The sequence below is a fragment of the Antechinus flavipes genome, chromosome X (assembly GCF_016432865.1).
Source record: "Antechinus flavipes isolate AdamAnt ecotype Samford, QLD, Australia chromosome X, AdamAnt_v2, whole genome shotgun sequence".
Taxonomy (NCBI): Eukaryota; Metazoa; Chordata; class Mammalia; order Dasyuromorphia; family Dasyuridae; genus Antechinus; species Antechinus flavipes.
In genome coordinates, this window is record NC_067404.1 from 75,184,541 (window position 1) to 75,241,119 (window position 56,579).

The following is a 56,579-nucleotide window of genomic DNA, read 5'->3' on the forward strand; positions in this document are numbered from 1 at the left end:
ATGCCTTAGATCTGGGGTCTTAAACTCAACTTTCCTTTCTGTCCTAGCATTACAGCACTGATCCACTCCCACTCTTGCTACCATCATCTCTGTCTCTTTTTGAACAGCCATGCTGACAAGATGAGATATTCATTTGTACACAATATATGTGTTGGGAAATTGGAAACATGTCACGATGGCCATCCGGAAATGCCTACGGCAAAAACCTACTCAGAAGGGTTTTATAACATGACATGTCTTCAATACCCTCCACTTCTTCCACAGGCTTCTGAGAAGTGCAGCTCAACTCTCGGGTTGAATGTTTTCAGCCAAGTCCTTGAAAGAAGTGAGGGTAGTTAGCTCATAAGAGAAGGCTTTCCAACTGCCTTCAAAAATCTGGAAAAGCTCCAAGTAGAAGATGGGCTGAGCTTGTTCTGCTTGGACCCGGAAGGGCAGATTTAGGCATGTGTGAGGAAAACCTTCTGAAACATGAAAAGGGGGAATGGGCTACCTCAGGAAATAGACTGCTCCCTCTCCTTGGAGATCACCAAGCAGAGGCTAGATAGACATTTGGGGGGTATGCTAGAGCAGATATTCCTCTGAGGTGTGGGATACACGAAATGACCACTGGCCAAGAGCCTTTTTGACTCTCAAAGTCTCTGATTCTGTACATATGGAGAGAGAGAGAGAGAGAGAGAGAGAGAGAGAGAGAGAGAGAGAGAGAGAGAGAGAGAGAGAGAATTTTTGATAGCTAAAGAGATTTATCCAAACTTCATGTATAACAACATTTTCTAGATCTGTCTCCTCCTCAGCAGTCAGATTTTCTTGGGGGGAATGGGGAAGAATGAGAAGAAGAGGAGATAAAAGCCTTGGGAGATTAAGTATTTCAACTTGGTCTCTTTTAACCTTCACGGAAAGTTTAGGGGAAGAGAACCAGTCAAAGCTAAAATCAGGACAGGTGTCAAAAAGATCTTCAAGTATAACCAACAATCCATCCCAGATTGAGATCTGGGATCTGGGATCTGGGATTTTTAGATCGAAGAAGAGTGAACTGGGTGGCTTTGTGGTATTCTTTTAACACCGTGTGTATACCTTGTTTCCTCTCACTCTCACCATATGAAGACAGCCTTGTGGATTTTGGATGACTTCATCAATCTCAGCACTGTGATACTTTAAACGCATGGCAGGAAGAAGTACCGATGGAGAAAGGTCTAAGCCTAGCCTAAAACTTCTTCAGATTTGGGCTCTGTCTATGAGTCATATGAAAAACGGCTCCCACTTAGCGTCAGCTTTGAGGCTTGAAAGGCAATTTACATAAATACACTGATTTCGTTTATCCTTTTTACAACTCTGGGAGGCTGGTATACTCATTACCCCCATTTGACAAATGTGAAAGACTCAGCAAAGCAGTAGAAATCTAAACTTTCAGGAACTTCCCTCTGTCAAAAAGTCATCTCTCTGAAGGAAGGCATCACATAATCCAGAACCCAGCCAGAATACAAAAACCTCAAAGAGAGATAACGTTTTAAGTAGATATCACCCACTAAGCCTGATAATCAACTAGCATCTGGAGGAGCTGAAGGAACTCAGAGAACTGGGCCCACAAATAGTAGAGCCAACTTTTCTTCCCTAGAAGAAGACAGTGAGCAAACACGAGAGTTTATGGGGCAACTTGCGCCCAAGAAGCTCTCCCATATCAGATTATCAGTGATGGGGACGCACGTGAATGAACGAACACCTGAGCACTTATTAAGCATTTTCTACATGCCAGGCACTGCAGAAAGCTTGGAAAATACTCAAGCAAACAAGACAGTCCTTCATCAAGAGCAACATTCTAATGGAAGAAAGTAACCCCAAAGGGGGAAAGGGTGCATCCACTCAATCAACAAACATTTATTAAGCACCTACTATGTGCAGAGCAGTGTACCAGTGGCAGCAGGGTTTACAAAAGGCCAGAAAGTAAAATGGAACCCTGGTTCTGGTCAAGATAAGCCCAAATCTCACCATTCCAGAAATAGTAGCTTCTGATAAGGGAGTAAGAATAGTAGATATGTAGGCTACATGGCTTGAAAATAATCAGGAAGTAACATGGTAGCCTGATTGAAAGGAAAGGAAGGCATTAGTCTTAGGGACTAATGGCTACTCATTTATACTTTCCTGCTTCATTTTAATCTTTTCAAAACTAAATTAATCTTTTAATCTTTTCAATAAAAATTAATCTTTTAATCTTTTCAATGAAAACTAATCTTTTAATCTTTTCAATAAAAATAAATCTTTTAATCTTTTCAATAAAACCTTCTGTAACCTTAAGAATTATTACTTTTCAAATGCCCTGGAGGATCTTACACTTTCCTAAATGAGGTGGCAGAAGACTCCCCAATGGCATACTTGGGCAAGACACAAGAGATGTAGAAGACAAGACGGCTCTTTCCAAATGTTCTCCTCTGTAATCACAGCTGGTCCCTTACTTCTACTTTCTGCATTGCCTAATCTTCAGGGTACTGGCATTAACAGCATTAATGAGCAGTCCTATCTTCAAAGAGTATGACTCTTTCTTAGATTTAGAAGAGTTCGAAAAAGAGATAACAAAACCAACAATAAAATTGTGAACAGCAAAAGAAGCTCATCTTGAAATGGAGAGGCTGGAGAAACAATGGGAGACTCTCTTCTTCCTTCAATAAATTCTAAATAGATGACTAAGGGAATCTGGGGGAAAGGAAATAATTCTAGACCTGAGTCTAAAAGTAGAAGGGAAGGGGAAGGTTGGAAACTCATTTGGAAACTCCTTTTGATACTAGCCCTGGTCTTATGGGTGCTAGTTCCGCACAACCAAGGCTGTGTATTGTGCCTGCAGTCGAAGGACAGAAATCAAGCATCAAAGGAAGTAGTTGGGAAGCATGTCACAGGAAATAATTACTTTGAAGCAGGTTTTATTAAAATCACTATAACAGGAAGTGAATGGAATATATAGCATAGTAAAATGCCTAGAAGTAGGCGTGAATAGAATCACAGTAACACCATAAAAAGGGGTAAGGTTATCAATAAACATAACAAGTAGCTGAGAATTAGATAACAATAAAATCCCTAGAAACTTGTATAAAGAATAAACAAAGTAAGAGGAAGTAAGGAAAAATATTTTTTCCTAAAAAACAGGAAAATCTCTGGAAGTTGTTATAAAAAAACAATAAAATAAAAGGAAGTAGGTTGGAAATATTTCATAGTATAAAGCATAGAAATTGAAATTTTAAAAAGCAAGTTTTTAAAAAGGCACTGAGACAATAAGTGGGAGACTATCTGTAGTGTCGCAGGAAGGAGTGGAAATAACTACAGTACAGTGTCTAGAAAGTGATATGGGGGGAAAAGGAGCTGGAAATCCCAGCACTGAGAAAAGACGTAGGAAGACTGTCACTATACCACTAGAGGGAAAAAAGTAGGAAATACATCAAAGTACAAACTTTGGAAGGAGGTGTTAAAAAAAATCACAGGAATAGGAAGTAATTTAGAAATATTTCATGATATAAAGTCTGTAGTTGGTGTGGAAAATGAAAGCACAAGGAGAGGAAGTGGGAAGATTATGATTAGAGCACTACAAGAAGTAGGTAGGAATGACATCAAGGTACAATCTCCTGAAGAAAGTAGGGGGAAGGACAGAAGAATAGAAAATAGGTTGGAAACATTTAAGGATAAAAAAGCTGGAAAATGATGTGGGAAAAAAATGACAGCACTCAGAAAGGAAGTATGAAGATGATCACTGTAGCACCAAAAGATTGTAGATGCAAATTGCATCACAATAGAGTCTCTGGAAGGAGATATGGGGGCAGAAATCATGGGAAGCAAGAAATAGGTTGGAAATATTTCACAGTCTAAAGCCTAGAAGTTGATATAAAAAAATCACTGCCCTAGGAGAAGAAGTAAGAAAACTATCACTCTACAGGAAGAAGGTGAGAATGATATCACAGTATGGACTCTAGATGTTCACATGAAAAAAAAAAAAAAGCAAAAACTGGGAGTAGGTGGGAAATGTTCATGATATAAAAACTGACAAATGGGGAGGTGGAGTCAAAATGGTACAGTAAAACCAGAAACACATCCGACCTCTCCCAAATTCCTCTCCAAAAAAACTTTAAAATAATATCTCAAACTGAATTCTGGAGCAGCAGAAATGACAAAAGGACAAGGTGAAACAATTTTCCAGCTCAAGACAATTTTAACAAAAAATTAAGAGTAAAGAAATATTGGAAAATGAGCAAAGAAAAAGGCGGGAAAGGCTCTTATCATAGAAAGTTACTATGTTGGCAGGGAAGATCAAAGATGACAGACCTCAAAAGAATTCCTAAATAGCTCACAAAGGATTTTCAAAACCAAGTAAGAGAGGTTGAAGAAAAATTTGATAAAGAAATGAAAGAGATGCATCTTTTTTTGGTCATCTTAGCCAATCTGATAGGTATGAAGTGGTACCTCAGAGTTGTTTTAATTTGCATTTCTCTAATCAATAGAAATTTAGAGCATTTTTTCACATGACTAGTGTGATTTTTTTTTCTGAAAACTGCCTGTTTATATCCTTTGAGCATTTGTCATATGGGGAATAAATCATATACTTATAAATTTGATTCATTGTTGATATATTTGAGAAATGAGGTATTTCACAGAAAAACTGGCTCCCCTCAGTTTTCTGCTTTCCTTCTAATCTTGGCTACATTGGTTTTGCTTGTACAAAAAAAAAAAAAAGAAAAGAAAAGCTTAAATTTAAGGTAATCAAAATGATGCAGTTTACATTCCATAATGCTTTCTATGTCTCATTTGCTTATAGTTTCTTCTCTTATTCATAGAACTGATGAATAAACAATTTTATGCTCTCCTAATTTGTTTACAGTATCACCTTTTCTGGGTAAACAGTGTATATACACTGTGACCTTATCTTGCTACATAGTTTGAGATGTTGGTCTATATCTGGGTTTCTGCCGAACTGCTTTGTAGTTTTCCTTGTAGTTTTTGTCAAATAGTGAGTTCCTGTCCCCAAACCTGAGATCTTTGTATTTATGAAACACTAGATTGCTATGGTTATTACCTACTGTGTATTATGTATGCAATATATCCCAGTGAAATACCATTTTATCTCTTAGCCTTAGCAGAGGGGTTTTTTGGGGGGAAGATCTACCTTTTCTTTTGGACCATAACTTTTATAGAAATGTTTTACCCACCTTCACAAGGGCCTTCTCAATAGAGGGGAGGGAGGAAGGGGGAGAATCTAGAATTCAAGATTTTAAAAACAAATGGTAAAAAAAAAAAAATGGTTCAGTTCTCCCTGTAATATCTAGGATCGATATAGAGTCTCGTTTGTTTGACATTTAAATAATCCCAGTTAGCATTTATATAGCATTTTAAGATTTGCAAAGCACTTTACAAATATTATCTCCTTATATCCACAACTACCCTGAGAGTTAAGTATAATTATTAGTTCTTTTCATTTTAATTTATTTTGTCACTTAAAATATAACCCCTATTTTACAGGTGAAGAGACTGAAGCAGACAATGGAAGTGACTTTCCCAAGATCACCTAGGTGGTAAATGGAAGATCCAGGATATGAAACCAGGTTCTCTCGCTTTAATTTCACTGCCTTTTCTATTGGACTACACAGAAGTCAGAATTCAGTAGAGTGGTTAAGAGAGCATGTGTAACTGATATCCTATTGCTTGCTTTCTCAATAGACAGAGGAGGGAGTGAGAGGGAAGGAAAGAATTTGGAAAGAGAAGAATGTTTAAATAAATAATCTATTTTAATAAAAAGAATTTATAGAGAATGAAAAAACAAAGCACAGATCTAATTGTGTCTTTTTGTCTTCAAGAAGCTTCAGTGTATCTCTCTTGATTCTAAGAAAAAATTCTCCTCTTCCACATTTAAAACCTTACACAAGTTGACTCCAGTTTAATCCATTCGGACTTATTTCACCTGGCCTCCTATGGACCAATCGAGTTTCACCTTCTGCTGCATCTCCATCCCCCTGTCCCAATTCCATACATTTGCATCTGTTGCCACCTGTGCCCGGAATCATCTCCATTCCCATCTCAACTTCTTAGAGGCCCTTAGTTCCCTTCAAGGTACCCCCCCAAACACACAAGAGGCCTCTTCCACAGTTGTGACAAAGCTCTTTGATGATGGGGACTCTTCATTTTTACATTTGTATCCCCTGTGCCTAGGACAGAGCCTGGCACACAGTAGGCACTGGAAAGATGCTTATTGGCGAGGTGATCCAAGATAATTCCAACAGATTTTTAATGGAGAGAGCCATCTGCCTCCAGAGAGAGAACTATGGAGACTGAATGTGGATCAAAGCAGAGGATTTTCACCTTTTTGTTGTTTGCTTGTTTTTTTTTTTCTTGTGTTTTTTTTCCCCTTTTGATTTGATTTTTTTGTGTACAACATGACAAATATGGAAATGATTACACATGCCCAATCTCTATTGGATTGCTAGCTATATTGGATCTATATCGGATTGGATGCTATGTAAATGCTAGCTGTGATTTTTATTTAAATGTTAATATCGGATAGTCTTGGGTGGGGAGGGAGGGAGAGAGGGAGAAAAATTTGGAACACAAGGTTTTGCAAAGGTGAATGTTGAAAACCATCTGCATGCATTTGGAAAAATGAAATACGATCAAAAGAAAAAGAAGAAAGGCTGGTTGGATTGAGTTAAACATATGCAAATTGAATTACATTTTGTGACTCATGTGATTAATATGACTTAAATCTGCAAATTGCAGGTCTTCATACTAGATGACTACTTCTCACTTGTGTGTGGGAAATGGATTCTTTTCATGTAGGGAATGGACCAGATCAATGAGAAACCTCCTCCCAGACACTGAGATTCTGTGACTGACAATAATAGAGTATATGCCATTAAACATTTTAAAAGTCACTTGAGATAGAAACCGTGGGTGGTTAAAGATGACCCCCTCTCACTGTGGAACAGAAACAGCTTTAAAATATATTCCCACTAGAATGAGTCACCGGCTTCCTAGTCTGACCAAGTAGTTGGCCTTAAACCATAGGAAAGGGAACATAAGTGTGATGTGCCCAAAGCCTGGTAGACTTCTCCACTTAGATGTGCTGTGGGTATCTCAAGCCTGACATGTCCAGAACATGTCATCTTCCCCCCCCAAACCTGCCCTTCATCCAACTTCCCTGTTTCTCTAGAGGGTCCCACTATCCTTCTAGTCTCCCCATTAGTACCACAACCTACTTAGAGCCCTTAGGGTACCTAGACTCTAGACTGCCTAGATCGATGGAACATTAATGGGAATAAGTGTTTAGCTATGATATTGAAGTACTCTCTGACTGGGAATTATAACAGTAAAAGGCATTGGTATAATGGTACGTGAATTCGATAGTTTTCATCAAATTCCCTCCCATTCGATGACTTATTCTAGATATCTCCTTTCATCAGCAACTCTGCTTCTCCCTCTGGGTCACTGAACCTCCTGAAACTTAGCCTGCTTTTCACTCAGCTTTGGAACAATCACCCTGGGACCATACCATGCAATGCCAACACTGATAGGCCACCATATATGGCCTGCCCTAACCATCTCATCTGGCTGTGCACTGGGCCCTATCAAATCAACTCTATTTGTCAGTTGATAGCCCTACGATTCTGCTCACCATCCCTGTGATTTCCCATACCAGAACAAGCTTCCCAGACCACCGCGACCTGATATGTGTTGTCTCGTCCGACGAGAACATAAGCTCCTCGAAGGCAAGGGCTGCCTTGCTTTTGTAGCTCAGTGCTTGCCACAAAGTAGGTCTGCTTTTCATTCATCCAGCCATTCATTCATTCATTCCTCAGGCAAACTCTTCCATCTCTTCTGGTTTTTCTAGGACATTATCTCCCACACTTTAGGACCGAAAGCTTCCAGCTTGTAGTAAGATGAAGCAATTGCATCACTTAAGGCAATGCCCCTGACCAGATCAGCCAGAGCCGAAGTGCCAGGATCTCTGTTTCCCTCTTCACCACATTGCTGAGTGACCGCCCTCTGCCAACCTCAAGGCAGCTCAAGCAACAGGCAGGAAAGACTCCAGTGCCTACAGGAAAGGCGGCACACACAACCGAAAGGCTTTTCCACACCAGCTTGGCTGGAGCCGTCACCAACCCAAGATCCTCCCTTAAGGCATTTTTGTGAAAAGTTCACTTTGGGTGGGGAGTGGGGATGTCATGTTTTCATGCTGACACAGAGTGCTGTTTTTTAGAAAAGGAGACTTCCAAGTAAATCTATCTGTACATGCAAGCAGCAAACAGAAATCAGAGAAATTACGGATTCAAATATAGCAGAAAAAACACACGAGAGTGAATGAACTCTACAGCTGGGAAAGTTATAGTTTGGTTCAAACCAAGAGATAGGCTCTGATCTCACTCAAGGGGAAAGTCCCCCAAGACTCCAGAGGCAAGTTGGAGGTCAGAGCCATGGTGAGAAGCTCAATTCCCCTTCGTGTCCTCGATGTATCTTTCTGCAAACTTGAGCATTCTCTCACCCAAGAAGCTCTTGGATCAAGTCCAGCTCACACGCGGAATGTTCAGGGCCATGTCACACCCAGCATTGTGTGCACTGGTTCAGTCACATCTCCATCTGTAAACACAGCAGTGCTTGAGCAAAAAGGACTCGAAGGGAAATTCCAGTTTCTTTCCATGATACTATGTCCAAAACGTGGCACTTTATTTTCTCTCCTTCGGCCCTCCCCTCCCCAAACCCTGTCAATTCTTCCTTCAGTGTCCCTTCCTCTTCATTCACACCATCTCCACCCTGGTATGGGGTGGCTGGAAAGCTATAACAGCCAGAGAGATGCTTTGCCTGTCCGGTCTCTCTCTTCCCATGGGTCCGTTGGTCCTATTCACTTGTGGTATCTCTCCCGCTTCTTCCTTATTCTACCACTCCATTGTATCCCCTCTCAAATAAGATCCGATTTGTAAAGGATTCATCCCAGTGCCCGGCACATAGTGGGTACTGAAGGAATGCTTGCCTTCCCTCTTTTTTGTCTCATTTTCCACTCTTCTCCACCACTGTGATAGCCTCACTCTCTCTACTTTATTCTTCTTTCCCACCCCCACATTTCTCATCTCTGCTTACTCTTTTCATTTTTCCTTTTTCTGTGGCTTTCTCTCCATCCAAAAATGCTGCTAGCTTAGGCCCCAGCACCACACTGTCTGGAGCAGCCTCATTTCCTAGACCACAGACTGCACTAAATGGGGATGGAATGATTCATATGATTCCCAAAAAATCGACATTCCATTTGAATGTTGTATCGATGAGAACATCTCTCCTCCTCTTAGCACTCTAATTCGAATGTAATGGAGGTAGCAGAAAACGTTGGAGAAAGCCGTGGTTTGGCTGCCTGGATGTGCTACCACTTGGCTCTCTCAGCACCTTAAAGCTCAGGGCCATTTTCAGCCTCAGGGTCCTTGACGTGAAACCTCTCTGTGGTGACTAAGATGTTGGTGTTTGAAGGAATGTCCCAAGCCATTCAAAAAATGGAAAGTGGTCTCCAAGAAGCTAGACTGAGAAAATGGCTAGACTGGAAATGTCTTAACTTAGAAAATAGACAAACAAAAATTGGCTCCGAATGGGAAGTTTTAACAGCATTGTGAAAAGAAAACTCTTCTGGTTCTAACATGTCCAACTGTGAACTCATTTTCTCACACGAACCAGTCCTCCTTTTTAAAGGCTTTGTCTCTGATAATGGTACCACCACTGGACCGATCACATAAACTCAAAAGCTTGAATCTAGGTTTTTACTCATCTTTAACTCATCTTTTACCCTATCTCCCTTGCCCCCAGCTCCAGCAGTCATTCACCAAAACCCATTCATTTTTCACTGCAAGGGTTTCTTGCATAATCCTATATTATTCCTATATTATTGCAACCATTTCTTTTTTTATTTATTTTTATTGCAGCTTTTTATTTCAAAACATATGCAAGGATAATTTTTCACCACTTTTACCATCAATTTTTCACTGATTCTTGCAAAACTTTGGGTTCCAATTCCCTCCCCCATGGCAAGTAATATATCAAACATGTTAAAATATATGTAAATTCCAAATAGGCATACGTATTTATACAATTATCTTGCTGCACAAGAAAAATCAGATCAAAAAGGGAAAAATGAGAAAGAAAACAAAATGGGAGCAAACAACAAAAAGAGTGAAAATGCTATGTTGTGAACCACACTCAGTTCCCACAGTCCTCTCTCTGGGTGCGGATGGCTCTCTTCACCACAAGATTATTGGAACTGACCTGAATCATCTCATTGTTGAAGAGGGCCACGTCCATCAGAATTGATCATCATATAATCCTGTTGTCGTTTATAACGATCGCCTGGTTCTCCTCATTTCACTCACCATCAGTTCATGTAAGTCTCTCCAGGCCTCTCTGAAATCATCTTGCTGGTTGTTCCTTATAGAACAATAATATTCCATAACATTCATATCCCATAACTTATTCAGCCATTCTCCAATTGATGGGCAGCCACTTATTTTCCAGTTTCTATTGCAACCATTTCTTAACTATCCTCTCAGACTCCAATCTCTCCTCACTCTACTCCTCATAAATACTCTATCAGATTAATCTTCCCAAAGCTCCAATGTTGTCATGTCATTCCTTTATTCAAAAGCTTTCAATGGCTCCCTCTCTCTTCTGAAATACTCAAAGTGATCTATATCACTAATGCAGGCATTTCTTCCAATGATGCAAATGACAACTGGATTGTAGCAGCCCATCCTGTGCAACTCTTCTCTACATCCTCCCTTAAGCACACATGCAAGAGACTTTCCCTCCTTTCTCTTGAAATCACAAAGATGCATACAATGGAGCATATGCACTTTTGACTGAGCAACTATCACTCTGATCACATGACCAGCCCCTCTTCTCCTTTTCTCCAATTCTACCATGCAATTCCTCATTTTCTGCATGTTGAGGCCCTCACACTCACCATTCACCTTTCGACTGGTTCACTATCATCCGCCATCATTAGCAGAAACCCCCTGCCACATTTCCTACCATGTAAAATTGTACCTTCTTTGTTCCGTTTTCAAGACTTCCTTCGGCACAGCCTCTCAGTACCTCTCATCCTCAACATGTATGCTCCATTTCATTCAGGTCCATCATCAAATACTTTCTACTTTTTCTTCCCTCTGTGATTTTAATCACAATATTACTGTGCCTTCTCTGCTCTGAATGGCCACGTATTGAGCAGTCAAGTTCTATCTCAAATCTCACCTCCTCCATGGAAACTCCCCTGTCTACATTATTATCTGCCTCCATTATTACCCTCTTCTGATTTCCTCCAGTGCTTCAAATCATGATTTGGCTCAGTATTGTAGAATGCCTAGTATTGTTATTATTTCCTGGGGTCTGGTTTGTCTCTATGACTAAACTAAAAGTTTCTTGAGGGTGGGAACCTTGTCTTAGCCACTTTTATAATCCCCCTACGGGGCCAAGAATAGAGTCTTCTTCATAGTAAGAACTCCATAAATATTTATTGAGCAACCTAAATATTAATGGTCACGTGATAAAAAAATTAGAAGAAAATAGGAAGACTCATCTTTCAGATCTATGGTAAGGGGATAATTATTTTTAAATTATATTTATTTTTTTTAATAAATCACCTTTATTTTTGAATGTACCTCTCCTTTCTCTCCACCTACCCACAGGGTCATTTCTTGAAAGAAAAAAAATGAAAGAGGAAAAAACAGTTCAGCAAAAATAACCTCCATATCATCATTATCTGACATGCAATTTTTCTCTGCACGTCCGTTTAGAAACAGAGGGGCCAAGCAGCCATTGACAGCCACAGAGAACCGTGTCTAGCGGCCTCATTTTGGAGGGTTTGGGGGGGGGGGAGGAAAGGGCTAGATAAGCAGCAGCCAGCCCTCAGCCAGAGACCATGTGACTCAGTTTCCTAATTCCCTGATGCTCAAAGGCAGAAAGGTTGCGGGGGTCTTGACTAGCTCAGCTCAAGTGAACACTGCAGCCCGAAGCTCTTCCAAGTCGTCCGTGAGCTTGTTTCATAACCATAACTGTACAATCCGGGGAGCTAGACATTGATTTCTGGCGAAATTAAGATGGAGAAAGGGGATAACAGGCAGTGTGGCATAATGGATATATCTCAAGGTAGGGCTGGCCTTGAGGCAGGAAGTCCTGGGTTCAAGTCCTACCTCTGAGAAATAGGGAAGCAGAAGAAATAGGGAGCTGTTGAAAGTTCTGAGTAAAGGAGTGACATGATAACCCTGGGGCTTTAGGAAGATTTATCTGATAAGCTCTCAGTGTTCTGAGCAACCCCCTAAGACTATACACTACACAGAAGGTGCAGACTTATTTTGGTAAAAATGAGTTCCCAGGTGAGCCAGCTGTATGATACAATGGATAGAGTGCTGGGCCTGGAGTCTTTTTGACTCAAGTCTTCTTGAGTTCAAATTCAGACTCAGACGCTTTTATTGTTAGGACCCTGGCTCCGTTTTCTCAAGTAGAAAAATGGGGATAATAACAGTACCCACCTCTGGCAGAGTTGTTGTGAAGAATAAATGAGATGCCCTTAGCTTAGAGTCTGCAAATAGTAGATTCTATAAATATACTTATTCCCTTTCCCTTCCTCTTCTATCCAACGAAATAGTAGGTCCAGTCCCTATCTCTAAGTATGAAGGATACAGAGAAATCTGGAAGATCTTTATAAGATAATGCAAAAATAGAGAACACAGAAGAACAGGGAGATGTGATCATTATAATCATAGAAGAGGAAAGTAAATGAGAAAAAAGATTTCAGCACCTATGGGGAGTAATTTTTAAAAATGCTTAGGATACTCTATGCAATGAAATTAATTTAAATATAAATGGTACTATGTATATTTATTTGATTTAATCGATGCTCAATGTTATATTTCTTCTTCTTCTTTTTTTTTTTTTTTAGCACTTTCTACTTTATTTTATTTAATAACTTTTTATTGACAGAACCCATGCCAGGGTAATTTTTTAGAGCATTATCCCTTACATTTACTCCTGTTCCGATTTTTCTCCTGCCTCCCTCCACCCCTTCCCCGAGATGGCAAGCAGTCCTTTACATGTTAACTATGTCACAGAATATCCTAGATACAATATATGCATGCAGAACCAAACAGTTCTCTTGTTGCACAGGAAGAATTGGATTCAGAAGGTAAAAATAACCCGGGAAGAAAAACTAAAATGCAAACAGTACATTCATTTCCCAGTGTTCCTTCTTTGGGTGTAGCTGCTTCTGTCCATCCTTGATCAATTGAAACTGAGTTAGATCTTCTCTTTGTCAAAGAAATCCACTTCCATCAGAATATATTCTCATACAGTTCAATGTTATATTTCTAATGAAATATTTAATTTTTTAAACTCTAGCATGGCTTCATCTAAAACAAGTCATGCCCAACTAAGCTAAATTTCTTCTTCTTTTGGACAGGAAGAAAGAACAGGGGGCAAAATGTTCTTTTAGTTTTAGCAAATCTAGATTTTGACAACCATCTCAAGCTATTTCCCCATTATTCCAGGTCAGACACACTTCCTGCTAGGCCGCAATGGTCTGCCTTACTTTGCTTCCCTTCATAGGCCTGTCCTACAACTTAATTCAACATCTGTTCAATATCTACTAAGAGCAAGATACTTTTTTTATTAAAGTTTTTCATTTTCAAAACACATGCATGGCTAATTCTTTGACATTAACCCTTGCCAAACTTTGTGTTCCAAATTCTTCTCCCCTTCCCCTGGCCCTTCCCCTAGATGGCAAGTAGATGGTAGAACTATATGTTAAATCCATTATATGCATACAAATTTATACAATTATCTGAGCAAGATGCTCTTCTAGGCAAAGGGAATACAAGAATCACTTGATAGTGCCCTCGTGCAGCCTAGACTTTTTTCCTGGTTTTATCCATGGATCTCTCTTTCCGCCATCCCCATCTCTGCTGATTGAAATCATCCTTAGTTCAAATGTCACCTCTTCCATGAAGTCTTCCCTGATCCCCCCCCTCCAGCCTGGATGTGCCCCCCTGCCCCCGCCCTTGATTTTGTGCTTCTCTTTGGCCCAATTTGGAGACTGCTAGGAAGAAAGGTCACCAGCTCTACTCCACCTCTCCAGCGTGGCTAAAGGAAGCCTCCTAGTAGTCCACCGGCCCTGAAGCTAGCAAAATGACAGGAGCCAAAAGGAATTAGCTCCCTCCAATTCAAATATGGAGTGAGCCTACAAAAGTTCCCACAGCGGGAACTAAACTACAGACTATTCTTACTTTCCACAAGGGGACCATTCTACACACCACTGGGTCAAATGATTTTTACATAATGGGAATTTGCCAGAGGGAAAGGGAGGGAGGGAGGGAGGAAGGTAGGAGTCATCCTGTGCTGCAGATGGCACATGGTTCAAGAATACTCAGAGGCAGGGGACAGAGAAGGGAGAGCAAGAAAAGGAACATGTAAAGACTGGTTGGGAGTCTCAGGACAAGCCACCTCTCGGATGTAGCAGAGCTGCGGTGGTAATGGCAGTGGTCTCTCTGGGAGTCCTTCTTCTGCTCTCACTTGAAGGAGGGTTTTTGGTGGATTTTTCTAGGAGTGGGTGTTTTGGTTTTGATTTGGGGGGATTGGTGGCTGGGTGGGAGGCTAAGGAAGTGCTGAATGAAAGGGGAAGAACAAAGACAGAGCACCCAGTACGATACAGCAAAGTTAACAGCTGGTGGTTTGGTTTTTTGGGTTTTTTGGACTGCAGATTTCTTTCAAAATCCTTTACCTAAAGTCCCATAATACAAATTTACATAAAGTAAGAACTATCTGTGGTTTAGGGAAAAAAGGTTGGGGAGGGGGTTGGAGGGAACAGATTACCCAAGGGCCTCTGCTGCTGGCTGGGTATGACATGGGTCTTACTCACAAAAGAAGTGAAATAGCCCCAAAGGTTACGGCTCAAAAAAAGACTCCTCACCTCCCAGGCAGGGAAGAAGCACCCCGGTAGCAACGCAACAGAGAAGCAGAAGGTTGCAGGGGCTGTTCAGTGGCAACACACTGAGGAAAGTGACCGAGCAGATGCTGCCGGCAGCTTCGTGGAGAAGCGCCTTTCGGTGTCAGAGGATATAAAGTGCTCTAGTTAGGAGGCAACACCGGGAGTGGGAGCTGCATGAGCCTCTAGCGTCCCCTCTCCCACTAGCGGAAAGGACTCTGAGGGACAATGTGTTCCTGCGTGTTTAGAATTGTTTTTTACTTTTGTTTTATCTTGATTTTATTTAGCTAAATGCCTCTGCTTTGAATTTTTTTTAAATAACACTTATAAAGCATTTTCACTTCACATATTAGTAAAACTGATCCTCACGATAACCCTGAGAGGTAAAGGCTTTCATTCTCCCCATTTTACAGCTGGAAAATCTGAGATACCAAGATGTTAAGTGACTTGTCCATAGTCATACCGATAAATAATTATGTGAGATCAGTTCACTTTAGCATCTAGCTGCCAACCAGAATTAAGGTGAAAAACACTGACTTAGGGCTGGTGAGCCACGGTGACCCAAAGAGCCTTTGAGAATACTTTTAGGGGACTGGTTGGGGGGAGGAGGGTTGCACCTTCACATATATGGTCCAGCTCGATAAATAACCAAATCCTCTCTCTTGGAAATGCCTTCTGTCCCTTCTTTCTGCTAAAGGAGATGTCACTGCTCCTCATTCAAGGAGCACAAGTGTCTCCAAGGAAATCTCATGTGGGACCAGAGGCTGGAGCAGTTAAGCGCTCAGTGGGGCAGTGGGCAGCACATGCCCTAGGACTCTGGGCTGGGCCCGCTCCCCAGGGAATGGCAGAAGCTGGCCCTTCTGGCCCCTTTTTCAGTTGCCTTCATGCTTAGTTCCTGACTCAGAAGAGCCTCACACCTCCCAGCTTGGCTCTGGGGGCCCATGAGCCACACTCATGACTATCACTGCCGGCTGGAGGCCAGTGACCACCACTCCTCCCCTTGGCCTTCAGCCTCCACATCTTTGTCTCCACCTCTGTTCTCCTCTGCGGGGGAGAACAGGCAGAGCTCTGGGGACAGTATAGCTTTAAGGGAACTTCTGGCAGATGCGGCCAGGCTAACATCTGGACAGTGTTCAGGCCGGGAGCAGGAGCTGCTGCTTTTAGGAATGTTAAAAGTAAAGCAAAAAGTTTCCCCTGCAGGAAGAGGCGACAAGAAAGACCCCGGAGAGGTAAGGGCTGTCTTCTCTGTGCTCCCCCACCCCCGGCTGGAGGCAGGGGGGGAAGAGCCGGGACTGAGCCTTTGTTAGCAGGGCGGGGAGAGCGCAGGCTCAGCCTCCTGGGACAAGGGGCCTGTGCCCTACCCCCCCTTCTCCTCAGGGGACACACAAGGTAGGGGGGCCTGGATCTGCAAGCTGGGGGAGAGCCTTGAAAGACAAAACTACTGCCTTAAAAGAAAAGGGATCAGAAAGCCTGACCTCACAAGCCAGGCTAACTTGGGGCTATCCCGGGATCTCTGTCTCTCTCTGTCTGTCTTTCTGTCTGTGTCTCTCTGTTTCTGTCTGTCCCTTTGTCTCTGTATCTCTCTGTCTTTGCCTCTGTCTCTCGGTCTCTATCTCAGTCTTGATCTCTCTTTCTGTCTTTCTGCCCTTCTGTCTTTGTCTGTGTCTCTCTCTGTCTCTGTCTCTCTTTCTCTCAGTCTTTTGTCTCTGTGTTTGCTTCTATTTGGCTGGCTGGCTCTCTCTCTGTCTCTATCTCTCTCTGGCTTTGTCTCTGTTTCTCTGTCTCTGCCTCTATCAGGCTGTTTGTCTTTCTGTCTTTGTCTCTGTCTTTGATCTGTCTCTTTGTCTCTCTCTCTCTTTGTCTCTGTGTCTCTGCCTCTTTTTATCTCTACCTTGAGTCTGTCTGTGTATCTGTGTCTTTGACTGTCTTTCTCCACTTCAATTTCCTCCTTTCTTACTATTTTTCTGTTTCTATCCTTCCCCTCTCCTTGTTCTCTCCTTTCTCCTCCATCTTCCCCATTTCTCTCCCCTTTTCTTCTCTTCTCTCCCCTTTCCATCTGCTCTGATTCCCCTCTTTGTATAAAATGGAAGAAGACAGCCAGAGCCACAGAGACAGCCAGGGCCAGAGAGCCAGTGCTCCCAAAGTAAGCACTGAGAGACGATGGCTTTCAGACCGAGACGTGGGACCCAGTGGAAGGAGCGAGGGGAATCAGAGTCAAAGGAACCATGTTCCATTCTCACCTTTGCCACTTTCTACTTGTGTGCTCGAGGGTGAGATGCCTAAGCTCTCTAGGACTTGGTTTTCTCACCTGTAAAATGGAGCAGGGGTTCTAGATGGCCCCTGAGGTCCCTTCCATCTCTAACCTTGTGGTTTCTATGGTCCCAGGTCTGTTGGCTTTCCCAGAGGGGTTCAAAGGGCCTGAAGATTTTCTGGGTACCTCGCAATGGCTTCTGGGATCTCTTGGGTAGCACTGTCAAGGCCACACTTCTCTATTCCTTTTTGTTTCTCCTGGGGTTCCCAAAGCACATCCCAGCAGCAGGAAGACAGGGAGAAGGAAGCAGCAGCAGCTGGGGGCCTGCTCATCTAGTCATTCTCCTACATTTGCCAAGCTCTTCCAGGGGCAGCCTTACCCCATGGCCTCGCCTGCCAGCACAAAGCCCCAAAGCTGGGGCTAGAACAGGACGGCGGCCCCTCTCAGGATGGGGAAGGTGAAGCTACGGAGCCACCTCTCTTCCCAAACTGCCTGTTAGGAAATAGTGATCTCATAGCGAGAGCTTGTGACTGGGAAGGACCCCTTCTGTCTCTGGCTCTGACTTCAAGCTCTGGGCCTCAGTTTATCCATCTCAAGCACATGTCCAGTGACATCTGCACCTTCTCTCCCTAGTTTGTCCTGACAACCAATGAGTTATGGAGAGGAAGGGTGATGACTACAGCCAGGTGAAAACCTGTCACCCATGCAGACAAAAGACACGTGCTAAGTACCGCTCTCCTATTGTCCTTGGTCCTGCAGACAAGAGTGAAGAAGTGAAGTGAAGCACCATCCCTGAGCAGAAAGGGCTCTCTCTCTCTCTTTGTTTTCCTCACAGAGTTTCCCCTGAAGCTTCTTCCCCTGGCCCTTGGCAGTCTGTCACCCTTGGGAACCCAGCGCTCTGGGTCACAAGCCACCAAGCCTGTGTCTCAAGGGTCCGAGGCAAGGATGACTGTGCAGCTGGCCCTAACAGGAGCTCCCTTTCTCCTACTATTCCTCACCCAAGTCGTGAGCCCCACCTGGTATGGAGGTGAGTTGTAGAAGCTGCTTACTGTTGGGACTATTCTTGTTGTAGTGCTGGTGCTGTTAGGGAGGGCAGAGAACAGAAAAAGAGAAGAGAAAGTCGGTGGAACCAAAAGGGAGTGCCACTAAAATGCAGGGATGCGTGAGGTTGGGTGCACTTAAGAGAGCGCTAGATTTGAAGCCAGAGACTCGGGGTTCAAATCTGACTTTTGCCATGTACTCGCTGTATGATCCTGAGAGAGCCACTTTATGTCATTGGCCTCCATCCTCTCATCTGGAAAATGAGGGCATCGAACCTCCTCTGATGTTCCTGGACTATTCTTGACAGTGAGAAACAGAAGACTGAGGCAAAGCGTGGAACATGTATCTTTGAAAATAAAAATTCTTTATAGAGACTGAGGGTTGGGGTAGATAACCCTTCAAGACCCTTGGAACTTAAGAAGTCTCTCAACTCTCCACCTGCTCAGAATCCAGAAAGGCCTTTTCTAATATGAGCTCTCTATACGCCACTCAAATTGCTCTGATCTCAGCATTCCATCTCCTGTACCGTGTGCCTGGACTGTGCCCAAGGCTAAAATGCTCTCCAGAGTTAGAGAAATTAGAGAGATGATTAGTTAGATAGCTGGCTGGATGGCTGGATGGATAGATGGATGGATAGACAGCTGGATGGATGGATAGATAGATGGATAAATGGATGGATAGACAGCTGGATGGATGGATGGATGGATAGATTAGATACATGAATAAATAGACAAACAGATGGAGAGATGGATGGATAGATGGATGTATTAGATAGATAAATAGATAAATGGATGGATGGATGATAGATAGATAGATAGATGTAATAGATGGATAGAAGAACAGATGGATAGATTAGATAGATGGATAGATGAGATAGAAGAGAAGGATGGATTAAATAGATGAATAGTTACATGGATGGATTAGCTAGATGGAGAGGCAGATAGATAGATAGATAGATAGATGATTGATAGAGAGGTGGGTAAACAGATAGATAGATGGATAGATATATAGACAGATACATGGATGAGATCGATGGATGTATAGAACAGATGGATGGATTAAATAGATGGATAGATGGATGGATGGATGAGATAGATAGATGATAGATAGAACATATAGATGGATTAGTTAGATGGATAGACAGGTAGAGGTGTGTGTATAGATAGATGATAGATAGACAGATGATGGATAGATGGATGAGTAGATAGATAGATAGATAGATAGATAGATAGATAGATAGATAGAGACAGAGCAAGCATTTAGTTAGCACGTGCTAGGCACTGTGCTAAGCAATAAGAATATACATCCAAGCAAAAAGGAAGATAGTTTCTGGCCTCTGCGAGCTTACATTCTGATGAGAGAAGATAAGGCAGACAAAGAGCTGAACAGTAGAGGGTGGGAAGGAGGAGAAGGTCCTGAAGAGGTAGAGCTGGGGCTGGTGGGGGAAGCATGACTGTCCTGGCCATTTCCTCAAAAAGGAATCAAAACAGGAGGGAACCGCAGCCTCAGAGGGATCCGCCAGGGTGAGAAGGCTACAGGGACCCGGGGAGAAGACAGGGAGTCTCTCCTCATCTCTGCCTCTTAGCACCACTAGTCTGTTTCTGCACTCGGCTCACATGCAAGCTCCCAGAGAAGGAAGGGCCTACGTTAGCAACATTCGCACCTGCGTCCTCACACTATACTCACATCCTCCAACTACAGACTGGAAAGTTTTGAGGGCAGGGACTCTTCTATTTTTGTCTGCCTTCCTTTCCCTCATACAAAAGGTGCTTAAGTAAATGTCTGTGGGTTTGGAGCAAAATGAAGGGCATGCTACCCAATGTAAACAACGGTATCACTGTGGCCATGTGAAAAGAGTCAGAAAGAAGATGGAGAGAGGTCTCCCAGCATAAACCAGAATCACTCTTTCCCTACATCCCTCTAAAAGACTTCCTTATTTCTCCTGTCCCATTCTACCACATCGCTTCAGAGGACAGTAGGATGGCAGGGGCTAGCTCCTTTTTCTCCACAGGAATTTCCCCACCTCTATAGTGAGGAATGACCTCTGAACCCTGTAAGAAGGGGATGGTGGCGACTGGCTTCCTGAGCTCCCCAACCTTCTTATTTGGAAGCTGAAGGAGAAGCTGCTTGTCAGAAGGGAGATGGTTGAAAGGAAGGAGTGGTCTGGGGGGAGAGAACTAATGAGTTGGGCAGACTGAGGCTTTGGATGGGGTCCAGCCAGCACAGGCCACACTCTCAAAGTACTTTGTGGCTTTCGATGCCTGCCCTCGTGAGGGCTGGGGTTAGGGAGAGCAGACGGGGGTGGTGCAGAAGGAGCTGGACCTGAGTGATGAACGCTGGAAAAAAGCCAGAGAAGAGGGAACAACAACTGCTCCCCTGTGGCGGGATCCAGCAGCCCCGCCACTGCTCAGGCAGCTGCACACATGCTAAACTTTTCCACACACCCTGAGCCTCTGGTGGAGGTCTTTGGCAGGAGCCTCTATTTGTCTGGGACAGCTGCATCCAGCGCTCCAACGGATTCGCAAGCTGCTGCCCCTCCCTCTCCTTGGCTCCCCCTGGCTCTGGTTAGGGGTGCCAGGGGGAGGTGGGCAGGACACAGGCACGGCTTCTAGCCACGCTCAGGCCTGACCTAGAGGAGCTCTGGGGTCACAGACTTAGGGCCAGGAGGTGCCTTCAAAGTCAACCAGTCTAATCCTCTCATTTTATAGAAAAGGAAACTGAGGCCCAGTGAAAGTGAAATTATTTGTCCAAGATCACCCAGGCGATCTGTGACCGAACCAGGATCAGAACCAGCAATCTTTGTCTATGCACAGAGATCTCATTGCAGTGTGCCAGGCTGTCCACCTGCTGGCCTAAAGAGCACAGGCAGAGAACTAGGAGGCGAAAGCCCCAGCAGGACCCCCAGACTCAGCCAGGTCCTTTCCCTTTTCCTTTAGGCCTGGGACTTAGAATTTTCCAAAGAGCTAGGTACTCCTCCAGGCTGCTGGGGGACTGCTTCACACCGCAGTACCTGAATCCCCCCAGGGGACATCATTGCAAGGAGCCTCTCCATCACCAGGGACAAAGCTCCTGCCCAGAAGCCAATGCTTGCCCCTCCACCCAGCTAGCCGGCCCACCTCCCATCCTGCTTGGCCCTGGAGCCTCCTTCACTACAACCTCCTGAGAAGTACTCACTTCTCCCCCTCAAACAACAAATTTAGCTCAATGCGGTGACTTCGTTCCCTCCCCTCCTGGCCCATAATGGGAGGCAGAGGAGAAGGGGAGTTAGGTGGGGACTGATGCAGGGGTGAGTGCACAGTCCTGGACTGAATCAAGGACTCTGAAAAAAAGCCTTGGGTACATATATACAAAATTCAGCAGAAGGGGCAGGAAGCACAATGGCTCTCCTCAGTGGCTCTCCTCAATGGCTCTCCTCAATGACTTTCCTCAGTGGCTCTCCTCAGTGACTCTCCTCAATGAATCTCAATGGCTCTCCACGTTGGCTCTCCACAATGGTCGGCTATTCCTTAGATTCGAATCCCTATCCCCCTGCTCCGGCCTCTCAAGCCTCATGTTGTCGTCTGATAATATTTGTGCTACCAGTCAGGCCAGCCTTGAGTTGGAATTCTAACTCTGATGCGTGTTGGCTGTGTGACCCTGAGCAAGTCAATCGCTGTCTATCTCAGTTTCCTCCCCTATAGAATGAAAATAATAATGCCTATAAAATCCAGGACTGCTGAGAATCCCAGATTAGCTAGGTCCAGTGCTTTGTGAGTCTTATAGGCAGAGACACTGGGGAAAGAGTGGGGTCACCCGAGCTGGGTTCAAATCCCAGCTCACGCTAGTCCACTCTCTACCTGTGGTTCTTTGGACAAGTGACTGGCCCCCTCTAGGTGGTTTCCACCTTTTTTTTATAAACGTAGGGAAAAACAAGGTGCTCCAGGGTCTCTTACAGGTGTCCAGCTCCTGGCCCAAGCCCAGTATTGCCTTGGAGCTCCTGAGGACGTTGGACAAGCCGTTCTTAGTAGCTACATTCTTGTGTGGAGTGCGCCTTTGCTGCCCGGGTGGGGAGGGATGGGGGGGAGGGAAAGGCTACTTATCTTCAGGCCAAATCCCAAGCCAGAGAACAGCCTTGGAAAGGGAGCCCCCCTTTCCAGCTCTCTGGCCTCATCCTAGTCTCCTTTCAAATTCTTATCTGTCCCCATTAAGTGGAAGGTTTTCTTAGCCCACTTTAGGCTTGTTGGAGGGTGGGCTGGGAAAAGCAGCCTGGACCCCATTCCTGTCCCTTGCCTCCCCCCACCCAGGCCAGGGAAGCCTGTAATCATTTATTGGATAGTCCCCTGTAATTATGGAATGCTGTCGAGTACCTGGTGGTCTTTGATCCCAGGTTGCCCAGCGACGGGACCTATAACGAGGAAGTTGGGGATCATCCCTGCTGGGCCACGCTCACAAGGCCGCCAGCCCTCCCTCTTTCTTCCTTTTCCTTCCCTTTATAGCTCCTTCACAGAGGGAAGCCTGGACTGGGGACCAGCCTTACCTTGATGGGGGAAGAGAGGGTGAACAAGGGCTCCCCCTGAGGGGAATTCCTCCACTATGGGATGGTGAAGGCAAGACTTAGGGCCTCCCCAACATCTGGCCTTTTGTTTGCCAGGAGCTCGGAGCATTAAAGGCCAATCCCCAAACCCAAGTGCGGGCTGGGCCCTGAGCCGAGGCTGTAAGAGAGGGAAGAGTGAGGGAGAAGGGGGAAAGGGAGAGGGAGAAGGAGCCGAAAACCGACGGGCCGGGGGAGACCTAGAGGCAGAGAGACCAAGGGAAATTCTGAAATGAAGGAAGCCCAGTGAGGTCGGGATTTCACAATGGTGGCTTTCAGTTGGATTCTTGCGCCTGTTTTCCAAGCTGAACTGGTTTGCCCCCTGCCTTGGACTTGGGGAACTGGAGTGGCTTCAGGGCTGGACCCTGGGCCCCACCCCGCAGCAAGGGGGGGGGGGCAGCCCGGCCCCTAGCGGGAAACCAGAGTGAGGCAGGCCTTGTTTATGCAGGCCTGTGGCCCTCCTTCTAGAAGATTCCATCTGCTCCTGGAGGCCAGCTCTCGGCCTGGAAAGACAGCCTCTCCGGGAAGCTGGGAATTCTTTTCTGACCCTTCCCTGGCCGGCTGCCTGGCTCCCAAGCCAGAAGGGGTGGGGGCTGGAGAGCTGGGGCTGGAAGGCAGGCTTCCTGGAACTCTGCTCAGGAAACAACCAAGTTGTTTCCCAATTAACACTAATTCAAGACCGATTTCCTGCAGCTAACTGAGCAGTCTGGAGAAACCTACTGTTTAGTCTGCCGGAATGCTGCTGGGCTGGCTTCCATCGTGGCCCGCGCCACCCAGAGGGATGGCGGGTGGCACCCCTGGCCTAGCTCGCACTTATGAACAGGATCGCCTTTGAGTTTTATAACCCCACGGGGGTGTGGGGGGGAGGCTGCTATCACTCCCCTGACTTTACAGATGGAGAAAGAAAAGCGAGCAAAGGCGAAACGACTGGCCTCCGATCACGCAGCTGGTGTCTGAAGCCAGGCTGAAATCCAGACCGTACCACCCAGGCTGGCCCACATCGTTCCCTGCCCCTCGCCCCACTGGCTCTCCTCGGCATCTCTCGTGCTTATCCCCTCCTCTCTGCTCTCACGGGCACTAGTTCGGGCCCTGGGTCGTCCCTCTCCTGCCCTATGACCGTAGCCTTTCCCTTCTCCCATCCATCCTTCCCCAGGCAGGGGAAAATCTTCCTAAAGTTGGACCATGTCATTCCTACTCAAGAACCTTCAATGGCTCCTACTTTCTCCTCAGCTTGGCATTTAACGCCCTCCGCTAAAGGTTTCCCTGATTAGTATACCGGCTCCCTCACTCTCCCCTAAACTCCTGTTCCATCTCCTACCTCTTTAGCTTTGCCCAAGTTGTCTTCCATCTCTGGCATGCTCTCCTTCCTCACATCTACCTCTCAGAATCCCTGCTTTCCTTCAGGATTTAGTTTGTGTACAGTTCTTTGGCCCTGAAGGCAGGCCTAGGAGCAAGGAGGAGAAACTGGGGCAGATTTGGGTTAGAGATGAGGAAAATTCCCATGGCGAGAACTGTCCAAGGTGGAGCGTACTGCCCAATGTGGAGATGGGGGATCCCCATTTTACTACAGAGGAGATAAGTGAGGCCCAAACTCACAGAGCTGAAGCTTGAAAACAGGCCCTCTGTCTCCTGACCCTCATCCCGGCTCCTCCCAGTCTGAAGTCCTCTCAGCTTCTTGCCTCTGCTACTATCAAACCCTAAGAATTATTGAGTAAACAACCTTCCAAGGATCCAAGTCTCCATTGATTTCCATAAAGAAGATTTTGCAATGATAGTAACAACTACAACTACAATGTTGTTTGATTATTTTTCAGTCATACTTAACTCTTCGCGATCCCATTGTGGGGTTTTCTTGGCAAAGATAATGGAGTGGTTTGTGTTTCCTTCTCCAGGTCATTTGACAGATGAGGAAACTGGGGGCTGGACTTGAACCCGGGAAGATGATACTCCTTGACTCCAGACCCAGGGCTATATCCACTGTACCACCTAGCTGCCCTTTAATCCAATAACAGCTAACATTCAAAATGATATAACATGATTTTGCAGTCCCCTGATTTTAGGGGGGCTTCTGTTTTAACAATAAGTCAGTAGATCCTAAATCTTCTGGCTTCGGAGTCTGCCTCAGGAAACTCCCATGCCCCATCTGTCAAATTCTGAACAGACCACTCCTCAGTCAGATAGCTTCTGGCCTCAAGACCGTCCCACAGATCAGATGCCTAAGACAATAGTGAACAGACCGCTCCTCAGGTCATTGCCAACTGTCAGATAATCTATGGGTCAGTGATACCCAAATTCTGGAGACCACCCCTCTGGGCTCTAGAATTAGCACGTCAAGGAGAGAAAGCTGGATAAAGGGGTCGCATCTCTCTTAGGACTTTGCTCGTTTCTTTTGGCATTCAACCTACCTCAATTGGCGTTACAATTACAATAAACTCGGCCCCTTGACTAGGAAATGGGTTCAAGCCTGCAAATTCTTTGGAGACATCTTGAAACACCGGTCTGTGACCCCAAACTTTTAGGATCCCCTTCCCAACCTCAACATTTGGTGATTCATATGGGGATCAAACTCATGACCTTAGCGTTAATTCCCGACCTCAAACGATATGACACCTACGATGTGCAGGTGCAGTTTTACAAGTATTATCTCATTTGATCATAACAATAACTCTGGAGGTAGGCACTATTATTATCCCTGTTTTCCAGATATGAAAACTGAGACGTGACCAAAGGCACCCAGCTACTAAGTGGCTGAAGCCACATTTGAACTTTGGTCTTCCTGACTACCTAGCTGCCCCTAGCTGTAGTTGTACTTGAGGGTCATGGTAGTTTCACTCCAACTTTTATGCACTTTGTAAGTCATTTTGGGTGGGCCCATTGACTGTTAAGATGGCAGCATGACATAGTGGATATATACAGCGTTGGACCGACCAGAAACAAAGGGAAGTGATCCTCAGTGGATACGGTGGATATATTTTCAAAGAAGACCACATATTTCCTAGAAGCATTCTCCTAGCATAGGGCTCCTCTGAACTATTTCACGCCCTATAAGGGGGCCCTTATTAGTTCAGATTTTATATTGGATCATATGAGGTACCCATAGGTCATTGAAAAGTTAGCAAAAGAAAACTTATTTATCCATAGCAAAGAAAGGATACTCAACAAGGATACAGATGCACTTGATGCTACTTCTCCTTCCTTCTAGAACTATTTATGGTCAGCAGGGATCCAAACTCTTTGTGGGTTGGCTTTTTCATACCCTTTGGTAATTTGGAAGTCAAGTTGATACCAATACAAAAATAAAAAAGAGGAAGACCCAGGGACTAGTATGGTCCAAGACAGCCTTGTGACCTTTTAGGAAAAAACTAGCCTAATATCTATTTGGGGGCACTCTGGTAGATATTGGTCCTATCACATTGTCTCCTGGAAGACAACTATACCAAATTCAAGGTAATACATGAATTTATACTCTTAAAATATCATTATTATGGTATATTATTATGATATACAAGCCCCTACTAGTATGTTTACCTTGGAATAGTCTGTCAGAGGATACAATCAGTTCAAAGCGAAGGCATTTACTAAACACGCAGTAAGAAGCAAACATGAAGAGGGGCAACTCACACCTCTAGAGCTGCAGGATCGCTCTTCCTACCAATCTTGGGCTCAAATTCTCTGCTGAACGTCACTCGTCTATACGATAGTACTCGAGCGGAATACTGATCGTTGCAGATGTTGCTCTATTCCAAAGTCCTGTTGATTTTACTGTCAAAGTACCACTTTGGGGTTCACATCACCTAGACTGTTGTAATGGCTTGAAGACTGAAGTCCTTGCCTCAGATCTCTTCTCACTCCATCCTCCACTAAACTGTCCAAGAAATCCTCCTAAAGCACTGGTTTGAACATGTCAGTAAACTCCAGTGGTTTTCTGTTACTTCCATGATGAAATATAAAATTCTCCTGGTGGTTTTTAAATCCCTTCATAATTAAGCTCCTTCTGGGAAAAGGACCCACATGTGCAAAAATGTTTGTGGCAGCCCTTTTCATAGTGGCCAGAAACTGGAAACTAAGTGGCTACCCATCAGTTGGAGAATGGCTGAATTAGTTATGGTATATGAATGTTATAGAATATTATTGCTCTATAAAAAACAATAAGCAGCATGATTTCAGAGAGGCCTGGAGAGACTTACATGAACTGATGCTGAGGGAGATGGGCAGCACCAGGAGATCATCGTACACAGCAACAAGAAGACTATACGACAATCAATTCTGATGGACATGACTTGCATCAACAATGAGGTGATTCCGACCAGTTGTAATGGTCTTGTGATAAAGAGAGCCATCTACACCCAGAGAGAGGGCTGTGTGGGCACTGAGTGTGGATCATCACATAACTCTCACTCTTTTTGTTGCTGTTTGCATTTTGTTTCTTATTCATTTTCTTTCCTTTTTGATCTGTTTTTCTGGTGCAGCAAAAGCACCGTATAAATATCGTTTACACATAATGGCTTTAACATATATTTTAGCATGTCTAACATATATTGGATTGTTTACCATCTAGGGGAGTGGTGGAGGGAAGGAGGGGAAAATTTGGAACACAAAGCTATACAAGGGTCAATGTAGAAAAATTATCCGTGCATATGTTTTGAAAATAAAAAGCCTTAATAAAAAAATAGCTTAAAATTTAAAAAATAATAATTAGGCTCCTTCTGACCTTTCCAGTCTTCTTATATCTTTGACCCCGACATGTTCTCTAGGATCCAATGACACTGAGCCCTTTGCTGTTGCTTTATCTCCCAACACTGCCTTTTCACCGATTGTGCCTCATGCTGGGAATACTCTCACTCCCTACTTCTACCAGCTGGCTTCCCTGGCTTTCTTCAAGTCTCAAAGAAAATTCCACTTTCTACCAAAAAAAGTCTTTCCCTGAATGTTAATGCCTTCCTTCTGAGATTAGCTCCAATTTATCCTCCATATGTCCTATTTCTTCATGTTTACATCTTGTCCTAGACTGGGAGCTCCTTGAGGGCAGGGGCTTTTGGCCTTTCTTTGTATCCCTACACCTTAGGCCAGCACTTGGCACATAGCCAGCACTTAATAAATTCTTGTCGCTTTACCTTCACTCGAATGGACACTATTTCACCATTTGTCTATAGCCAATATCATCTCTAGTTTCAGATTTAGTTGACGTCCTAGCCTAACTAGAACCCAGATCCCAGGCCCCACAAAAATCCTGGCTCTAGGATGTGCCATTTCCCAAGCAAAATCCCAAGCCCCCAGCTAGCCGTTTTTCTTGCTGACTCATCTGCCTTTGGACAGTGCCACATGCTTAGTGTATATTGGGGGTGAGGGGAGAAGAGGGAAACCCGCTTCTCCTCCATTTGCCCCATTCTACCAGAAGCACTCCTAAAGCCGGCTACTTGGACTCTAGAGTTTGCTATCCAGCTGGGCTCCCTCATTGTCTTCGTCCCTATTTTTGGCCTTTTCATATGCAAGATGACAACAGGTTTCTTTTCTCTGGGAGACCCAGCACCAGTGTTCCGGAACTCATTACCCACTCTTACTCATCTTGTGAGCTCCTCCCTTGCCCCTACAACCCCTGCTACTCAGCTGGCTGTTGGTGCCAACTTGCAAAAACCAGAAAATGGTAGCGACGCCCAGTTCCCTCTCCATGTGCCCTTATGTCTGTGCTTACCGCCTACAGCTGCCACTCTGCTGGGACAGATCTTACATGACTTACTGCAGCTGTAGGAAGAAGGCCAGCATGCCCTTCCCCTAAACCAGCTTTATCCAAAGGGAGGTAGGTCGCAATATGTGTACCAGTGGTGGCAGTCTTACAACTCTCTACACAGAATAGCCGGTTTCCCAGCTCCTCACGAGGGGTGGGGGTGTCACATCCTGGAAAGAAACCATTTGGAAGGTGCTGGGGTGGGGAGGACAGGCTGGAGAAGTTCTGACTTCTGGCTGCTTTTTCTCTTCCTTCCAGGCTCAGGTTACTATCCCGATGAAAGCTACAATGAAGTGGCTGTTGAGATGCCCCCCCAGGTTCCTGTTCTGGACTACCGAGGTAATTTCAATTCACAGCCAGCCTGGGACCCATGAGGGCAAGGACCATAGATCACACCTCCTGGTCCCCAGTAGGATAACGGCCAGACACATGATATAAACACGTTGGATACTGGCTACATCAATGAATGAATCAAAAGCCCAAAGGGAAACTGAGCAAGGAGTATGAGAGAGGAGACCAGCCTAGCTGTTGCTGAAGGATTAGATTGGGGGAGTAGTGGGAGATGAGGCTGGAGAGAGAGACTGGAGTCAGATCCCAACAGACCTGGAGGGATTTTAGAGGGGAAATCTGCACTGGGGAGAAGGTAAGACTGGATTACTCCAAAATTCTCTTAAAGCTTCTCTCCCAGGAGAGGAGTTTGGACTTGCTATGGTAGGCAATTCCAGGTTCTTGAGTATGACTAACGTAAAAAGAGTGAATAGTCTGGTGGCCATGCTGGTATTAGGAAGACTAATTAGGGTGAATCTGAGAAACAACAAGACAGTAACAAATTCTGTGACCTCCTAAGAGCCAAACCCAACTTGGCTGTTCTTTATCATCATTCCCCTTGACTTCCTGGTAGCAGGAGATGCCTTCCTCCTTCTCCTTGAGACTCAGATGAGGTAATGTCTACAAGTGCTTTGCAAACCTTCGAGGACCATCTCTATCCATGTGAGCTGCTCCACTGATGATAACCAATATTTATGAAGCAGCATACCAGGAACTGTATCCCTGGCACACGGCATTTCCTGATTTTCCTCTCTTTTCTAGCTCCTTTACTTCCTTTTTCTTGTTCGCACCTTGTTCCTTACTTGAGAATCCAAGCACTCCCCAAGCAGCAGTGCTCAATCATAAATCAGTTCCTCTTCTTTCTCCCCCAAAGCTCTCTTCCAGTTCCCACAGCTTCCATTGTCATCTCTCTCAATGGATGTGCTGCCCAGGTCTCCCTGTCAACTTCCTTTCTGATTTACAGTCATACATCTTCAAAATTTCCCAAGCTTATCTCTCATCACTCAGCAGGAGCCAGGCTAGCTTTCCCATCATGCTCAGAGTGCCCCACACACCCCTTTCCACTCCACTTAGCTCCCCATCTTCTGATTCAAGGTCCACATCGTGTATGAAGACACGTTGGCTTCCCTCTGGGCCCCTCCAGCACTTGGTGACGAGGCCCCTCACTAGGCATTCAGCAGCCCCTGCCTTTTTTTGCCAGCCAGCTTCTTCTTGTGTCTCGTTGCTCCTCAACTATATTATTAAGCAACACACTATAATGGTTTCACAAGGCAGTGGGACAACCATAGTCCTAGATTTGGAATTAGGAGATCTGGGTTCAAATCTTAGGTTTGTCACCTGTGTGAGCTACTTCCTCTCAGGGTTTCCATTCCCTCTATCAAATGAGGAGGTTAGCCTAGATGGCTTCGGAAGCTCCCTCAGACTATAATTCTCTTAGTCCTGGACTTGATACCAGCAAAGCCTAATATTGACCCTGCCTCTGACCATTACTAATCATGTAAACTAGTAAGTTTACTTACTAGTAAACTAGTACTCCAGCACCTGTCTCTGACCATTAGTAACCATGTAAACCAGTAACCTTTTTTTACTTACCATTTAAACCATGGCCAAGTCCCTTTATCTCTGAGCCTTCTAAATTCTTCATCTGTCCAATGGGAATCGCATCAGCTCCAGCACCTGTTTCCTTGGGCTGTTGGAAGGCTTGCATGTGATGATGTGGGTCTGAAATTGAAAGCCGTACCTTAATGTCACTTATTCTCAATATTTCCATAAGAGCAGAGTCCGAGGCTTATCTTTCCCTGTATTCCCAGAAGGCCTCGAGTTTGTGGTTTGACCAATTTGAGTAGTTAGGAAATGGGAGTCATCAGACAATGTCCAAGGAGCTTCACCAGAGGAATGATGACCTAGGTCTAAGCGGCCACCTGGAGTGACCTTTCATCCGAAATGAACAGCTGACCTTGTACGGGACTACGTGGTCCATAGAACATCTTTACCATAGCCTGAATCTAATGATGTAACTTGTAAGGCCTACCTCTTCCTTAAGGTCTAAGGACCTCATAGTCTAGCCTCTTTCTCCCGGGCAAATAGGGGTGGATGCAAGGGTGTTTGGGTAGATATTCAACAATGGCTGGGTGGGATGGAGGGGGAGATGTCACCTTAACAGGCTTTTAAATTTAATCTTTATTCTTGATAGAAGAAGTTTCTCTACTGCTTTATTAAGTCAAGACAATCGAAAAAACCATAACTTGAGTCCTGACTCATAGCATTTGCTGGTTTTAAGAGTATAAATGGTCATGCTGAAAACGTGACAACCAGCTCTGGCCAGGTCTAGTGGGCTCCAGCATGCCCCTAGGTGGAAACACATTACATAAGTGAGCTAAAGTGTACGACCTAAAAATCCAAACAGACCTATGAATGAGTGAAGACGGCAATGGCGACATAAATGTTGTAAGCATTCAGAGGACCCTGAGCAAGTCACCTTCTGCCTCAGTTTCCTGATTTGTAAAATTGGGTAATCATAGCCCCTACCTCCCAGGGTTATAAGGATAAATTGAGATAATATTGTAAACTACTTTGTAAACTTTAAAGTACTATATAAAGTGATATTGTTACTATCCCCATGTGGCTGATGGGAAAACGGGGACTCTCGGAGACTGGAGGACTTCCCCAGGACTTAAACCCAGCATCCTTTGATATTTGGCCCTAATTATGGCCTAGAATCAACAAATGGATTTCCACGTGAGCTTGTGAAACTGTCTTCTGGGGCAAGGGGAATATTTTAAAATAGATTTTCATTCATTAGAATTGATGATGATACCATATGGCTGAAAAGTCACAGGGGATTTGATTTCTGGCCATCCCTTCCTGGGTCCCTAACAGGCCCTGGTTTTAACAGGTCTTGATTTTAATTTAGTAATCTCTTAATCCCCAAACGTGGAGTGGTTTTTGCAATACAAGGATGCTGCCACTAGATGGGGTCAGTATGCCATACTCAAAGCTGTGGGACCACTGCTTTTAGTGGGCCAGAGAGAGGTTTCAGAAGGATAACTTAACCCTTATTCATGGTCTAACCCTCTCGTATTCAGCAAAATAGGAAATATTTGAATTTGCAAAAGATCCTGTGACTTTTTTTTTTGGCAACACAGGAAACCTGGACGATCTCTCCAAAGCACCTTCAATGACTTGCAATTGTCTTAGACTCAGAAAAAGTACAATGACTTACCCAGGATCATGCAGCAAGTGTCAGAAGCAGATTTTCCATCAAGGTCTCTATTCATTGCTCCACACTGCCTCTCGATTCTGAATATAATTTTCAGAATTGACTTTTTATGGGCAGAGATTTCATAAAAGGAAAAATAATTTCCAGAACATGCCCTGAGGGTCAGTCCGTGTACATACAGTCCAATCTCCCGTACTTTTTAATATGCTTGGTCAAAAGCTCAGTCAAGCTAAAGATCAACATCAAAGATTCCTGACTGGGCTGCTTATCTCTCAGGGCCAGCTGGCTTTTCTCTTTCTACTCCCCTGCTAGGCTGGGCCAGCTAATCACATAGAAGGACTTGCTTAGCCTTAGGGCAATATGGCGTCCCCTTTGCCTCCTCCCCTATACTACCTGGCTGATAATGGACCAGTAATCTCATCTCTCCCGGCTTCCAATTCCTCATCTGTCAAATGGGGATAATTAGGTCTGGAGTATATATCTCACAGGGTTATTATGAGGCTCAAATGCAATCATGTCTGCAGTGAAGCACTTTGCACCCCTTAATATGCTACCGAAATGGCAGTAATTATTATTCTGCAGGCCCTCGCTCTCAGAGATCTGGCTTCCCTCCCTACAATGCTGTTTTTCTCCAGTCTCAGAAGATGGTTCTTTTGTACTTTGCTATTTTCAGTTTCCCATCAAATATTTAGTTTGCTCAGCTGGAGCTGAATAGATGTTGATATTCATGTAATCCTTGTTTGCCCGGATGCATGAATGAAGCATTTATTAAGCACCTACTACGTGCAGAGCACCATGCTGAGTGCTGGGGATCCCAAAAACAAAAGTCAGCTCCTAAAGAAGGAGCTCCCACTCTAATGGGGGAGGTTTCAACTACGAGTCCAATGGAAAGGTCCCAGAGGCTTTGGGGCTCAACAGCCATGACGGCGGCAATGACTTTGTCAGTGTCACTTCCTCTCACGAAATCCTATCAGTTTCTACTATTGAGCCAGGGACTTTGGACCAAGAACTTTCTTTTCTTTTCAAAGAATGCAAGAGGAGTTAAGCAGAGAATGGAGGGATGAGAAGGAGATGAAAAAGAGAAAACATTGGTTGCAAGGGCACTGTCCACTTAAATTCATCTAAACCCAGCTCAGTATCCATGTTTTCTTTTGTAGTTTCCATGCACAGTGTTTGAAAAATAGTCAAAATATGGATGCTATGTCTATCTTCCATTTGTAAAAATCAAATCATTCTGCCTTCATTAGATTATTGCCACAAAGTGCATACAAAGTGATATGAAATCGGTACGTAGCCTTTCTAGACACTGGCCATGCAGTCAGGTTGGGTGATTTATCTAGTGCACGGCCTTAAAAGTCACTCCAATTTTTCTCAAAGTTCTCTCCCTCTTCCCCTGCCATCTATTTTTTAAGACAGTAAGATAATCTGGTAGAATTCTACTGAGAGTAAAAACCTAGCCTATCCAAAACTGTAGGAGAAAGAACCAAATAAAAGTCTCTGAAAGGCAGCTTTGGCCATAGAACTAGAAATTTTAAAAAAAAACTGAACCCTTTTAGATAGTAGTATTTCTAAAATTCATTACACGATAAGCAGGAAACTGAGGAAACTTTTTTAGCAAGTTTCTGATAAAATCTCATTTGTCAAATGTATAGGAAACTAAATCAAATATAAAAATGAGAACCATTCTCCAACCAATAAATGCTCAAAGCATATGAACAGACGGTTTTCAGAGGAAGAAATCAACGCTACCAATAATCATATTTTAAAAGTGCTTTAAATCACTTGTAATTAAGGAAATGAAATTTTCTTTGAGGTACCACCTCCTATCCATCAGATCAGCTAACATGACAGAAAAGGAAAATGACAAATGTTGAAGGGGAATGTGGGAAAATTGGGACACACGTGCACTGTTGGAATTGTAAACTGATTCAACTATTTTGGAGAACACGGCTAATAGAATCGTATCTCAAAGAAATCAAAGGGAAGAGGACCCATATGTGGAAAAATATTCCTAACAGCTCTTTCTATGGTATCAAAGAATTAGAAACTGAGCCATTGGGGAATGGCTGAACGAGTCGGGGCATAAGATTGTGGCGGAATACTGTTGTGCTATCAGAAATAACGGGTAGGATACTTTCAAGAAAAAAAAGCTGGAGAGATTTACATGAACGGATCCAAAGTGAAGTGAGCAGGACCAGAAGAACATCGTACACCATAAGAGCAATATTGCACGATGACCAACGGTGAATGACTTAGCTATTCTCAGCTCATTCTGCAATGAGGCATCATGACGCCAAAGCAGTCATGATGAAAAAGGCCATCCGCTTCCAGAGAGAGCTGACCAACTCAGAGTATAACGTGAAGCCTATTTTTTTCCTAGTTTGAGCTTTCTTGCTTTTTTCCCCCTGGAATGTGGCTGGTGCAGAAATAAGTTTTGCATGACTTCATATGCATAATAAGTATCAATTTCTTGATTTCTCAATGGATAGGAGAGGAACAGGTGGGAGGGAAAGAATTTGGAACTCAACAAATAAAAAAAAAAGTTCTGTGTGGACTGCATTTTATTTTATTTGTTGAGTTCCAGGTGGGATTGAGACAGTTGAGTCCCAGGCGGGATTGAGACAGTTGAGTCCAAAGTACCCCCCCATCCCCGCCATATACCCAGCCCTCCCTCAACTGGATTTCTGTCTCTCTAGTGCCCCGCTGGTGTTATACTTTGAACATCCAAGATGGAGAAGCCACTTGCTACTCCCCAAGGGGGGGCAACTATCACAGCAGTTTGGGCACCCGGTGTGAGCTGTCTTGTGACAGGGGCTATAGGCTTATCGGCCGGAGGTCCGTGCACTGCCTGCCAAGCCGGCGCTGGTCTGGAACGGCCTACTGCAGACGTAAGTGAACATGTATGTGTATGTATGTGTATGTGTGTGTGTATGTGTGTGTGTGTGCGTGTGTGTGTGTGCCCAGTCCCCCGCCTCACTCTGAGTGTGAAAGAGATGCAGGCTGGGAGGCACTGAGCCTGACTATGGATGCCCTAGAAGCCCCGAGCAAACCAGCCCACCCCTTTGCTCTTGCACCAGATACTGCCGGGACTCCCTAAGTGGCAGTCCCAGGGCCGGAAGCCTATGGAAAGGCAGCCTGGCTTACAGACCACACAGCATGGGAGTCTGGAACTCTCCGGGGCTCTCCCCACATAAGCACCACTGATTGCTGCCAAACTACCCAAGCTGCATTTGCCATCTTCCCCAAGGAAGAAACTGGAGGGAGTGGAAAGAGGCATCAGAGAAAGGAAGCCTGACACCTAACAGACACAAAGGGTGACACCCCCATTTGAAATCAGCTTCTTCCCTCCAGCCCCTCCCATCCCTGGTTCCAGCCAGAGCACAAGAAGATCTGAGTTCAAATCCAGACTCGGCTACTTCATAGCTCTGTGACCCTGTGCAAGTCAACTTCAGTTTACCTCATTTTCCTCATCTGTAAAATGGGGATAACTGGGCCTATCTCCCAGGGTTGCTGTGAGGATCAAATGAGACACAGCCGTAAAGCGCTAAGCACAATGCCTGACACATAGTAGGTATTTAGTCAAAGCTCAAGGCATTTCTTCTAGTCCAGCCCTCCTCCCCATCCCTGTCCAGCAGCCAGTCAGCACTATCTATTGAACGCCAGAACTATTAGAAGCCTCCTGAGGGCAGGGACTGCTTCAGGTTTGCGGCACTTCCAGGTAGCAGGGTAGTTGCCACATTCCCCGTGCCTCCTGGACTTTGGGCAGATGGTTTTTGAGAGATTCCACGAGCCCACGGCCAGTGCCCATCCCTGTACTTTCCAAGGCTGGCCCTTGGCAAGCAGGCAGACAGTCCACCTCCGGGCCCCGCCTTGGTTAGTGCTACCAGAGCTTCTGCTCGGTTGGCACACCCTCAGAGAAACCGAGTTGCCTCCATGCAACAAAGAGGCAACTGGTGAAGGTAGGAGAATCCAAATCTCCCAAATTGTTCTCAAGGAGCTCCCCTTGTGCCAGCCAGGCTGCAAAGCACCCTCTGTGGAAGCACATGTGATTACAGCCCCGTGCTTCATCACCATGAGTCTGAGGACTTCAGGACTTGCTTTGAGTCACAAAGCCATCAGCACCGTGGCATGCAAAGTCCCCGGTATAGTATGCCATCCCTCAGGCAGGAAGCCTTAGCGGGGACTTCGATTCCACGAATGTAAAGCACTGGGCTGCGTTCGGGTCTCCTGAACCAAAGAGCACAAATTGCATCCAGAGGTGCTCAAAAAAAAAAAAAAAAAAACCAAGGGTTTGAGCCAGAGGGGTAAATGACTGGCTTCACAGAGACCTGGCTAACCGGGCACCCTGTTCAGTCCTGGGTACATTTTCACTCATTCCACACTCACTGGAGCAAGGGCTACAATGCTTGACCTGGAATCAGGAAAACCAAAGTTTAAATCCAATCTCGGCCACTAGCTATAGAACCCTAGGTGAGTCATTTAATCCTCTATCTGTCTCAGTTTCCTCAACTAGAAAATGGGATCATAACAGCACCTACCTCCTAGGGTTGTTGTGAGGATCAGATGAAATCTCTGCCAAACGCTTGGTACAATGCCTGATACCCAGAAAATATATGATAAATATCTGTGCCCTCTTCCTCCCATGAAATTCTCTCCCCATACCCTCCCAGCTGAGGGCCTCGTCTCACCCTTCACTGAAAAAAACTGAAACCATTTGATGAGAGCTACCTTTCCCCACCTTCTCTCCCTCCTCCTTATGGCTTCATCCTTCATCACCCCTTCTTTCCCAAGGCAATCCCCTCCACATGCATTCTCGATTCCATTTCATCCCATCTTCTCCAGGAGATCGCGCCCTCTGTCACCCTGCTCTGTCTACTATTTCCCTATCCCCTGATGGCTTTCCTGCTTCCCAGAAACATGCCCATGTCTCCTCCAGGGTTTCAAAAGATCCAACTCTTGATCCAACTCTCCCTGCTGCTTTAGTTCTCCATCTTTCCTCCCCTTTTCAGGTAAACTCCTTAAGAAAACCATCTATATTAAGTACCTCCACTCCCTCTGCTCACTCTTGCTTCTAAAACCTTTGCAATTTGCCTTCCAACCTTAGCATTCACCTGAAACCACACTCCAGAATGAATGGCGATCCCTCAAAAGCCAAAATTAATGACTCCTTCTCATTCCTCAGTCTCCATGACCTGAAAATGTTTTTTTTTCCTCTCTAGATGTTTGTGAAATGGCCCTCTGCCAGTGTTCCTCCTATCTGACTAAACCTGCTTTGTCTCCTTATCTGGATCTTCTTCCGGGTCATATTGCCTAACCATGGGTGTCTCCAAGGCCCCGGTCTGGGATGTCTTTTTTTCCTTCCTCTGTAGTCGAGGTTGACAAAGTTTTTCCTTGTAAAGGGACAGATAGTAAATAGTTTAAGCTTTCTGGTTTGAGATGAAATCAAGGATATCATGTAGGTACAAAGAGAAAACTGATTTCCACAATTTTTTTTTACTGACAAAGTTCAAAACATAATAATCATAACTGAGTATGATTTTTTTTGTAACATAGGCCTAGTAGTGAGGCACAAAATTGGGCTTCAGGACTTGTTTTGAGTCACAAAGCCATCACCAGAGTGGGCTGCAAAGTCCCCCGTATAGTACGCTATCCCTCGGGCAGGAAGCCTTTGCTTAATCGAGGTTCAAAGTTAATATCCCCCATCATCAAAATCAGTTTTGCAAATATTCATCTGCGAATGTGGTTCTAATTTTATGTATTTCATTTTAAATGTCTATTCACACAGATAGGTACTGCCAAGTATTGATATCAATCTACAAGCACATGATTTTAATTGAACATGTTCATCACTTAGAAGGCATTTCTAGAATTCTATTTGATTCTTTTCCTGAGATGTGCCTTTTAGCCCATCATTACATTGTAGATGAATCACTTCCAGGTGCAGATTAGATGGAAGCTCCTGAATTGCACAGTTAAATAGATTTTAAACTGTGGAAATCGAGATCTCAAAACTGCTACTGGAATTATGCTCTGAAAACATATCCCTAGCAAATTTGGGGAGGGCTGGAGATCTGGCTGCTTCTTTTTTCACTTTTGAAGCATATATAGCATTACTTGTTGACATTTGTAATTCAAACAATATTAGTCATCATCACATTTACTTTAGTATCACTTTTGCATACAAGTGCAATTTAACCTCTCAATTTTACGTTGAATTCATTAAGAAACCTCATCAAGAGCAAAAACTCATTTCCCAAACCATTCAGCATTCAATAACAGAAGATGAGGGTGCTTTTTTCTTGATCAGAACAATTTCAACCTTGACTTTGAGCTCCAAAAAATTATAATAAAACTGCTTTTCTTTTCTCGTTTGGAAATGATGGGTGTATGTCACAGTATGGCAATTCACAGGGCACTCAAAACCTCAAGCGTGAAATGTGTCTCTTCAATTTGTAGTGAAGCCATGAGAGCCCCAGTCAGCCACACAGGATCTCTGTTGCAACAACTCGACTCTTGCCATTCCAGCTCAAAAGCAGCCACAGACAGGATGCAAACAGACGATCATGATCTGTGCTCCAATAAATCTCTATGACACTGAAATTTAATTTTATATAATTTTCCAGGTGCCGTAAAGTTGTATTCTTTTGATGTTTTCAATCATTCTAAAAAGCATTCTTTGTGAGATGTGTAAGGGCAGGCAGAAGGCCAGAGCGGGCTAGTCCCCGGGCCTCAGTTCGGCAGCTCCATACTATTCACTTAGCCAATCATCGGCTTCCATAAAGGGTTCGATTCCCATTTCTCCACAGATGGCTCTCAGAGCCAGCTAAAAATCCAGACACACCTCTCTCCCGAGTCTCAGTCTCCCATCATTCTCAAATTGAATGGCCCATAGATATGTCATCCAAAATAAAAATCTTTCTCTGGCCTCATTGGGATGCCTCAAACAAGACCCTGCATTTTCCCAAATCTGTGCCTTCCCTGGTTGTTTCCGCCTCCCGCCGGAATGCTTTCCCTCCTCCCCTCCACGTCTGCTTCCTTCTGCCCAAGGCCCTTCCTGGTTCCTGCCCCCACTTCCCACTCCACGGGCTTCTTTCCCAGGTATCTTCCATTTACGCTGTGTTTGAATGTCCAGAGTCATCCTCATGTCCTCTCCTCTTAATTCCTTAAAGGCAGGGCCCATGTTTTTGCCTTGCTTTGAAGTCACCAACTTTAACACTGTGCCTGACACATACTGAGCACTTCACAAAAACTTGTTGTCTGACTAAGAGAAGGTTTCATGCTGCACCTTGGATTTCCTCACTATCTCTGGGCCCCTGAGCACCACCACTGCTCACAGAAGGCCCCTTGGCTCTCTTGTAGAGGTGAGATGTTCCGTGCTGCCATTGATCACTAGCGGTACCTACAGCTGCACAAATGGCATCCTGCTCGATTCCCGCTGTGACTACAGCTGCGCCAGTGGCTACCACTTGGAAGGTGATCGCAGCCGAATCTGCATGGAGGATGGGCGGTGGAGTGGAGGCGAGCCTGTCTGTGTAGGTAAGCTCCAGTCCCCACACAGTTGTCCCACCACCCAGTGCTGCCTTGACTTGATCCATTCACCCAAAAACCCAGTAGAAATGTCTGCCAACCATGGAGTGAGCATCCCAGGCAGCCTATTCAGGGGCTGCTATTGCTTCTCCTCACCCCCTCAGCCCCGCCCTGGGCTAGATTTCTTCCCAAGATGTCTCTGGGCTCTCTGCCTCTTGGACCCACCCAAGATTTGCCTCTCAGGAATGAGAAGGAACTCAGGAGTTGCCATCCGCTTTCTAACCTTGGCAGACATAGATCCCCCCAAGATTCGCTGTCCCCACTCCCGTGAGAAGATGGCGGAACCAGAGAAGCTGACTGCCAGGGTTTACTGGGACCCACCTGTGGTGAAAGACTCGGCAGATGGCACTATCACCAGGTAGGTATGGAATAGTAGCTTTCTCCCTCAGCCTCACTTTCACAAAGAATACCCAGACCATGGCAAGAAGGAGACCGAGTTCCCTGATCCTAATCCCCATAGCTCCTTTCCCCTCGTGATTATTCTGCTCTGCTCCATCCAGGGTGACTCTGCGGGGACCTGAGCCGGGCTCTCGGTTTCCCGAAGGAGAACACGTAATTCGGTATACTGCCTATGACCGGGCCTACAATCGGGCTAGCTGCAAGTTCATCGTCAAGGTGCAAGGTCAGAAAGGATGCACAAAATCCCCTATAGCTTCCGCTCTGTTCCTGCTTTGCTAGCTCAGGCACACACGTACCCAGAGAGGCAACGTAGACCAGTAGAAAGGGCAGCTGAATTTGGAGTCAGGGGAAGCAGGTTTGAAGCCTGGTTGTTAATCACCACCTGGTGGTGACTGATGTTGAGCTACTCACTACTTCTCTGGGCCTCAGTTACCTTGTGTGAATTCTCTCCCTACTCTAGATCTGTGATCATACAATCTCATACCCTCACAAATGTGTGCTGTAGAAGAGAACTACCGACTTGGAGATGCCCTCCAACAACATCAGCCTGCTTCAGAGATTAAAAGGCCCACATGTACACATATAATTCAGCTACCCAAGTCTAGGCCCCACAAGCCCCGAGCCCGATGTGGATGAGCTCCCATAGTTATTGATCCGATCCTTCATGATGGCTTCAGAAAGGCCACACCGGGGCAGGCTCAGGTCTGTCCAGCCTAGGCTCTGGAGAGACACATTTTAGAAGTCCAAGAGTCTTCTCAGAGATTCGGGATGCATACCCGAGGTATCCCAAGCTGAGCAATGTGGGGCCATTCTGGGTATTGCCCTCTGCTTCTCCCCGGTGCTTTCAAGATGCCAGCTCTGGGGCTTTCTTGAAGGAATTCTCAGACACAGAGCTCGAAGGCTACACATGCCCTCAATCCATCTCTGGTCACAGTCAGAAGTTATCCTACATGGCAAGCGGCTTTGCCGCTGCTTGCTGCCCTTTCCTATAGCTCTCGGGCTTCCGGCTGACATTTTACACTATTTAGGGGTAGAAGAAGCCACCATAGCTTGTCACTGTATTTCTTGGTGATTATCAAAGCTGGTTGGCACTTTAGAGTTTTGCTGGAATAGGTATGGAGAAGCCGCATAGTCTGCCTCCATCCAGGCACTTATCTTAATGGGAAGTTCTCTCCTTTCTTACCACCAGGGCCAGCTCAAGTCCCATATTTTTGCAGAAAGTTTCCCCAATTCCTCCAGCCCTCTCCTCTAAAGTCCTACACCCGGCTGTTGATTTATATACCGTCTTTGATTTGTCCCTGTTTTGTTTTTGCATTTGCTGATTCCATCCTGGGTACCCCAGGGTCTCTCACCTTGAAAAACCCAGCATGGACACTGTCAGGGCCTTACTTTGCTAGAGGAGATCAAGCCTCACTTGAGTTCTTCCTCCACAGTGAGACGCTGCCCTACTCTGAAACCGCCTCAACACGGCTACCTCACCTGTACCTCGGCAGGGGACAACTACGGGGCCATATGTGAATATCAATGTGATGGGGGCTATGAGCGCCAGGGGACCGCCTCTCGAGTCTGCCAGTCTAGCCGACAGTGGTCAGGATCCCAGCCCATCTGTACCCGTGAGTGAGAAGAGGGAAAAGAGAGTGGTCATGTGGAGCGGGCCGCCTCATCTCCAAAGGTCAAGCCCTGAACACAGCTGTAACTGGCAATTTCTATACCCCAGAGGTGGAGAAGAGTGGGATCACCTAGGATATAGTAATTAGGGGTGGGGAACAGAAATATGTCTAAGCTGCTGAAAGGAGATGAAAGACTCTCGGGAAAAGGCCTCTGCTGCCACAGCAGGGGCAAGACAAGCACAGAAGCACAGTCAGGATCATACTGTTGGTGGCAGTTCAATTATAATGTTCTACTCTGGGTAAAAGCCCAATCGGCCCTGATCTAGTAACATCTCTGCCCTGATCTAAGATTCAGCGATGAGAGGGTAGTGGGAGGGAAATAAAGATTTGAGATGCTGGTTGCAGGGACCCTGGGTACATGTGCTGCTTCCTACCCTAAAAAAGGAGGGGGTAGGGGCAGCTAGATGATACAATGAATAGATTACCGGGCCTGGAGTCAGAAGGACCTGAGTTCAAATCTGGCCTCAGACACTTAACACTTTCTAGCTGCATGATCCTGGGCAAGGCCCTTAACCCCAATTGCTTTGCAAAATAAAAAAAAAGGAGGGGGTACCTTCAAATACTTTTCCGGGGGGGGGGGGGGAAGAAGCTTCCAATGGGGTTTGAAGGAAGGCGTCTAGAACCTAAGAATTTATTGATTTAATCATTTGGGAGAGAAGGAAGAAACAGTAGCCTGAACGGCCATCCCTTCTACTCTAGCCATGAAGATTAATGTCAATGTCAACTCAGCCACAGCCCTCCTGGATCAGTTCTATGAGAAACGGCGGCTCCTCATCGTCTCCTCTCCAGACCCTTCCAATCGATACTACAAAATGCAGATCTCCATGTTACAGGTGAGCGCCTTCCCCTTTCTTCATCTTCCCTAAGCGACCTACCAAGCGACACTCATTCCTTCACGTCCCATCTCTCCGCCTTCCCAACAATCCAGATTATCTTCACTCAGGTTTTCATTCATTTTTGTTCTGCAACTAAAACCCTTAGCCCCCCAATCAAGTTTATCTGCGACCACTTTTGCTAAAGACCAAATTGCAGCAGAAGAAAATCTTGGTAATGCAGATTAAACTCAAAAGGGCGTCGTGTCCATTTTTTTCCTGGTGAGTTGTTAAATTTTAGCAACGTGCCACTGCTTAAAGAGATTCTAAATGCTAGTTGTTCTTCTTAGCATTCTTGTACTGGGAACCTATGTTAGTGGCTAGAGCGGGCCTGATTCACAGTCAGGAAGCCCTAGGATCAAGTCCTACCTTGTATACAGACCAGCTGTGTGACTCTGAACGAATCATTTAAGTTCTCTGGGGTCCACAGAAGGGGTTCTTCAACTTTTTCCACTCATGACACTGGGAAACCTCTAGGTAAGTGACCTCTAGGCATATGGGTATATCAAATAGGTACACAAATCAAACATTTTCAGAAAATAAATCATAATTTTGCAAACCCCCATTCAGTTAGGTGATCCCATAAGGCAGGGGTCCTCAAACTTTTTAAATAGGGGGCCAGTTCACTGTCCTTCAGACTGTTGGAGGGCCAGACTATAGTAAAAACAAAAACTTTGTTTTGTGGGCCTTTAAATAAAGAAATTTCATAGTCCCGGGTGAAAGGGATAAACAACCTCAGCTGCCGCATCTGGCTTGCGGGCCGTAGTTTGAGGACCCCTGCCATACGGGGTTCCGACACACAGTTTAAGAAGTTTTAGTCTGGTCTAGGCAACTCTCGGTTGCCCAGAACCTACTGATCTACATTATTAGAAAAGGTTTCCAAACCTGGAGCTCCCCACAGTGCTGAAATCACCACTTTGATCCAAAACAAGAAAAGAAGATGATGCTTGTTCTGGTGAGATCACAAGGCTGCTAGGCAGCTGGTATCCCCTTGTGAGGGGCCATAAAGCAAAATATCTTCCCCTCCAAAGCAATGGGAATCAGAACCAGAGTGTCCGAGAGTGGCAGAAATAGCACCATAGATTTGGAAGAAACCTCACAGATCACCAAAGCCCGCACTGAGGAAACCCAAGCACGTGGTGGTTGACTTGGCCGAGGTCCCGTAACAAATAAGTACCAAGATTTCAGAGTCAAGAGTTCAACCTGGACTTGACTTCATTCAAATCAAGCACTCTCTTCCACCATTTCCACTGTGTGAATATGGGCAGGGAAAGCAAGAACAAGGTGGAACAACCCCAGGGAAAAGAGTGGCTAAAGATTTTTTCACATGTACCAACAGTACGTACGGGGCTAAATCAAACTCATGCTGCCCAAGCAGGCTGCTAAAGCTGGCGAAGAGATTTGGAACAGAGGTCATGAAGAAGAGGGACTTTGGAGAGATGGCAGGTGTGCTGACTGGGCTCTGAGGGTCTTCAGGGCAGTTGAGAAGGGCGGGGGGCCAGAGGTGAGACTGACCAGGGTATATTTGTAGACAGTGATGGTGCAGGTAGCCATGAGAACAGTTCAGCAATTGAAGCTGAGGCCCTAAGGTCAAGACTAAGGACTTTGTTCCTCCACGGATCTAAGAAAAGAACATAGAAATGGGTCATGGAGTCTCCAAAGCAGATACCACATAGGCCCAACCTCTTATTTTGGAGAGGGAATGAAGAAACCCCAGAGATGCCCACAGGGGTGAGAGAGCAGAACCCACGTGTTAACTCAGCCTTGAACAAGGGAAGGCAGGTGAACTGGCAAGATTTAGAAGAGAAGCCTGATGACTGGAAAGGCCGTGGGCCTGGATCATGGCATACTTCTATAAAATTGAGCCATGCTGAGCATGTCAATCACTAAGCATTTATTAAGCCCCTATTATGTGTAGGCACTGTGCTAGGCAAAATCAGAAAGAAAAGTGAAGGTCAGTCCCTGAATCAGAACATCTAAGATAAATACAGAGAAAATGAAAGGTAACCTTAGAAGTGGGGGGCACCAGCAGCTGGGGGATGGGCCTGGAAAGGCCTCCAGGAGAATGTGGCACTTGAGCCGAAGCTCAGAGAAAAGTCCTAAGGGAACCCAAGAGTTTAAGGTTGGGGGAGAGAGGATGCTAAAGCGAAGACGCAGAGATGGAGACGAACCGAGAGAAGAGCAGCATCGGCTGAGCTGGGATGGAGAGGGCCCAGAAGGTAACAGAACCTAAGAAGATTAGAAAGGGAGGCAAGGCCATGTTATGAAGAGCTTTAAGCACCAAACAAAGGCATTCCGATTTGCCCCCAGAGGTCAGAGGAGCCACTGGAGTTCCTCAAACAAGGCTTACATGGTCAGACCCGTGCTGTAAGAAAATCACTTTGGCAACTGAGTGGCCCAGGGAAAGCTGAGGAAAGAAGAGCAACTGAGAAGCTTTTGGGAACATCCAGGCTAGAAGTGGTAGGGCCTGAACCAGGGTAATGGCTGTCTGAGTGGAGAGAAGGTGATGAGTACAGAGAGAAGAGAAGAGGGCCCGGGACAGAGTATCAGGGGACAACCATACCCTAAGATCCCCATCCATGATGGGCTTATCAACTACTATGAATACACCCTGTCCTCACGCCCACTAGCACAGTGAAAGGGAGGAAAGTCAGGGATACCAAGAAAAACTTCTGCAGGAAAAACTCAGCCTTTGGCCCAGAGTGGCTACGGAGGCCAACTTGAAGCAGAGCTGGCTGATCCATTCAGGCTGTGTGTGCCAGACAGCAAGGCACAGATGTGGACAGAGTACACAGAATACACGTGAAGCCCAAAAAAGAGGGGAAAGGAGACAGAGGGCAGAGATGGCAGATACAAGGGAAGTTGTGCGGGAGGGGTAGAAAAGAACACATACTGATACCGATCAGAGGTAGGAAAGAGTGGCAGGAACCAGCGAGGAAGACTTCCGAGCAAGGGAGGAGAAAGGGTTAGAGTATAGCCCCAAAAGGCTAAAAGCAAGAGCAACTCAGGGGTTAACCAAAGGGGCTGTGCCCAGGAAATGAGGATGACAATGTGGGTGAGATCCAGGAATTTATAGTTACACAGGAACTTGGAGATCAGCTAGGTCAATCCTCTGCAAGCCAGGCTTGGACTAGATGGCTTCCCGTCCAGGTCTCCATCTCAAAGTCTATGAAGCGTGTGATCAAAAGAGATGGATGGGCTGCTAACAGGGGAAGAGTGAGAGAGAACTGATGGACAGCCCCCCTGCTCTGCTGGCAGCCTTCTGGTATGAAGAGAAACCAAGCAGGGTCCCCGGCACCGGCACACTGAGTGACCCCCCCCCCCCGGGACACAGAACGGGCAGGCATGGAGAGCCTTTATCCTTTGGCTTGCAATCTGCATTGCTGGAAGGTTACCACAGCTCCACTGAAATAATAACGATAGTGATGATAATGTTGTTATATAGAATTTGGGGATTTGCAAAATACTTTAAATACATTATCTTATTGAGCCTTACAATGGCTTTGCAAGATGAGAGCTATTATGATGCCCATTTTACACATGGGGAAATTAAGGTTCAGGCTGTTTAAATGACTTGACCAGAGTGACAAAATAATAAGAACCACAACGACACTGCAAAGAGCTTTTCACTTGACCAGGGTGACAAAATAATAAGAATCACAATGAGAGTGCAAAGAGCTTTTCACTTGACCAGGGTGACAAAATAATAAGAGCCACAATGACAGTGCAAAGAGCTTTTCAAATATCATTTCATTTTATCCTCACTATAACCTGGAGAGGTAGGTGCTATTTTTATACCCGTTTTATATGTTAGGAAACTGAGGCAGACAGGTGACTCATCCAGGTGCACATGATGAGAAATTGACAGGGACTGGAACTCAGGTTTTCCTGATTACAGGGCCAGAGCGCTATCCCCTGAGCCACCTGGCTGCAGATGACTGAGGCAAGATTTAAACTGTGATCTTCCCAGACCTAAGTCCAGCCTCTCCTAGTCTAAGAGCCAGTGGCGTTAAATTGATGGAGACCGGTAATCGTATTTTACCTGTTCCCTATGTTACAACCTGAGACTCTCCCACTTGGCAGCTGGTCTTTGTGCTTCAGTGAACAGTGTGTATGCTGTGTAGGGAAAGGATAGCACAGGAAGGGCCAAAAGATTCAGCTACAATTTGCAAGGGCGTCGTCTTTGGAAGAGAATGATGGCCTCCTTCACCTGAACCACCCTGTTGCGGAGGGTGGGAAGAGGCTGAGCTAAAGGAATGTTCCCCAGCAGTCCAGCCCCCAAAGGAGCTTCTCGTTTGGGGGCAGTCCCAGACACTTTTCATCCTACCTGTCTCCTTTCTAGCAATCCACCTGCGGGCTGGATCTTCGACACGTGACCATCATCGAGCTTGTGGGGCAGCCTCCTCAGGAGGTGGGACGCATCCGGGAGCAGCAGCTGTCGGCGGGCATCATAGAGGAGCTCAGGTACGGATTGGGGAGGCTGGGAAAGACACAGGTGAAGCTGGTGAGAATAGGGATTGTGGGAGATATTCCCTTTACATGCTTTGCAAGACCAGGGGTTGAGCCCCAATCCTACTGGCTCAGGGACTCAGGTGTTTTGCTATATCTATAAAGGAGTCATCATCCACTGAAGGCTCAGTGACACTCATAATCCTCTGAGAGGCAGGAGATGAAGACAGGATCTTTTCCTCTTAACAGCATCCTTATCATGACACTGACTTCATGGAGATTACTGACTACCCTAAAAATCTCTGGGTTAAGGATCTTGTCCCCAAGGATCTATCCTTAATGGGGCAGAAAAACCAAAGCCAACTGAGGTAGAAAGTGGGAAATAATTTTTAAAAATAATAATAGCTAGCATTTGTATAGTCTTTTAAGTCTTGCAAAGCACTCTACAAATGATCTCATTTCATCCCCACAACAACTCTGAGAGGTAGGTCTTAATATTGCCTCCATTTTGACAGATGAGGATACTGAGGCAGACAAAGGCCAAGCGCCTTGCCAGGGGTCACACTGCTAGAGAGTATCTGAGGTTGAATTTGAATTCAGGTCCTACTGACTCCAGGTCTACTGTTCTATCCACTGCGGCTCCTAGCTGCTCCATAGACAATGGCGCTCCCATCACTGAAGAAGGCTCAAGTGACCTAGGATAGGAGGGCCTTTGAGAGGACTGAGGATAGCTTGGTAGTGATAATAGGGGTTGGCCTGGCTAATCAGGGAGGAGAGGACAGAGCTTGGAAGCAGCAGGGCAGCCTCCAAACAGAACTCTTTGGCTTTGGACTTCCCCGTTTCTCTTGAGGGCACCCCCTAGCTTTCCAGCTCCCCACAGCTTCACTTCAGAGAGTTCCCCAACTTTGCTTTTTTCCCTCACCCCTCCATATCCCAACAACTGACAGATCTGGGCAATTCTTCCTACTTCTCTCAGAGCTGTCCCCTTCTCCATTCAGACAGCTACTATCACAGTAGAGGCCCTAACTGACCACATCACTCCCCTATCTGAGGATACACTTCCTCATGGTCCCCAGAACAAAATGGAATCTCCTTAGCCGAGCATCGCTAGTTCCTTCACACCCAGCCTACTCTCACCTGACTGATCTTGCACCAGAGGTGCGGTTCCCTGAACTCCTCCCTTTGGCCTCCAAGCCTTGGAGCTGTCCTAGGTGCTTGAAAACAACTCTCTCCTCACTCAACCCTTTTGGAAGGGCCAGTGTGATTTAGACGCCGGGAAGTGCTTGGACTCCCTATCAGGAAGACTTGGGTTCAAATACTGCCTTCGAAGCTTATTATCCGGGTAACTTAAGCTTGGGAACGTTCACGCTAAAATGAAGGCAGCAGTAATAAGGGAAGCAGAAGACACTGGCCAAGTCCTGCTCCTTAACAACAAAGACTTGGCAGCAGACGTCTTATCTGCCCGAGCCTTGGGCTGAGGGCGGTTTTGCTAGGGACCTCCAGTTCATTCCTCAGTGCTTTCAAGTGATTCGTGCATAACTTCACATTGGGGGGGGGGGGGGGGGAACAGAGTGGGCGGGAGCATCCGGGGCACTAGACACGGCCAAGGCCTCCTTGCCCGTCTGCGTCCCCTGCAGAGTGCCCCTGCCTACGTAGCCCGATTCTCCCCCCCCCCACCCCATCTCTCGTCACAGCAGCGCCGCGGACGCTTAGGCGACGGGAGGGGGCTGCAGGAGCAGGCCGGCCTCCGGCGCTCTCCCACAGAAGCCGCCCGCGCATCAGGCAGCGAGCCGCGGAAAGGCCCCGGCTCAGCGGCTCCCGGAAGGCCCGGGCGGTGGCGGCGGCGGCGGCGGCGGCGGCGGCGGCGGCGGCGGCGACCGGGGCGGCGGCGGCGACCGAGGCGGCGGCGGCGGCGGCGGCGGCCCACCCCGCCCCCAGCTTTTGGTCACCTCACGGACGACCCTGACGCCCTCCCCTCTCGACCCGTAGCTACGGCCCCGCGGCCTTGAGAGCTTCCCGCGGGCACGCGCCGGCCGAGCGGCCCGGGAGCCCCGAGGCCGGAGCCGACAGGGCGGCTCCTCCCACCAGCCCGGAGCGCGTGCGGAGGTGGCCACCATCTTGGCGCAAGGGCCAAGGCCTGCCTTCGCCGACATAGCAGCCGGGTGACGTCACAGCCGCCGAGCGCGGCCCCGGTCCCGCCCCGCCCCCTCCGCCACAGTCCCCCTCGGCGGCCCCGGCTCGCTCCCTCCTCTCCGACCCACCTTCCCTCAGGCTCGGCGCGTTCGGCCGGCGCCCCCCCCCCCCGCTTCCCCCGGCGCCGCCGGCTCCCCTTCCCCCTCCGGGGGCCCGCCCCGGCCCTCGCCCCGCCCCCGGCTGCCCGCGTGCCCCAGGGCGCTCGAGGCTCGCCTGACTGACAGCCGGAGGGGAGGCGGCGACGCCGGCCGCGAGCGAGCGGGGGGATGCCTACCAACTGCGCGGCGGCCGGCTGCCCGGCCATCTACAACAAGCACGTCAACATCAGCTTTCACCGCTTCCCGCAGGAGCCCAAACGGCGCCGCGAGTGGGTCCGCCTCCTGCGGCGGGACAACTTCGTGCCGGGCAAGCACGCCTTTCTGTGCTCCCGCCACTTCGAGGCCTCCTGCTTCGACCTGACAGGCCAGACGCGCCGCCTCCGGGCCGACGCCGTGCCCACCCTCTTCGATTTCGGCCGCGCGCGTCTCAAGGGGCCGGCCCGGACGGAGGGCAGAGGCCGCGGCACGGCGGGCGAGCAGGAAGAGCCCGAGCGGCTTCAGCAGCAGCCCGAAGCCGAGGTGGAGGACGACGAACCCCAGATAGAGCCGGAGGCCTCCGCCGCCGGGGCCCAAGAAGACGAGGACGAAGACAACGAGGAGGAGGAGGAGGGGGAGAGGGAGGGAGGAGAGGAAGACGGAGAGGGCCAGGAGAATGGCGAGGAGGAGGAGGAGGAAGAGGAAGAAGAGGAGGAAGACGACGACGACGACGAGGAGGAGGAGGAAGAAGAGGAAGAAGAGGCCCACATCGAATTGGAGATCGACGACGTGATCGAGATCGAGGCCGAGCCGGAGTCCCCGGAGCCCGCCGGGCCCTCCCCTCCTCCCCCGCCCCGCCCCCCTCCCCGGCCTCCTCCGGCGGACAGCGCACCCCTCGTGGGCTGGCAGCAGGTCCTTCAGGACCACAGCTACGCCTTCCGCAGCCCTGCCGAGGCCAAGAGGCGCATCATCCGGCTGGAGAAAGAGATCGCCTGCCTGCGGAGGCGCATTCGGGAGAGCATGTCCAAGGACCCCCTGCCCGGGGGCTCGCCCAAGCCCTGAGGCCGCCTCAGGAGCAAAGAGGGGGCCCGGGGCAGCTGGCAGGCCCCGGCCCCAGCAGCCACCGTGGGCCTGATGCAGCCTCCCGGGCCGCCCGCACTCCCCCCGCCGCCGTCGCCAGCGCCCCCCGCCCCCCGGTCGCCGTCGCCAGCGCCCCCCGCCCCGCGGCCGCCGTCGCCCGGCTCCCCCGCCCCGCGGCCGCCGTCGCCAGGCCCCCCCGCCCCGCGGCCGCCGTCGCCAGGCCTCCCCGCCCCGCGGCCGCCGTCGCCAGGCCCCCCCACCCCGCGGCCGCCGTAGCCAGGCTCCCCCGCCCCCTGGCTTCGGCTGCCGGGACCAACACCTCCTCGCCGCCTCTCGGAGCCCCCTTTATCATCTGCCATTCTCCATCTTCCATCCTCCCTTCCTTACTGGACAGTTCCTGTTTTCAAGCAAGTCCCTCAAGTTGCATTGTGTTCTCCGCATTGTTTACCAAAGACTTTTCCAGCCACCCCATTGGCTTGGGCGTCCCAGCTAGCTGCCTTACCTGCCATATGCCCGAATTCGGGGTCTTCACTGAGAGTGCCGACTCCCCTAGAAAGGCTGACAAGTTGATTTATGGATGGGTTTGTGTAAAAAGAATCTACTTGGAAAGGGACAGCCTGCGCCAGGTAATATGCTTTCAAACCTTTTTCCTTTCATTTCTCTTAGGGGCAGGAGGGTCTGGAGGAGAGAGCATTTGAACCTAGAGTGGGGAATCCAGTCTGGGTTCAAATTCTGCCTCCGAGCACGGCACTTAGGCTGCTTGAGCCTCAGTCTCCCCAAGTGGAAAATGAGGCTAGGGAGTCCTAGAAAATGGAATCTTCCTAATTGCTCAGATTGAGGTCATGGCTTCCGAAGCAGCCCCGCCCCCCTCCTCCCAGGCAACTCTGGCACTCCATTAAAATGAAATTACAAAACCTGTGTAAGGGAAGAGGGAGTTGACACAGTGGGATTTTGTAGCACCAAAGAAATCAAACGGCTGATTCTGTGGCTCAAAAAAATAAAGGATTTTTGCTTTGGGTTTGTTTCTTGACAGCGCTAGTGTCTGGCTAAGTATTTGCAATTGGGACATGGAGGAAGGAGTATGATTATCAATCTGAGGGCTTCTTTAGGCCTCCCTTAGTCTGAAATGGGGCAGTGGTACTTTGCATCCAAATATAAATGATTTTCTATTTTGTGAGCACAGATCTCACAGCCTGCCTTCTCTCTAAGTAAGGGATTCACGAACACTTGCTGGATTCGAAAGAGAGGTGCTCCGGTGGGTTAATGTCCAGGTTTTTGAAACAGGAAGACCTGTTGATTCAGAGTAGTGGGATGAAGATGAGGGATGCTGAAGGCAGCTGGCTGCCAGAGGCCTAGGTCTCCTCACATTCTGTACTCTTTTTTTTCTTCCAGGCAATTTCAGCACCTCACCAGATCCTACTTCAACATGGTGCTAATTGATAAGCTGGGTCTGGACCGAGAACGTTACATGGAACCTGTTACCCCCGAGGAAATCTTCACTTTTATCGATGACTACCTTCTGAGCAACCAGGAGCTAGAGCATCGCCGGAAGCAGCGAGATGTATGTGAATAAATGCCAGGGGACAGGTTGTGCATGAGGCACCCTGGCTCGAGAACTCTAGACCCCCGAAAATAGATAGGAAGTTTGTTCTATTGGGGTGAGATAGGGGCCATTTTAAAAGATGTCCTAAGAACAGGGCAGGGGGCTAGTCACCGACACGTGGAAAACCATGCAGCACCCCCAGGGAGGTGTGCAGGGATCTGGGGTGGGGTGGGTGGAGTCGCTTAGATCCGTCAGGTCCGGCACCGGCAATCTTTGGGGGCAGCGAGGGAGCGCAAGGAATTAGGGGATTCCAAAAGAATATTGGATCCCTTGGCAATGGCTAGGGGCAGCCTTCTTTCCTCTGCCACCCCTCCCCTCAACCTCCAGGCTCTCAGAAGTTCATCAATCCCTATGTTCATTCACCAACAGAATGTGTGTTTTAAATGGTTCCCTTTCCCAGATACTACAACCGAAGGCAACACCATCAGCAAAATCTTCCCTTCAAATGGTCTAGGGGAGGGGAGGGAGGGAAAGGGAGGGGAGGAAAGGGAAGGGGAGGGCAAAGCAGGGGAGGGGAGGGGAGGGGAGGGAGGGCAAGGGGAGGGGGAGGGGAGGGAAGGGAGGGGAGGGGAGGGAGGGCAAGGGAGGGGGAGGGCGTGTACAGCACTGATTTGCCAGTCCTTGAGTTTTCCTTTCCAGTGCTTCTCTCTTTGCCTTATCCTAAAAAATCAGTATCCTCTCAGTTCATCTCACTGTCCCGGTCTCTCCCGGCGGCTTGCTGATCAGTGGTGGAGCTAGTCTCCCTGGCTTCTGGCAGCACCCCCTCCTCTCCTTCTCCCACCCCCCACAGTTGATGTACAGCAAGCTTCAGCTTCTCTTCGTGCTGCTCCCACCAAGGGCCCCTGTAACTGTTCTACTCAGATATAGTCTCACTTTTTCAAGTTAGATCAGATCCAGTGTGGGTCGGGGCTCAGAACCGTACAGTCAGGCTGTGAGAAGCAGAAATGAGGGAGGGGTGGGGGAATCAAGACCGTTCTCCCTCCCCCTTGTATGTACTGCCATCGCTTCGACTTCAGCTCTAGTCACTGAGGCTGGGTGGGGAGTTCCTCCCCTATTGCCGCTCAGACCCCTTACCTAATCGTTCTCCCGGCTCAAAGCCCAATATTATTACCCACCAGGAGCCTTCGCCTTCAGTGCCCTTGTTTGATTCGAAGGGGCACCCGAAGGGAATCCGTCGGCCAAGCCGAGACCCTGCTTGTCAGACGAAGCTGAGAAAGCCTGGCTTTCCACGCAGATCCGTGTCCCGAGGTGGCCTTAGGGAGCAGGGGGAAGTTCAACGTGATTTTTCTCTTAGGATATTTATTACTCAAAGCAGGGCCCTGGAGTATGACTCGACCCAAAAAGCATACAGATGAGGTGGGGGAAAGGCAAATTCTGGTCTTTGCCTAACGGGCAGGGAAGCAGCCAGCTCCTTGCCCTAAGCCAAGAAAGCAGAAAGTACTACTTCCACAAGAGTTTTAGGAGAAACCTTATTTGAAGACCCAGCAAAGCTAAAAAATTCATCTTAGCCAAACTATGTGGCTATTGGGTGGATTGGGACAAAGGGATAGGCTTTGGAGAAAGCTTAAAAGGTCAGAGCAGAAGCTCCTGTGAGAAGCAGGCAGGTTCTGCCTCAGGATGCAAAGTGCAAGGGAGCTGCACGTGGAAAACATCCAGCAAGACTGGACCTTCCAGTTTTGAAGGTCAGGGTCAAACAGCGAGCAAGAGCAACACCTTTGCCTATAGCAGAGCTCTGTTTCACTTGGCAGACCGGAGCCAGCCAGCATGTCTTAAGTCCCAGAAGCTAGATAGCGTAACAGGACTGAGAAACTTAGGGCCAAGTCCCACCCAGTAGCCGGTTGATCAAAGCCACTTTCCAGGGGTGGTTCCCTCATCATGATTTACAGGCCCAAGCCTTACTCTTCCCCGAGGAGAAAAAGGTGTTTGTTACAGAACGGTAGGGCCCGCTTGCAGGCAGTGGTTATTACCCCCAGAAGGTCGCCTCAGTTTGGCTGAGAGGTGATCGGATTCTCTCTCGAAAGAAACGCCACCCAGATGCATTAAACAATCCCCGGTTTTCTCTGGTGGGAAGCCACGGGGTCCAAAGCAGCTCTCTTTCCAAAGATACCATTATTGTCATCAGCTACTTCACACGGGACCGTTGGATTTAAGGTTCTCAGTGCTTTTGTCCTACAAACCTACCGAGTGGGAAACACAGAATCCCAATTTGACCCGAGTGGAAAAGGAGGTACCGAGCCATTAAGTGATTTGCCCACACCTACAATATGACCAAATTGGGGAGCTAGAATTTAAACGTAGGTCTCCTGACCCCAGTGCTTTCTGCTCCTCCTGGCTGGCTCTCCGAGATGGCAACACGGAGCCAGGCCTCGAACCAAGTCATAACCCTAGCCCTATCTTCATGCACACTCGATAACAATTTATGTCATACACAGATGTCTAAGTTAAGAAATTGACTGGATCGTATTGGAAACCTTTGGCTTGTTTGACTTTGTATATTAAAGAGTCTTTTAAGATGTTCAAGTTGACTCATCCCTTCCATCGCGTGTTATCAAATCGTGTCGTCCCCGTCCCCCAACCACGGCGGCTTTGTTTGGGTGCAAGGGTCGTTCGTCGCGTGGGCTACGTGAGGGTGTGTGTTGCTCCTCTCTGAGTGGAGGGAGCCCCCGTGAACCGGCAGGGTGAAAGGGAAAGAACTAGCCCACATCTCCTAGGGAGCTCTGGGAAGAAAGACCCATAGAATGGCACGATCCTCAGATCTAGCGGACCCTCACTAACCCTCCCCTCACCTCAAGCCCTGGCCGCCCCGCCGAGAACAGTGACAGCCACGGCACGCTACTCAGGAGAGGAGAGCCAGTGGCTCCGTTTAGGGAAGGGTGGAGAGACACTTGCTTCGTGATGATGGGGATCAGTGTTGGTCAGGTAAGGCGAAGGGAGGATTCTTACTTGGGCTTGTCAGCATAGAGAGTTGCGAGTCCCCACCAGCCCCCAGACTCTGTGATTTACTGAAACACAGCAGAGCGGCGGTAAGGGGGCTGCCGTTTCATAGAGAAAGGGCTCGGGGGGGGCACGTGCTCCCCACCCAGGAGCCTGGAGACGGCAGGGGTATCAAAGCACCCAGTCGGGACCGCGAGAACCAAAGAAGACAAAGAGCAGGCAAGTAAGAAAGCTTTATTGAAACAAGAGAACATTTTAAAGTAGCAAACAGCAACACAACACATTCTAGCCAAGGCTCTCCCCCTCACTCTAGGAAACCAAACCCACAAAGCCAGATGCGACCTCCATCCGATTCCTCCCCACAGCAGGCACGGGCACAGGCAAGAGCGGCTGGTGGAGCTTGCTCCAGAGTGGCTTTCCTCTCCAGCGTAGCTCCTTCTACACACAACTTTAGACAGATAAGCAAGTGCGTTGGTAATGGGCAGGGTGCTTGGGGGTGGGAGGGATGAAAGCTTGTCAGCACAAAGCAGGCTGAGTAAGCATTGGAGAATTAATTTCCAGTCACGGAACCCATACCCCGGCTCCCTTCCAGAACACTCTAGGGTTAGGGTTCTAGGTTAAATACAAGGCCTGGGCTCGCTTTAAGAATCACCACGTCCACTGCTGGTCAGTGGAGGTACTAGGGGCTCTCTTCTACCTGCTACGTTTGCGTGAAAGCTCAGGATGAGCACGCATGCGTGCTTGTGTGTACACGTGTGTGTGAGTGTGTGTGTGTGTGTGTACATGGAGGGGGGACGTGGTCCTGAGTCACAAAACTCTGGGGCACTGTTTAAGCTTCTATTTAGGAGAACAAAACATGTCGGCTACGTTTAAGACAACCGGCTTACGGGCTCTGGATCCTAAAAGGCCGGCTTCAAAACCCAGAGCCACTCAGGATGGTGAGGGGCACAAGGCCCACCGGCTTGTCCCGTATCTGGCTGGAGACTCCCTGCTCCTGACTCCTCCACCATGTGGGTAGGAGGCTCAACTTTCCCTGGAGATCCAACTTGGGTGCTCACTCATTCACAAAGCCTTCCCTGAGCCCCGAGCTGGAGGTCCCCTCCTCCTTTAAGCCGTTCTCCCAGATAGCGCTCATTCAGCCCATGCCATCTCTCCCCACTTAAGATGGCTAACTTCTTGATCCCGGGGTCTCTGACGAAAACTTACATCCCAGCTCCCCAGCAGGGCCTGATGTGCTAAGGAGAAAATTGGACCACCATTGATGAAGGCTTCTGAGATACCCAGAGAGGAAACTGGACACTAGACTAGAGTTTGGAGGGCTGGGCGGGAATCAAATTCAAGGGAACAGCTTTAAAGGGAAGAAAGGCAATGAGTGCCCTCCTCAAAAAGAGCCCTCCTGTCTGACTAGAAGAGGAGCTGAAAACACACAGAGAGGCCCAGCAGCCTTAGTGCGGACTGGGGAGGGGGTCCCTTCGTCCCCCCCCCCGTCTCCCAAAGGGATGAGCTTGATGCCTTTGGGCTCACTCCTTCCACCTTTTCCTGCCCCATCACCCTTGAGAAAGAGGTCCAAGCACCTCAGAACCCATGGAAACAGGGGCAAAGGTAAGGCCCAAGAGGCC

General features: G+C 47.3%; 2 protein-coding genes across 3 annotated transcripts; both read left to right on the plus strand.

Moving 5' to 3' along the window:
- Nucleotides 1-16,058: 16,058 nt before the first annotated feature.
- SRPX2 (sushi repeat containing protein X-linked 2) lies at nucleotides 16,059-52,484 on the plus strand. 2 transcript variants are annotated; one of them, XM_051967781.1, is made up of 11 exons: nucleotides 16,059-16,194; nucleotides 18,052-18,243; nucleotides 28,811-28,891; nucleotides 34,796-34,987; nucleotides 39,459-39,635; nucleotides 39,918-40,044; nucleotides 40,187-40,308; nucleotides 41,519-41,698; nucleotides 42,455-42,588; nucleotides 46,970-47,091; nucleotides 51,816-52,484. In XM_051967781.1, exons 2-11 carry the CDS (start codon nucleotides 18,162-18,164, stop codon nucleotides 51,994-51,996), a joined length of 1,398 nt encoding a protein of 465 aa, XP_051823741.1. In that variant the 5' UTR covers nucleotides 16,059-16,194; nucleotides 18,052-18,161; the 3' UTR covers nucleotides 51,997-52,484. The 2 variants fall into 2 exon arrangements, 1 of the variants encoding a protein (XP_051823741.1); XR_007948635.1 differs by lacking the exons at nucleotides 16,059-16,194; nucleotides 18,052-18,243; nucleotides 28,811-28,891; ... (5 more) ...; nucleotides 42,455-42,588; nucleotides 46,970-47,091 and adding an exon at nucleotides 50,605-51,049 and having other exon boundaries at nucleotides 51,816-51,913.
- LOC127542315 (THAP domain-containing protein 3-like) lies at nucleotides 48,979-50,549 on the plus strand. The gene has a single exon (XM_051967783.1). The coding sequence runs from the start codon at nucleotides 49,536-49,538 to the stop codon at nucleotides 50,403-50,405; it is 870 nt and encodes a 289-aa protein (XP_051823743.1). The 5' UTR covers nucleotides 48,979-49,535; the 3' UTR covers nucleotides 50,406-50,549.
- Nucleotides 52,485-56,579: the final 4,095 nt, after the last annotated feature.

Excerpts from the sequence above, each read along its gene's own strand:
- SRPX2 (XM_051967781.1), top strand. The coding sequence starts at position 18,162 with ATGACTGTGCAGCTGGCCCTAACAGGAGCTCCCTTTCTCCTACTATTC. Across the intron at positions 18,244-28,810 it reads GAGCCCCACCTGGTATGGAG|GCTCAGGTTACTATCCCGAT; the intron begins GTGAGTTGTAGA and ends TCTTCCTTCCAG. Across the intron at positions 40,045-40,186 it reads GCAGATGGCACTATCACCAG|GGTGACTCTGCGGGGACCTG; the intron begins GTAGGTATGGAA and ends TGCTCCATCCAG.
- LOC127542315 (XM_051967783.1), top strand. The coding sequence starts at position 49,536 with ATGCCTACCAACTGCGCGGCGGCCGGCTGCCCGGCCATCTACAACAAG.